General features: G+C 39.5%; 2 protein-coding genes and 1 long non-coding RNA gene across 3 annotated transcripts; all 3 read left to right on the forward strand.

The window, feature by feature from the left end:
* Positions 1–5,008: 5,008 nt before the first annotated feature.
* LOC113099819 (uncharacterized) lies at positions 5,009–26,218 on the forward strand. The gene is made up of 3 exons (XR_003289527.1): positions 5,009–5,050; positions 25,658–25,739; positions 26,134–26,218. It is a non-coding gene; the product is annotated as an uncharacterized LOC113099819 (long non-coding RNA).
* A 122-nt stretch (positions 26,219–26,340) lies between these two features.
* LOC113099817 (NACHT, LRR and PYD domains-containing protein 12-like) lies at positions 26,341–43,976 on the forward strand. Its single transcript, XM_026264767.1, has 9 exons — positions 26,341–26,422; positions 28,316–28,354; positions 30,646–32,428; positions 32,591–32,764; positions 35,542–35,709; positions 35,797–35,967; positions 41,411–41,584; positions 43,185–43,231; positions 43,322–43,976. The coding sequence occupies exons 2-9, from the start codon at positions 28,339–28,341 to the stop codon at positions 43,846–43,848; spliced, it is 3,060 nt and encodes a 1,019-aa protein (XP_026120552.1). The 5' UTR covers positions 26,341–26,422; positions 28,316–28,338; the 3' UTR covers positions 43,849–43,976.
* Positions 43,977–57,204: 13,228 nt separating this feature from the next.
* LOC113099810 (uncharacterized) lies at positions 57,205–60,007 on the forward strand. The gene is made up of 6 exons (XM_026264760.1): positions 57,205–57,212; positions 57,632–57,677; positions 58,099–58,190; positions 58,569–58,679; positions 59,431–59,707; positions 59,789–60,007. Exons 1-6 carry the CDS (start codon positions 57,205–57,207, stop codon positions 60,005–60,007), a joined length of 753 nt encoding a protein of 250 aa, XP_026120545.1.
* Positions 60,008–72,089: the final 12,082 nt, after the last annotated feature.

A 72,089-nucleotide genomic window follows, 5' to 3' on the forward strand; every position in this document is an offset into this window, starting at 1 on the left:
TGGTCCTCGCCTAACTAGGACCCGAAGTAGATAAATATAACGTGTGCTTTATAAAACAGCAGCGGGAAACTCTGTATATTCCTGCAGAGTGTGCATGTCAAAAGAGTAAAATCTGATCAGAAACTTGTGGCATGTAAACGCGCACATCAACCCTATCAACTTTATTATATCAACTTTATTCAGTGTTCATGTAAACACTACGTTCAGATTCATCAATCAGAATGAATTAATTCCAATGGAAGCAAAAAGTGTCCATGTAAATGCACCTAAAGTTTGTTATCCTTCATCACATAATTCTTGTGGATATTGTGATATTGTGTGTACTACTGGTTTATTTTAAAAACCACATTGCATATTTTGGAAGTCACTTCATTGGCCTTTCTGTTGAAATGGTCCTACACAGTACGCTTGCTTGCTCAGCAAAATACATATGTAGGCATGTGTTGTTGCATGTGTTAACGTCCTGTGAGTTAACAAATAGCCTATGTTTAGCATATTCATGCAGCAAAACAAAAAAAAAAATCAATTATTAATAATAATAATAACAATAAAACATTTTTACAAAATTCACTGATAGCATTAATTGGTCAAAATTTATTATTTCGGTTAACGGTTAGACGTTCAATATGAGCATCCCTAATTGGGAGACCATGACAGTAAAGAGTTGGCAGATATTTAAATAAAACTTTAATTACAAAATAAACAGAGGTGTTGCTCATTTCCAATCACTCCACGGCTCTCGGCCCCGCCCCACTCGTCACTATATATATATATATATATATATATATATATATATATATATATATATATATATATATATATATATATATATATATATATATATATATAAACAGTAGGTAGACATCCGCGGCAGCATCTGTAAAGTGCATTTGCAGCTTTTGACCGCTGAGTGGCGCTTATCAAACAGGCGCATCAATAATAGCCGTCAGTTTTGCCTCGCTGTGTTACATTTGACGGCTTCAGTCAGGGAAAATGAAAGAAAAACACTGTAGTTAAAATATTTCATATATTTAATAGTCACAAACGAAAGTTTGGTACTTATGAAGTTATGTGCATTTTTTAGAACAAATTTAAGCAGGATAAATGTCAACCCTGTTCCTGAGCCTGTTTATTTTCTCTAAGCTACATGGTATTAGACCATATTTTAGATTTGACACATTTAAAAGGTGTGCAGTATTATTTATATTATATGAATGATGTGTCATATTATTCAAAAGAAATTGTGGATATTTTCATATATTACCCCTATATTATAATTTATATTTTAAAATTCCTTTAATAAAAAAACATGCATTTTTGTTATTCGTTACCTGTCCTTTATTTTGACAGATAACTTCTGGGGAAAAAGACATTTGTCTGTACACTGATTGTCTGTCTAAATTTGATGATACTACAGTGTCAAATCATCTGAACGTAGTGTCACTACATTTCATCATAAACAGAACGAGGCATCAGTTCACTTGATGGGGATCATGTCCAGTGTATTGAACATCACTGGGTTCTGTTGTCTTTTGTTGGATCGCACCACTCGTGTCCGGTGTAGACCTGGCGTGCATTTTTTTTTAAAAGGTTATGTTACTGCCCTGTTTGTTTCTAATGTTTTTATGAAATATCTGTATTTACTGCGTGGTCATATCATTGTATGATTTACTGCCATGCGACCTACAGAAAAATAAAGCTTGGCGAGCCAAGCAACGAGCATTGCTGCATGTTGCTTCTTGGCGGATATGCTGTGCTTGTGCTGCCGCTGTCATCTTGATTTTGTCGGGTGATACATCTCTCGCTTGGCAACAGAGTTTGTGTGTGGACTGGAGCAGCAACAACTCACTGATACCAGAATTCAGTATGGTTGAAATGTTATGTTTATAACGTAGCCTATAAAAAAAGAGAGAGTTTCAAAGTGGCTAAGGCTATTGTGTTTAAACTTGTTTTCCCTACCACATGCCAAACTAATAACATTGTAAGCATTAAATCTTTAATTGCTGCTTTCTGCTGTGCAAATTTTGTTTTGATCGATGAATTTCTTCAAGATTTCAAAATCATTCAAAATCAGATATTGATAATGTAGTAGCACTGTAAGATTACATTTGTTTGAATGCATTATTGCGAAGGTGATTGCGTGTGAATGTGCTGTATCTGTTAAAATCATGCTTTAACTCGAAAATAATCAGTAAAAGAAACAGACAAACTCTTTGCTCGACTCTTGCAGTCACTGTAACCTTCTGATCAAGCCATAGATAAATATGTTTAACATGAATTCTTGCTGAATATGCAGTTATATTATGGGCCGTTGGCATGAATTGTACTCGTGATGGAGTGCTCTTAGAGAAACCACGACGCTCAGACTCTTAGGGTGTACTCACACTAGCCCGTTTGAACCGTGCCCGAGTGCGTTTGACCACCAAAGCGCGGTTCGTGTGACTAGTGTGAGTGCTCCGAACCGTGCCCGGGCGCGGCTCGATTAGCCGGCCCTGGCCCGCTTGGAAGAGGTGGGCCAGGGCACGGTTCAGTTGGACTCGGGCGCGGTTCGCATGCAGTGTGAGCGCTAACCGTGACGGAGCACGGAAAAGGACGCGTTGCGTCACAGTTTTGCGACGCTCCAAAACCAACATGGCAGGGAAAGGGTCGCTTTGGTCTACGGCAGAGGTGCAAAACGCATAAAAACTAAAAACTGCAAAGTCCTTGCTGCACTTCAGCTGGTACCTTGCAAACATCCTCATACGAGCAGCACCATTACGTGAAAATTTTCGCGCCACTAAGGCGACACATCTGTTTAACAACAGGCTGTGAGAGGGCTGTGGACCAAACGACACAAAATTATCCACAAAGAAAACAGAGCGATGGACTCCATTGTGTTCAGAGAGCGCCGCTCTTCCTGTTTATCCCGAAACCGTCGCACCATAATGACGTAAGCGTGCTCCGGCACGAATGCTGAAACCCTATATGTGAGTGCAGGCCAGAGGGGGAGTGGGGAGGGGGGACAATCGTACTCGAGCCCGGTTCATGGCAACCGTGCCTAGTGTGAGTACACCCTTAAAAAGATCCGCTCCTCACTCCAGTCAGAATCACACCGCTTCGCTCATACTCTGCTCGGCATGTCTTTTAAGCGAAAACGAAAGCATTGTGTAATCTGTGAATGTTGCATTGCTCTCGTTGGGGAGAGCCAGCACTGTGAATTTCATCCTGCAGCCGACAAGAAAACATTTGTTTATTAATAAATAATTAAAATGTCAAATTTTTCACAATTATTAGGCTACTTCTGCATGTACTTTGTGCCAAACTTAATGCATTGTGCTTGAGCGGAGAATATATTAAAACTTGATTAAAGTACATCAAAAAAAGTACACCAACTTTGGGTGTTATAATTGTCCATATTGATATTTTTCCCCAAGCTCTACAACAAACCAGTCTTGTGTTTTAGCCAAGGTGTCCATGGCACTAAAATCTACATATTAAATGTCAGTATAGGGAATGCCTCAAGACCAATTTGTACAGTGTGTTGAAGAATTGACTTTTCTTCAATTCTTCACCACCCAATTATTCTCTGTGGTGAAGAATTGAAAAAAAAAATGCAGTTTAAAAGTTACCATCATCTACAGTGCACAATATCATCCAAAGATTCAGAGAATCTTTAACAATCTCTGTGTGTAAGGGTCAAGGCCGGAAAACCAGACTGGATGCCCGTTATCTTCGGGCCCTCAGACGGCACTGCATCACATACAGGAGTGATACTGTAACAGAAATCACAACATGGGCTCAGGGATACTTCCAGAAAACATTGTCAGTTTCACCCATAGAAAAAATTTGGTGCATCGTAAAGAGGAAGATGCGACAAAGAAGACCTAAGACAGTTGAGCAACTAGAAGCCTGCATTAGACAAGGATGGGACAACATACCTATTCCTAAACTTGAGCAACTTGTCTCCTCAGTCCCCAGACGTTTACAGACTGTTATAAAAAGAAGAGGGGATGCCACACAGTGGTGAACATAGCTTTATTTGTTTATGCCATGAACTTTTAAATCAACTTATTTTCCCCTTAAAATTATACATTTTCTCAGTTTAAACATTTTATATGTAATCTATATTGTAAATATAAAACATTGAAATTTGAAACTTCCACATCATTGCATTCTGTTTATATTCACAATTTGAATGTGTCCCAACTTTTTTGAAATTTATATTGAAAATATAAAAACAAAAATTACATATGCATTAATCATAAAGTTTCACAAAACTTTCTTATCACATCTACATTATGAAATGTATTACTGAATATAAAATTACATTATGATAAGTGGATATATTGTCATATATTTTTTAAATAAAAAAATATATGTGAAATATGGCAAATCCTTGTGTATTATTCAACATATATTAATCATTCATACAGTATATAATGAACCACTGTCTTTGTGTAAGGGTTATTGCAAATCTAAAACAGAAAGGCAAAACATCTGCCATGCTGTACCTGTACAAACACGCATGCATGGATTTTTTCTATATTATAAAAAATGTACGTTACTATAGTGGCAGATTATTGTTGCATTGAAATCAAGAATAAATAAATAAGTTTAACGTAATGAAATTTAAGCCATAAGGCTAACTATGTTGGGTTTGATAAACATGTGACTTTTATAAGGGTGTTAGCTGCTACAATACACGAGTCCAGCAAGTGACAATAATCCTTTACTGCTGATTCCTACACTAGTTGGTGTAAATATTTATGTTTATGAAAACAAATGCAACTTTAAGTGAGCTTTTAAAGGTTTAATAAATATTTTCTTTATTATGAAATCAAGACAACTTTTTATAATCTTAGTAATACTGAGTATGAGTGATTAAATTATCCGCTCGACAGACCTATTAGACAGTAAAGTAGGGTAGAACAGGGTAATGTGAGACATTGGGTAATGTGAGACACGCCCTGTATCTAGGCAACGGGACCAATTTGTGGTCATGTGACCATTATGTTTTCAAGTCTGTCCCATTTTCCCTTGACCGAGAAGGAGAGGACCTCATGGTGCTGTGGTAAGCATGTTTTTTTCACAAAATAATATATTTTTTCATGTAAAAGTAAATTGTATTGCTGTCAACTTAATCAATTGTTGTGCCAAAGCCTGATTCAGGTAGAAAAACTTTGATGAACTACCAACATATAAAACCATGTGATGATGCTAGCTGAAGATTAGACTGAACTGCTAAGAGAGATCATTTTTTCTAAAAATGTGGCGGTGGGGTAAAGTAAGACATGAGACAAGTTAAGTTTAGTATTAAACATATTTTAATGTAATATTAATATTTTTAATGTCATAAACGTTGTAGAAAAGCCATCATGGCAAGGCAATACACCCGGGGCAAAACACCTCTAGAGGAGATGGAGAGTGCAGCTGCTGAGGTAAACGAAGGAAAGAAGTCTATAAGAGCAGCTGCAAGGGATAGAGATATTGACAAGTCAAGCCTCCTAAGATCCATAAAGAAAAAAAGAACATTTTTTTTTATAAACTATAAAACCCATTTTAACCTCGAAGCTTCAGGTGTGCCGATACAATGAAACTGTGAAATAGTTATATATCAAGGTTTTGTAGCCTACTGCTCAGTTATGCTCATTTAATTTGGATTGCATGCACCTTAAAGACATTAAGCACTTTATTCTCAATAAGAGCTAGGTAGTATACTGACTGCAATATTGATTTTATACATCAGTATATTTCCAAAACAATATAGTATAAGACAAATATATTTATATTGATACAGTAGTTTGATGGTATGTGCATCTGCAGAATACTGAAGACACAAAGTGAGCTGCTGCAGGGAAAGTGCATGATCCAAAATTCCCAAAATAGAAGAATTGCTATATATTAAGGGCTTCAAAAGACATGTACGTGTATGGTTTAACGATCTATCACTTTCAGGGACTTTGTGCTTTGATTCTAAGATGCGTTTCAAACTTTGATCCTGGAGAGCCATTGTTCTGCTATTTCCTGTATTTGTTCAAGCAAGCAGGAAGGCAACAAATGTGTGCAAAAGTTTTCCTTACCTTTTATTACCTAACTTTTTCTTAGGACACACATAAATTATGTAAAAACATGTTTACAGAAGCTTTATTTTAATTTTTAATACATAGTATTTTAAAATTACCTTATAAAAAGCTTTAATTGCCTGTTATTGGGAAATAATTGACCAAAAAAAATATACATATACAATTTTGTTTTCTAATGTAGACATAGACAGATATTATAGCTACTCTTCCAAATTCCAGGCTGCAGCAAAGTCAGATTGTGTAGAATAATCATCTGTTTCCTGTGGTCTTGTCCTGGTGGTCCTCTGAGACATGGTCTTTATTTTCACCTTCAGTAGCCTGTGGTCAGGTTAATTATCTTCAAAAAGGCTGTTTTCTGTTGTTCACTAAATGAAAGCTATATTCACACTTACATATGCATGAAATGGAAGAAATGCTTGCTGAAATATCAAATACTGCAGTCATGTCACGTATTTTATACAATTGACAGTGCTAAGGGGCCATGAAACCAGTTTTAGGGCCCCACAGGGATTAACACTGTCTACACTGGACACAAGTGGCATGGTGTGGTGTGACGCAGCAAAATACAATTGAACCTATTATGCTGTCTACACTCGATGCGGCACAATGTGACAAATTCATGACAGTAAACTGTGCTGTGTTCTATTTATGACGTACACCAAGCACTCGTGCTACCTGCAGCCAGAGAAAAATGGACGAGGAAAAACTTATTGAGGTGGAGAAGAGACCAGAATTTTATGATCCTTCCTCTAAATTTTAAAAAGATATAAATCTGAAGGAAGCTTGCTGGAGGGACATTGCAAGAGATCAAGTTTTTTGGTTTTTCCATTGGTTGTAACTGTTGTTTGCTGACATAAATGATCATAATAAAAGTAGCCTAGTTATTATGCCATTAATATGTTGTAGCCTAGATATTACGCTATTAATATGTTGTAAAATGAATTACAGCACCAAACAAGGACTGTAACTTTATATTAATGTGAAGTAAAATAAATATTGTAAGTTTTCTATAGGTCAGAGTAACTTAATTCATTATTTTCAGTCATAGTGAAAGTGGGGAAGGGGTGCTTTCTATCAGTGCTAATTGATAAAGTTTGATAGGGTAATCACTTTCTGGCATAATTTAAAATGAATTTTAAATGTTTGTGTAATAACTACAATAAATGTGTAATATTTGTATCTTTATTATACATTTATGTTTACAAACTTACATGTAGTGTTCTGTATATAAATAAGTATAAAAAAAATAATGTAACAATGTTATAACTCAAGTGCAGATGTTTATGTGTGCTACCTATACAGGTCCTTCTAAAAAAATTAGCATATTGTGATAACATTTCATTATTTTCCATAATGTAATGATAAAAACTAAACTTTCATATATTTTAGATTCATTGCACACCAACTGAAATATTTCAGGTCTTTTATTGTTTTAATACTGATGATTTTGGCATACAGCTCATGAAAATCTCAAAAAATTTGCATATCATGAAAAGGTTCTCTAAACGATCTATTAACCTAGTCATATGAATCAACTAATGAACTCTAAACACCTGCAAAAGATTCCTGAGGCTTTTAAAAACTCCCAGCCTGGTTCATTACTCAAAACCGCAATCATGGGTAAGACTGCCGACCTGACTGCTGTCCAGAAGCCCATCATTGACCCCCTCAAGTGAGAGGGTAAGACACAGAAAGAGATTTCTGAATGAATAGGCTGTTCCCAGAGTGCTGTATCAAGGCACCTCAGTGGGAAGTCTGTGGGAAGGAAAAAGTGTGGCAAAAAACAATGCACAATGAGAAGAGGTGACCAGACCCTGAGGAAGATTGTGGAGAAGGACCGATTCCAGACCTTGGGGGACCTGCGGAAGCAGTGGACTGAGTCTCGAGTAGAAACATCCAGAGCCACCGTGCACACGCGTGTGCAGGAAATGGGCTACAGGTGCCACATTATCCAGGTCAAGCCACTTTTGAACCAGAAACAGCGGCAGAAGCGCCTGACCTGGGCTACAGAGAAGCAGCACTGGACTGTTGCTCAGGGGTCCAAAGTACTTTTTTTGGATGAAAGCAAATTTTGCATGTCATTCGGAAATCAAGGTGCCAGAGTCTGGAGGAAGACTGGAGAGAAGGAAATGCCAAAATGCCTGTCAAGTACCCACAGTCAGTGATGGTCTGGGGTGCCATGTCATCTGCTGGTGTTGGTCTACTGTGTTTTATCAAGGGCAGGGTCAATGCAGCTAGTTATCAGGAGATTTTGGAGCACTTCATGCTTCCATCTGCTGAAAAGCTTTATGGAGATTAAGATTTCGTTTTTCAGCACGACCTGGCACCTGCTCACAGTGCCAAAACCACTGGTAAATGCTTTACTGACCATGGTATTACTGTGCTCAATCGGCCTGCCAACTCTCCTGACCTGAACCCCATAGTGAATCTGTGGGATATTGTGAAGAGAAAGTTGAGAGACGCAAGACCCAACACTCTGGATGAGCTTAAGGCCGCTATCGAAGCATCCTGGGAACTAACATGAACGACTGTTTTTCATTAACTAATATTAAAGAAGATTAATAAATGTAGTTCATTGTTTTTTCATGTTAGTTAATACATCAATTAACATGAACTAATGGAACTTTATTGTAAAGTGTTACCCTTTGAATAAAATTAAAATGTATAAATAGATATATTAATAGTATTATCATCATGTACGTAAATTTCAGTAGTAGTCTTTACACACACACACACAAAATGTACAGGAAACGTAGATATATAGACTCTATGTATGTAAAATGCTCTACTGTAATTGTTATAGCAATTGTTGTAAAAAATTGCTAACTCTCCCAAAGTCTCTTACCTTTATGCACGTAAATCTGTAGTGTGCATCTGCAACGGCAAGAAGGACAATTAAAAAAGTTCCTTTCTAGTTAAAAAAGACTATGAGGAAACAATAATATCTGGCCTGTGCCTGCAGCCAGCTTACTATGATAGCGGCTGGTTCTGAAATAGATCTGTCATGACAGCAACTTTTCTTTTACAATCACTTTGTCTTTAGTGATTTTGCCATCTGATTTTGCCTTCAAAATAAAAGTATGAGAAAGTGTTTGCAGCAATGTTTTATTCTGAGATGAATTGAGAGCTTTTAATTCAAAAAGTTCCTGAAGACATTCAAAAATGTCGATAGACACACCTTTGAAGTAGTACTAAAATAGGACTCTCCTGAAGCCATGTACTTACAAAAGTGAAAGAAAAATAAATTGTGTTTATTTGTATAGTGCTTTTCACAATACATTTTTTAAAGCAGCTTTATAACAAAAATGTTTCAAAGAATATCACGTCACAAACAATTATGTTGTCAGAAGAGAAGTGATTTCCTCTCTTTTTTTCTGTTAGATCCAGAGCTTTGCAAAACATGATGAAAGAATCTATGTGATTCATTTGTTAGCTTTCTCTGAAAACCACCACCTCCCAGTGGATCAGGAGGTGGGCCACTGAGGGAGTGAAGATATCATAAAGTAATGGGATTCCTGCACAAATTTTTTGGGATGAGACAGTAAAATAAAAGCTTTGTGTTACAATTATAAACCATTTACTTTTTCAAATCAATGTATTTTATTAATAAAGCACTTTTCACAGTAACGTATTTTCCGGACTATAAGTCGCACTTTTTTCATAGTTTGGCTGGTTCTGCGACTTAAAGTCAGGTGCGACTTATTTATCAAAATTAATTTGACATGAACCAAGAGAAATGAACTAAGAGACATGAACCAAGAAAAAACATTACCGTCTCCAGCCGCGAGAGGGCGCTCAATGCTGCTCAGTGATCGTGTAGTCTACCAATGAGCAGCATAGAGCGCCCTCTCGCGGCTGTAGACGGTAATGGTTTCTCTTGGTTCTTGGTTCTAAATAAATGTGACTTATACATGTTTTTTTCCTCATGACATATTTTTGGACTGATGTGACTCATACTCAGGTGCGACGTATAGTCCGAAAAATACGGTACATATTTTTAATGTAATTTTAGCAGGAAATCATTCTGTAGTGCAGGAGTCTCCAACCTTTCTCTGAAGAGCTATTATCCAGCAGAGTTTAACTTAAATCCAAAATCAATTACACCTAAACCAGCATATAAAGATTACTTGCAGGGTTACTTGAAAATTAAGGATGTGTAAGTGTGCCGAATCAGAGTTAGACCTGAGGTCTGCAGGAAGCAGTGTTGGAGATCCCTTGTTTGTTGTCTTTAATGCTTAAATGTTTTCAGGCCTTCAAATATATACATTTATGTATAATATGTATGTTTTCTGTGGTTTGCATTATGTAGTTCTAAGTAATCTTGACTTTGAAAGTGAGACCTCTGTCAGAGATGCAAGAGAGGGAGAAGAAAGAGGAAACGAGGGAGTGGCAGAGTAAAGTGAAGACAGAAAGAGCTTCCAGGAATAGAGAGAGGAAAGAGCCATGAGAGAGCCAGCAGCACAGGAAGATCCTAAAGAAATTATATTTGGAGAGCGTGATATTTGGAGAGCGTGATATTAGAGAAGCCAGAGAGTCAAACAGAGGGATGAGTGAGGAGAATGGGAAGATGAAAGAGAGAGAGCATATAACATTTTCAGCTCAAGTCAAAGAAGGAAATGAAACAGGAGTAAATCACATCCAGCTGAACCTAACACATCAGGGGTCTCATTTATAAAACTCTCCGTAGATTTCATCCTAAATTTTTATGTAGGCACAAAAGCTAGATTTTGCATATGCACTAAAGTTTTCAGATTTATAAAACTATGTGTATGCCCGAACCTGTGGAAAAATCCCTTTATAAATCACAGTCAGGGAAGGATTGTGCGTACATACTTTTCCACATAGTCTCCTCCCCGAAATAACCATACATAGAGCTTTCAACACCTAGTTTTACTATGCATAGCCTCATCTGCATATCATTTCCATGCATAGTCCCATCCACGTGACACCATGTTTGTCACGAGACATTAAGAAAATAGGAGATGGGGACGATAATGCCATTTCTGCCACACACATGAATTTTTATTGTTAAAAATGTTCCAGTATCCTTGTCATGTTTTATAATAAATATATGAATATATCCATAAAAACAAAATGTTTTAAAGTTGTTCTCAGATATATTTTAGAATAGAGTTGATCTCATTATTTTACACTGGCCAAATACTATTTTCAGTTGTTTTAAACAATTAAAATAAAATTAAATGTATGCAATTTTGCTGATGAACACCTTTTAGCTGTTTTTAGTGGAAACAGATAGGCCCATATTTATTGCAGTGTAAATAAAACTGTCTGATTCGACTTGTCACTGACAAAGTATTTTAAAAGGAAACGTGTAAATCTAACCATTTTCTCCTAGTTATATCCTTCAAATATAGTGGTATTTTTCATAATGTTTTAGAGATGACTTCACATGACATCAACACCGTGCAGCTGCGGTTGTACAGTAAGCTATAATCATTGGTCCTATACCAGACAAAGGACCGTTCGACCTCTGGATCCAGCAGTGTCCAACATGTGATTTGTAGTTTAGTTTGAATTATTGTGCACATGTAGCACTCCTTGCTGTCATTAAAACACAGCATACTAAAGGAAAATTATGTAGCCTATCGTTAATAAAATTATGTAATTATGTTTTATTAGTAAAATTATGTAATTTCAGTGTTTATTTACATGAATATGAGTGGAGTATTTCATGTAAATCTGTACATTGATATGAAAACAGTGTTTAAAATCGTTGTTTACTTCCATTACTTTTCTCACTTTATGAAAAAGATTTTGTACGCATGGTCTAGAATGTCCGTACTGTGCGTACATATTTACGCCAAGCTAATTTTTTATAAATCATGATATGTGTGCGAAAAATTGCATACGCATGTTTTATGCCCATTTTGTGCGTATGCAATGTTTAAAAATGAGTCCCCAAAGCTGTTTGAGTTTTTGAAAAGCCCAATACCTAGAGATGACCCCGATGAGGTATTTGCCTCCTGAGTTAAATAAAATAAAACAGTTATTGTTAATGATTTTAAACTGGGAAGCCCAACAACAAGCTTGTTTCTCCATTCTACACAATTATATCTACAGTCATACAATTAAATAGTTTTAAGTTTTTTTTTTTCTGCCATATCAATTTGTGTTTTATTTCTATGTTAGTGAAACAAATTTGAATGTACTGAAGAAACGTGTAGACAACTTAATTGATTTAATATGTGATTTGTGTGTAAAAAAATTATTGTTGATATACTGAATAAAAACATACCATGATTAAATGTTTTTTTTTTTTTTGTCATATTAATTCTTCTTTTGTTGACCTATATTATTGCCTACCTCAATATGACAGCCAGCCTTTGTTTGGGCTCAGTAGCCTCCCTGAACTTTGTGGTTTGTTTCTGAAGATCAAGACCAATGAAAGAGGGGACTATTTCCATTAGAGCTGCACTCAATCTGAAATGCCGGAAGGAATGTCGTCCAGGACAGCAGTCTTGTGTGCAATGTTACGGCTCAATGCAGTGTGGACATATGGTTTGCTGAGAGTGTGATCTTGGTGGCTGTCTCATTGCTGTCACTGTTGAAGCAAGCATAAGTAATTTAGCTCATTAAGGAAGGAGAAGTCTGTGAGTGTTGGAGGTGAGTTGCTTGGCTTGTAGCTGCTGATGACCTGAATGCCCTGCCACATCCTTGTTCATACTTGGCTTCTGATTAGGGTACATTGTAATCTGTTTTTCTGTTGTAACACTGTCAACGGTGGTGTTGATGTAATCCAGTACAGAGCATGTATAGATATAAATCAGGAGCGCAGATAGGATTTTTTAACTGGGGGGGACCAAGCTGTCCAGCAGTCAAATTTTTTCTGTCCAGAAAAATCACCAGCACAGTCATAGACGACTTAGATAATTGCATCTAAAAAAAAATTAATATCATAGAAAAGTTCTTTATTTTTTGTAACTTAATTCAAAAAAGCAAACTTTCTTATATTCTAGATTCATTGTACACAAACTGAAATATTTCTATATTTTTTTAATTTAATTCTGATGATTATGACTTACAGCCTAAGAAAATAAAAAAATCAGTATCTCAAAAATTAGAATTTTGTATTTTGAGCTTGATTCACTTGATTAATTTTGAGTATGAATACAGGGTACCTCCTGGGCTAGTTTAGAACATGCAACCACAATTATGGAAAAGACTACTGACTTGACAGTTGTCCACAAGACCATCATAAGCCACAGAAGGTCATTGCTGCAAGGGCTGGCTGTTCACAGAGTGCTGTATCAAAATATATTCATAGAAAGTTGACTGAAAGGAAAAAGTGTGATAGGAAAAGGTGCACAAGCAAAAGGCATGACCACAGCCTTGGAAAAATTATCAGGAAAAGCCGATTCAAGAACTTGGGAGAGTTTCACAAGGAGTGGACTGAAGCTGGAGTCAGCATATCAAGAGTCACCACACTCAGACGTCTTCAGGAAAAGAGCTACAGCTGTCACAATCCTAGAACCAAGCCACTCCTGAACCAGAGAATAATGTAATAAACATTTCACCTGGGGTAAGGAGAAAAATAACTGGACTGTTGCTCAGTGGTCCACAGTCCTCTTTTCAGATGAAAGTAAATTCAGCACTTCATTTGGAAATCAAGGGCTGGAGTCTGGAGGAAGACTGGAGAGGCACAGAAGTCAAAGTCCAGTGTGAAGTTTCTGAAGTCAGAGATGTTTGGGTGCCGTGACGTCTGCTGGTGTTGCTCCATTGTGTTTTATCAAGTCCAAAGTCAATGCAGCCATCTACCAGGAGGTTTTGGGAGCACTTCCATCTTCCATCTGCTGACAAGCTTTATGGAGATGCTGATTTCCTCTTCCAGCAGGACGTTACCACCTGCACACAGTGACACAACCACTTCCAAGTGGTTTCCTGACCATGATACTATTGTGCTTGATTGGCCAGCCAGCTCACCTGACCTGAACCTCAGAGAGGATCTTTGGGGTATTGTGAAGAGGAAGATAAGTAACATCTGGCAAACAATACAGAGAAGCTGAAGACCACTATCAAATCAACTTGGGCAAACAGACTGATTGCCTTCATGCCACGCCACACTGAAGCCCAGGTTGTATTTGAGTATTGAGTGCATAATTAAACCTACTTTGGATTTCAATTTGAATTTTTCTTTCAAAGTTTCCTACTTGTAATTTTTCTTAGCTGGAAGTCACCATCAGAATAATAATAATAAAAAAAAAACTCTTGAAATATTTCAGTCTGTGTGCAGTGAATCTAGAATATAAGAAAGTTAGCTTTTTTTAAATAAATTACAAAAATAAAGAACTTTTCCATGACAATCAATTTTTTTGAGATGCACATGTATAAGATCACTATGGTTACCGCTACAGACACAATTGAGGCAGCTGCCAGCTCCTCGTAGGACCCCGGGGTCAGGAGTCAAATAGCACACACACACACACAGAGAACATGAACATCAGTGGCAGCACCATCGTCGTGTGTTTGATGGTGATGGGAAGTTCGATTCTTTTCCGCGAACCGGTTCTTTCGGACGGTTCGATTCAATAAACCGGTTGAAAAAAATGATTCATCGGTTATTTCATGCTCAACGTAATGACGTCATTGGCGATTACGTAATGGCGTCACGTCTATCAAACATTCAAATATATAAAGTCAGTAATCATAACTTTAGTCAGTTAAAACCTCATAATCATGAAAAGTTTACATTTGAGTTTTGCAACAACACCTAAATACAGTAACAGCAATAATGTGCATATGAGGATTTAAGTCTTGAAGATATAAAGTAAATAAATTAGGTGTCATCAGCGCAGAAACCATGATCCACTTACTAAACATAATCCATTGCGATGTATTTGTTATTAAATGAACTTACGTTTCGCCAGATTGCCCTTCATCCAAGCCTTCGAAATACCCGCGCTCATAAAATTACTAGTACAGAATCAGAATCAATCACCAAAAGAATCCCTTCGGTTCAGACATGCTGTGAGTCAGTTGGCTTCACACTGAATCGCGCATGCGCAGTATCATCAGTTCATCGGTTCTCAATTCGGACGTGTCCGACAGAAACGATTCTCGGTTGAGTGTACTGATGATCCGAAAACCGATGCAACCGGTTCTTGACTCGAGAACGAGAATCGCTCTAACCGGCACGTGCTGCAGTTCAGTGTCATCAGCTGCTCTACTCTTGTTCATGTTCTGTTTACTACAAACTCAATTTGTGAATGTCATCATTAACTATAAATACAGTACAGATATCTCATAAATCATCCCTTATTCCTATTAAACATAGTCTTTAGAGTCTTAATTATTGTCCAACTTCCCTGAAAACCCATTTGGCCTATACATTATATACAATATACAGATTGGAAACATTAATCTAAAAAAAATAATAATAAAAAAAAACTAAATAAAGTATAGTTATTTTATCACACTTTCCGATGTTTAACAAAATACTTACAAAATTACACGTACACGTTTCCGACAGAAACGATTCTCGGTTGAAGAACCGGTTAAATTGAACGATTCGTTCAAGAATCGGCCATCACTAGTGTTTGACAACAGAACAGCATGTAGTGAGAAGGTGGGTTCAAAGTAATGGTTAGATCATTATTATGCTTCAACCTGCATCTGCCCTGACCCCATTCTTTAGCACCAAAACAAACACACCCATACACCAACAGGACCTACTACGGTGGCCGAGAGAGCTAAACGTGCTGCAAATGACAAAAATCCCTGCAAATTAAGAAAACATTTTCATTAGTTTGACAAAATATGCTGCAATGACTAACAATACAAACAAAAAAATAAATTTTATATTTAAAGGAACCGTAAAGTGACAAACATGGCTGGGACATTATTTATCAATGTTTGCTCTGAAAATATCTTTATTTTAACAATCCTGGTCATAGATGCCTTAGCTTTATTTTTTTTTTTAAATGGATATTATTAGCCTAAATAAGATGACTACACAATGACTGTAACTGTGAAAGGTTATGTAAGCTGGCTAACTTACTTTTACAATTTACCTTACAAAAACTAAACATAGCCTATGGTTTTACTATTGAAATGAATTAATTAATAAATACATTTTGTTATACAGTTGTTACTGTGATCATTAACAAATTAACCATGGATTTACTACTCTAACCATAGTTTAATCATGGTATATGTACAACTATAGTTATACAAATGGTAATCAATACTCAAAAATAAAAAAAACCTTGTTTAAATTTTCTTTTTGTTGGGGTAATCTTGTTTGTGCTGAGTATTTGCAGAGCGTTTCTGTATTTGTTTGTGTTGTGAGTATTTGTCGCACTTGTGCTGTTAAACTGATGAAGATGTTTTTCTTAATTTGCTGGTGCTTTTTCTATTTGAACTCGTTTTGTGAAGTTGCAGTGCGTTGAGCTCTCTCGGCCACCGTGCTTCGTACACACGTACGTGCACAACCATGGCAACGACGATCGCGGAAACAAGCGAAGATTACGCACAAACATATTCAAACAAAAGGTTGTGTGAAACAACGCAAAATCAACGTTACTTAACTTTCAAAAAGAAAACAAATAAACCTCAGCGTCCGATTCGAGCCCTTCCCAATCCTTGAGTTTCTCTCCACCGCTGGAATGCTGCTCCGATATTTACGTGGGTCCTGTCTCTTGCCTGATTGTAAACCCTCTTTTTTATCTGCCATCTCTCCCAGTCTGTAGTCGATCTGCTAACATGCTAATTTTTTATAAAAGCGTCTGCTAAATGACTAAATTTAAATGTAATGTAATATGCGTCCTGTGCACTCAAATTGAGAGCTCTCTCTTCTCGCTATCAGGACAAGACACGCCCCCTTACCGCTGATCGGCTACAAGTGTGTTTTGGGACTCGGTCAGACACTGCGGTCAAAAGTGTGTTTTCAAAAATCGTTACACATTTAAGGAGGGGTGGGCCGGGTTGCTTCTAGTCTTTTGTTTGCTAATTGCCGCATGCAATTTGTTCATAGCAAGCTTGGCAACAGCATCCAGAGGCATATAGACTGCAGTTATAATGGTTGAAGGGAACTGACACAGCAGATACAAAGGTCTACACATAACCATGAGAAAAACTAGGTTAGCTGAGTAGTGTCTCCCAACAATGACAGAGTTCGTACACCAAGCTTTGTTTAACATGAATGCACAATCGTACTGTCCTATCTGCTTGGAGCGTTTACCATCCGACTAGTTCAATACATTATTGGGTACGTTGCTGTGTAGCCATGTTTCTGTGAAAACCATGACATTGCACTGAAAAGTATCTAACCGTGGGTGATAAAAAGTTGTAACTCGTCCATTTTGTTCACCAGTGACCAAACATTGGTGAGGAAAATGCTGGGTAAAGTGAGTCGGAGCCGTGTTAGCTTTAGCTTAGCTATTAGACCTCCGCACTTCCCCCATCTTTGTTTATGATCTTGACACCGCCTGCAAGTAGCCTCAGGTGTTCTGGAGATCTCAGGGAAGAGTCAAAGATTGGTGCTAAAATTTTTGGAGAAGTGCACTCCAATATTCAAATCTCCTGACAGGTGTAAGATGTTACGGCAAAGGGGTTAAGTACGAACAGACCAGAGATGAGCAGGAAAAATACTGCAAAATTGCAAAAAAACTGGAGAGACACTGAGCCTTGCAATATGTATGCGCCACCACCTTGGTCTTGGTTTTCTTTTCAGATTTATGGGGTGCACCAATAAAAACATTCTCCTTCTTATAAAGAATGAGCACAGCAGCTTTCTTTCCCCTTCACATCTCTTGACAGTATCCTGATTTTTATATATAGATAAGAATACTTTTTAATAATTATTACTTATGAACAGGTTTCCACCTAGCGGAAAAACAAGTAATGTTTTCTCTGTACTTAAGATATAGGCTACATGTGAAATTTTTTTTTTCAAATCATGGTTCAGTTGTTAGATATGAGGAAAATTCGTAATGGTCCTATATTCAATTAGCTTTTTCTATTCAAATCATCTTTAGTGGGGAAGTCGTGGCCTAACGGTTAGAGTGTTGGACTTGCAATCCAGGGGTTGTGAGTTTGAGTCTCGGGCTGGCAGGAATTTTAGGTGGGGGGAGTGAGTGTACAGCGTTCTCTCCACCTTCAATACCACGACTGTGTGTGTGCACTTTGGATGGGTTAAACGCAGAGCACGAATTCTGAGAATGGGTCACCATACTTGGCTGTATGCCATGTAACTTTCAGTTTAAAAGAGGGCTGGTAATGTAATGCATTAATTTGATTAATTAATTATGGAGAAAAAATAACACGTAAAAAATTATTAAACTATTTGACACACTTACCCTGCCCCAGACATTTGTGGATTATCTGCCATTTTATACAGTCGATTGATGATGGAACTGTTCATCTCCAAGCAACCCACAGCGCCATTTCATTTCTTAATCCACGCTTTGAACAAATTTGGTGAACCATGGATTTGGCGAGTTGAACCATTGGCATATGCGTAATTTGATTAATTAATCATGTAATTAATTAGATTTTTTAAAATTATCACTTACCAGCCCTAGTTTAAACACATGGAGAGTCACAACAATATTATAATAAATAGTGTACAATTCCAAACTAAACCTAAATATAAAAAAAACTAGTAACTCACTCATTTTACTTTATGTCTTTAGCTTACAGGTAATGGTCTGTCTGTGTACGTCATCTTTTTGGAATTTTCACTGTTGCATCCAATGTAAACAGACTTTAGCCGTTTTAGTGTGGCGCAACAACTGTAGCATCCAGTGTAACATTTAAAGGGATAGTTCACCCAAAAATGAAAATTATGTCATTAATGACTCACCCTCATGTCGTTTCAGGCCCGTAAGAACTTGGTTCTTCTTCGGAACACAGTTTATGATATTTTAGATTTATTCCGAGAGCTTTCTGTTCCTTCATTGAAAGTGTATGTACGGTATACTGTCCATGTCTAGAAAGGTAATAAAAACATCTTCAAAGTAGTCCATGTGACATCAGAGGGTCAGTTAGAATTTCTTGAAGCATCGAAAATACATTTTGGTCCAAAAAGAACAAAAACACTTTAGAGTGTTTACTATGAGTCAATTTACGATACTATGTTATTGTTTTATGTGTTTCCCCAAAATTCACTTAACACAACTGCATGTAGTTTTGCTTTAAGTGTTACTTAGGAGTTATTATCCGTTTGTCACATACTCAAATGTCACCTCAGAATGGCTTGTAATTGTAGTATGTACTCATTTATTGAAATGTTAACGTAATGCTGCATTCCAGACAACTCGGATATAATAACAATAATACAATATTTTATTACATTATATTAAAGTGATGAAGTTATGATGCTTTTGGGAAACATATCCTAATATTGAGATTAGTTGAATGACCGTATTTACAAACTTCTTAGGCTATGCAACCCTGGAGTGATTTTCGATTTGTGAACGAATCATCCTCTTGAACTGGTTCTTTTTAGTGAATTAGATGAACCAGCTCATTTAGAAAACTGGAAAAAAGAAATGATTAAGAACAAATCCTTGTGTTTATGCTCATGTGGTGACTGATCCCTGATCTCGACTGCATGCATCTGAGGTGCATTACAGCTCCGAGGAGGTTTTGTTGGATTAGCGAGACCACATGATTTGCATCTCCAACACTACTGTCTAAGGCCCAACATTGTTTTTCTTGATTTTTGTGTGTTCTAACATGGTTAGTTATATACTCACCTTAAGGTTATTAGGAACACCATACTAATACTGTGTTTGACCCCCTTTCGCCTTCAGAACTGTCTTAATTGATTCAATGAGGTGCTGAAAGCATTCTTTTGAAATGTTGGCCCATATTGATAGGATAGCATCTTGCAGTTGATGGAGATTTGTGGGATGCACATTCAGGGCACGAAGCTCCCGTTCCACCACATCCCAAAGATGCTCTATTGGGTTGAGTTCTGGTGACTGTGGGGGCCATTTTAGTACAGTGAACTCATTGTCATTTTCAAGAAACCAATTTGAAATGATTCGAGCTTTGGGACATGGTGCATTATCCTACTGGAAGTAGACATCAGAGGATGGGTACATGGCGGTCATAAAGAGATGGACATGGTCAGAAACAATGATCAGGTAGGCCGTGGCATTTAAACGATGCTTAATTGGCACTAAGGGGCCTGAAGTGTGCCAAGAAAACATCCCCCACTCCATTACACATCCATCTTCAGCCTGCACAGTGGTAACAAGGCATGATGGATCCATGTTCTCATTCTGTTTACACCAAATTCTGACTCTACCATTTGAATTTCTAAACAGAAATCGAGACTCATCAGACCAGGCAACATTTTTCCAGTCTTCAACTTTCCAATTTTGGTGAGCTCGTGCAAATTGTAACCTCTTTTTCCTATTTGTAGTGCAGATGAGTGGTACCCGGTGGGGTCTTCTGCTGTTGTAGCCCATACGCCTCAAGGCTGTGCATGTTGTGGCTTCACAAATACGTTGCTGCATACCTCGGTTTTTTTCAGTCAAAGTTGCTCTTCTATCAGCTTGAATCAGTTGGCCCATTCTTCTCTAACCTCTAGCATCAACCTTTTCACACCATCCATCCATCTTCTTCCGATTATCCGGGGCCGGGTCGCGGGGGCAGCAGTCTTAGCAGAGATGCCCAGATTTCCCTCTCCCTAGACATTTCCTCCAGCTCTTCAGGGGGATACCGAGGTGTTCCCAGGCCAGCCGAGAGACATAGTCCCTCCAGCATGTACTTGGTCTTCCCCGGGGCCTCCTCCCTGTGGGACATGCCCGAAACAGCATCCCTGGAAGGCGTCCAGGAGGCATCCGGAACAGATGCCCGAGCCACCTCAGCTGGCTCCTCCCGAGTGGCAGAGCTCCTCACCCTATCTCTAAGGGAGCGCCTAGCCACCCTGCGGAGAAAGCTCATTTCGACCGCCTGTATCCGGGATCTTGTCCTTTGGGTCATGAACCACAGCTCATGACCATAGGTGAGAGTAGTGTAAGATTAATAAGGGAATTAAAATCAATATAACTCAAAAGAGATTGAATTACATTGAATAAGAACCGAATTAGTATGCAAAATATTCAGAATGAATATTTAACCCTTTATCAACTATTCGTCCACCGATAAATTGAGATTAAGGTATTTGATCAATTCTGGACAAAATATTATCCCGTGGCCTACGGTAATAATATCATTAAATTATGATTACTGATTATTAGCAAGGTAACAGAATCTACAGTTTAAGGCAGTAACTTGTAAGCACACAGCACAAGACACTGGTATGTAAAATCAAAAAGGGCTTTATTGAACTACTCTAATACACACAAACTAAACTAACAAAAACACACAAACATTCATTAACACAGTGAGAGAAAAAGGATGTTATTAATGGAGGGTGAATGGAGTCCCAAGTGTCTAGCGTAGTTCTTTAATTATTTTCTGAAAGAATCAATCTGCTAGTACTTTAATCTTAGTTCGCTTCCTTAATAAGATTTGCACCAGTTTTAGCCAGAATTAGGAGATATTGTGTACTTGCGTTCGGATGCTCATTGTTGGCTTTTTATGCGTTCCCTTCTGCAACAAAGTTGCTGGAGAGGGATTCTCTGGCGCTGATTGGCTGGCAGTCAGTCGATGATGCGTTCGGAAGGACAGCAATCAATGGTGAGTGGTTGGTTGGCTTTACCGAGTGCGCTTCGTTCGCGAGACTTCCTGGATTGCGGGTTGCTATGCAACGGAGTTTCTATGAGGGTGTTTTCTTGGATGAAGTTCAATGAAGGATCTTACGGAAGAGTTCCGTAAGAACCATAGGCAAGAGCCCAAGTCACTGCAACAGCAGGGCAACTAGGCACAAAGCTAAAAGCTATGTATAGCTGCTTGTCATTGGGTTATAAGCAAGAGTTTAGTTTAAACACTTTAATAAGCAAACTTAATAGTTTAAATATGGTGTATCCTACACACATCTACTTTCATATATTTATCTACAAAATTAGAGAAATCATTTACCCATCAAGTAGGTACCAAACTTCCCATAGTTAAGGTGCAAGTAAATAAGGATTTAGCCGTGAAAAGTGTTTAACACACAAATTTACTTGAGTAATATAAAGCATGCATAATACAGAGAATACACATGTATGAGGCAACTTCTGGTGATCAGTTCCTATAACTGAGGTAGAAAACCCTACGAATAGGCTGTAATGAAAGTTAAACACACAGAAATAATTCCACAGGTTATATAAAACATACATGATACTTAAAATGTATGTATGTTATAAACTGGTAACTGCAATTTAGCTAGTTGGAAACAATTTTGAGACCGCTGTTTGTATTAAACCACAAGTGGGTTAAATTTCAATGTGGAGACAAAGTCTCTGGAATTTACAGCTGCAGCAAGGAGGTTTAAGGTTTTTGGTGATCCTGGGCCAAAGGAATGCCTTAGCATCATTCCTGATTCCTGATAAGGCTGGGGATTTATGCAGTGGAGTCACCACAGGGTTCCTGGTCATTTGGTCTTAAATTTGGGGAACAAAGAGAAATCTTTTCCTGCTGTCCTGATGTCTGTTGGTATGAGATTAGACAGACACGAGAAGGAAAAGGGGGGGTGACATCTCCTTTAGCCATCTTAGCACCATGAATGTGTTTTATGACACACTAATGGTTCGATGGGGAATCATTCTGAACTGTGGAATGCGATGTTGGGTTTATTTACTGAAATGGACTGTTCAAGGATAATCCTACAGTAGGAACATAGATTGACTGGTAAATCGAGTGCTTCGACTTGCAGCTCAGCTCCTTCTTCACCATGCCAGACAGGTACATCGACCGCATCACTGCAGAAGCTGCACCTATCCACCTGTCAATCTCCCGCTCCAACCATTCCTCCAGTCGCTCGTGAACAAGACCTCAAGATACTTGAACTCCTCCACTTGAGGCAAGACCTCTCCACCAACCTGAAGGGGACATGCCACCTTTTTCCGGCTGAGAACCATGGCCTTGGACTTGGAGGTGCTGATTCTCATCCCAGCCATTTCACACTCGACTGCAAACCGTCCCAGTGCATGTTGAATGTCCTGGCCCCATGAAGCCAACATGACAACATCATCTGCAAAAAGCAGAGACGAAATCACGTGGTCCCCTAACCGGACACCCTCCTGCCCCTAACTGCGCATAGAAAGCCTGTCCATAAAAATAATGAACAGGACCGGTGATAAAGGGTAGCCCTGCGGGAGTCCAGCATGCACCGGGAACAAGACTGACTTACAGCCGGCAACGCAAACCAAGCTCCTGCTCCGGTCATACAGGGACCGGCCAGCCCTTAACAGAGGGCCTGGTACCCCATACTCCTGTATCATCCCCCACAGGAGGCCGCGAGGGACATGGTCGAATGCCTTCTCCAGATCCACAACCACAGTACATGTGTACTGGTTGGGCAAAACTCCCATGAACTCTCCAGCACCCTGGTGGGTATAAAGCTGGTCCAGCGTTCCACGGCCGGGATGAAAACCGCATTGTTCCTCCTGAATCCAAGGTTCGACTATCGGCCGAATTCTTCCCTCCAGTTCCCTGGTATAGACTTTCCTAGGAAGGTTGAGGAGTGTGATTCCTCTGTAGTTGGAACACACCCTCCAGTCCCCTTTCTTGAAAAGAGGGACCAATATCCAGGTCTGCCATTCCAGAGGCACTGTCCCCAACCGCCACGCGATGCTGCAGAGACGTGTCAGCCAAGACAGCCCCACAACATCCAGGGACTTGAGGTTCTCAGGGTGGATCTCATCCACCCCTGGTGCCTTGCCACCAAGAAGCTTCTTAAGTACCTTGGTGACTTCAGCTTGGGTGATGGACAAGTCCATCTCTGAGCCCTCAGCCTCGGCTTCCTCCACGGAAGGCATATCGGTGGGGTTGAGGAGATCCTCGAAGTATTCCTTCCACCGTCCAATGATATCCCCAGTTGAGGTCAACAGTTGCCCACCTCTACTGTAAACAATGTTGGCAGGACACTGCTTCCCCTTCCTGAGGTGCTATATGGTTTGCCAGAATCTCTTCGAGGCCAACTGATAGTCTTTCTCCATGGCATGACCAAACTCCCAGACCCAAGTTTTTGCCTCCACAACCACCTGAGCTGCAGCCCGCTTGGCCTGCCGGTACCCATCAGCTGCCTCAGGAGTCCTGCAAGCCAGCCAGGCCTGGGGTAGGTCTCCTTCTTCAGCTTGACAGCATCCCTTACTTCCGGTGTCCACCACCGGGTTCAGGGATTGCCACCTTGACAGGCACCAGAGACCTTACGGCGCAGTGGCCGCATTGACAATGGAGGCGGAGAACATGGTACACTCGGACTCAATGTCTTCAGCCTCCTTCGGAATCTGGTCAAAGCTCTGTCAGAGGAAGGAATTGACAATCTCTGACAGGGGGCTCAGCCAGACGTTCCCAACAGACCCTCAAAATACGTTTGGGTCCACCAGGTCTGTCCAGCTTCCTCCCCCGCCATAGGATCCAACTCACCACCAGGTGGTGATCAGTTGACAGCTCCTCCCCTCTCTTTACCCGAGTGTCCAAGACATACTGCCGGAGGTCAGAGAAAATGACCACAAAGTCGATCATTTATGTCCTGCCTAGGGTGTCCTGGTGCCACGTGCACTGATGAACACCCTTATGCTTGAACATGGTGCTCGTTATGGACAAACTGTGCACAGAAGTCCAATAACAGAACATCACTCTGGTTCAGATCAGGGGGGCCATTCCTCCCAATAACACCCCTCCAGGTATCACTGTCGCTGCCCACATGAGCGTTGAAGTCCGCTAGTAGAACAACGGAGTCCCCGGTTTGAGCATTTTCCAGCACCCCTCCCAGAGAACCCAGGAAGGCCGGGTACTTTACACTGCCATTTGGCCCTTAAGCACAAATTACGGTGAGAGACCTATCCCCAACCCCAAGGTGCTTGGAATTGACCCTTTCATTCACCAGGGCAAACTCCAACACATGGCGGCTAAGCTGGGGAGCTATAAACAACAGATGTGTGGTGTCATATAATAATGTGAGGTTTCTTAACTTTAAAGATGAACCTCTCGTCGTCTATTTCTGGCCTATCAAGAATATAGTAATGTGAAATAAGATCGGAAGTCTGCACAGGTTGTTTATTTTGAAATGTACTGTACATGATTTTTTTATTTCTATTTTGAATTTGCTGTGCGGTTTTGATGTGGCGTGCATCAAAAATAGACTAGGCACCAGTCTTTAGCGCAGAGAGCTGCTTCTGGGAGGCTTTTGAAAAGTGCTGCGGTGCGTCTGTTGTAAACGCAAGCATTGACTAGAGTGGCCGCGATCAGCTCTGGTAGCCACGTCGGAGCTGTAACACGCCACAGACGTGTGCAGTGGAAATCAGGGGTGAGTGTCACAAATCGATTAGACTCAATCAATCACAACGCACTCCCTCACCTGAGTACTGATCACCAGCACCTGTTCAAAATTCAGTCACCAATTCTTCACCACATAAAAGCACACACCTCAGTCAGCACTTTTTCCAATCTCGTGGCTACACAGTGGAACGTCTTCTGTTATAGTTACCTGCATTGACTCCTTTAACTTACCTCTTGACTTACCTCTTTTCCAGCTAGAATCTCCTCTACTAGTGACTCCAGCATTCCTCAAGTGAATTCAACCTCCAAGTCTCTTTCTCCAGCATCTTAACTGAGGTGTGTGCAACCCTTCAGCCAATCCTGGTCTCTGTAAGAAGAATACCAGTGTCATTACATCTCACCTATACCCATATCCTCTCACCAAAGGAACCACTTACCTGCATCACTCCTACTGCCACTTGCATTACCTGTTACAATAAACCACTGCATTTGACTAACCTCCTGTGCCCTAGTCCATTTGTTACAATTAGCAGACATTTTGTGAAAAGTTCTCCTATTAATTTTATTATTTTACATGATTCTTCGTAAATGAAACCTAATTTTATTTGTTTCTTTAAATATAGTGAATAATATATCTACACAGATACATTTAATAACTATTTGTAAATAAACAAATAAATAAAACATTGCAGCAATTATAAAATATAGTTTCTTATTTGTTTTTGGAAAGTGTCTTCATGTCCAACAGCAGTGAGTCGGTGAAGGACGATGGCATCTTTTGAACAGGATTGTGACACACTGGATGAGCAGGAAGCAAAAATGAAATGCAAGCAAAATAATAACAAAAAAACTATATCAGTAATGTTGAAGTTGTTATTTTGTTAATGTAATTAATTTTTCTGTTTGCATTCCAGTCAGTTTACATCTAGATGCTCAGACAGGAGCAACTCTAAATGCTCCTGTACTTGCTGGAAACACCATTGGATGCCTAAACATCAACAACTATGCTGATGGAAATGGTAATAGTGCTATATTGTAGATATGCTTTCTGAGACATGCCACTTGTTTAGCAGTCAGTTGATGACTTAATAAATAAAGTAATGCTCAGTGATTGTGAACCCTATTCTTATTACAGTTAATGTAAACAATTAGATTTCTCTTACTCTTAAGTTAAGAATGATTGCTTCTCGTTGCATCTTTTCCACTAGTTTTTTTCTTAATATGAATTACTAATTTTAATTACTGTTTCATTTTAGATCTAAACAAAAGCACTCAAGTAAGAACAAATTATCAAATAATAGATAAAATCGCTTTAGTTTGTTCATTAAAAATAAATTAATTATTAAAACTACGAAAGCAGTTCAGTTAAAAGCAGCAATTCTTTTATTGTTGGATTAATATTGAGACAGATGTCCTGTATATTAAGACCTACTGTATTGCATGGATCTAATATAATGTTGATATTGGCGGTGAGCCTGAATAGTTGACGATTCAATGCTTCGAAAGGATGAGATTGATTTGACTACCAATCTCACAGTCGAATATTCGCTGGTGTTATCATCATGCCATTTTGACTAAATCGGGGTATTCAAATGTCTGATTTCACATAGAACTAACAATTTTTCTCCCAAAGTTATACAGCCTATTATGATAATGCTGTAAATAGAAGCTTCAAATAAATATTTTCACTTTAATTTTATGCGTGAATAAATCAAACCACGCCTATAGATTTAAGTTTCACTTTCTATAATCTTTGACCGACAGAGAAGCATCTTGGCAGCAGGGATTTAAAACTTTAACAAGACTCAAATTGACACAGACAGAGTGAAAGACAGGATTTTTTCGATCAGGTAGAGTACAAGTAATTTCAAAATATTTTAACTGGTTTATATATATCGTGTATTGAGTTCATCTCATAAGATGCATTTGGTTGAGTCAAGCGCTTCATTGTAGTATACGGTAATTATCTCTTCAGCTCGCAGCACAAGTAGGACAAACAACAATGCAGAATATTCATAACTATGGGCCATACAGATAACATTATAATGAGAACACTATTATATTAAAACACTGTGAATTTTTAGAGTTTAGTTGCTGTGTTTCTGCAAGTTGTTACGTGAAGAATGCATCCACAAAAGGAGTTCATTCAGAGCCTTGCAGACATTTGGGGCATTTTGTGCAGATAGCTTATAAGTCTTAATATTAACTACTTGCCATCTTCAGTATGCGTAGCTCACAACAAAAATGCAGAACATTAATGACTGCTGTCATATACATAACATTATAATAAGAGAACTATTGTTTCATTTTTTTTTTATTAATAATTATTAATAAACAGCCAATATGCTAGTAATATGCATGCTTATAAGCAGCTAGTTAATCATGAGAACTGGTCATTAAAATAAAAGGATGCTGTATTTTCTTTTATGTACAGTATGTAACGTGGAGTCAAAGACTTTCGGATCCATATGCAGTTGTTTATTAAAGAGAATGGTCAGACAGGTAGTAATTAGAGCAAAGCATCAACTATTTCAGAGATATCCAGAATCAGTAACAGTGCAAGCAGAGGGCGGGGCAGGCAGCAAAGAATCACAGTCGGTATAAACAGTACAAGATCATACACGGAAGGAACAAACACAGGAAACACTTGGAAATGCTAGACGGGGCTAAACAAAACTTTGCAATCATTGAGAGTCCAAACACAATATATATAGGGGAGTGATAATGGGGAACACCTGATGATTAGCCCTAAGCCTGGGATTATGGGAAAGGGAATTGGGAATGGAAATACAAGAGTCCTGATTGGAGTGCCCTCTACTGGAGTTGATGGGCACTCCCGCTGACGATCGTGACACAGTATCTGTATGTTTTTTCTCACATTTTCACTTTCCTCCTTTTCTCTCTTCTTACAGGGCAAAAAATCTCAGAGACAGAGATGGCAGAAAAACAAGGTGCAGTCTTATAAGTTGTATTCAAAACTAGTTTTTTTTTCCCTCATAATTTTCTGCTTTTAAATCACAGTTACTGTAAGATTATTCAGGGCTTTTTAAATCTAAAAACTGGCATCAAATGACAATAGTTTAACAGATTAAGGTTGGGGGCAGACCTAACCAGACCACCACTGACCTCCTGACCACCACTGACAAAAGCTAAAGCCAACCACCCTATGTGACCAACAATGGCTATGCCAGTATACATTATGTACAATGAAACACTGCATTCCAGTTGTTCCTGATGCTCTATCCTCTGTACTACTCAGTTAACAAATAAGGCATTGAAAACAATACATTTGTCTGAATGACTTGATATGAATAGTTAAATACATGAGAGCCATTTTTGAATGTGGTTGTTTCTTGTGGCTATTTCTGTGAAGTTGTGGCCTAACGCACCTCCTAATTACCTCTGGTAATACTGTAAACAGCAGCGTACTTCATAACTTCAGTGAGTTATGAAGCCATTATATATATATATATATATAGCCATTACAATGAAACGAAATATTATACAAATTTTCCTTTTTTATTTTCATTTTAACATATAGATAAATTGAATACAGATCAAAGAAAACCTGGTAGATTTACCCCGCAGCTAAATTATATTTTATGTTTAACCACTAAAGAGACATCAGAACCAGTGGCACACATCAGAAGGTCTAGCCGAAGTGAGGCTGCTTCTCGGCGGATACATGAGGACTGAGCTCTCGCTGATCGCGTGGAGCTGACCGTCTCTGAGATCGGCGAAAATAGGCGCTGTCTTTATAAATAAACCCATTTGAGTTTTAAACAACTACATTCTCGCCTGAAATACTTTTAAAATTACATTTCATGACACAATAACACTAATATTTTGAAAATGATCCGAATAAATGCTGCGTGAACTCAGCTGACCATGGCTACTGCAATTTTCCTCTCAGTATATTTACAATAAAACAAAATCGGATATCAAATACCACTGCTTCCTTTCGTTTTCATTTAAACATACTAACAGCTGCAGAAATGTACTTTGTTCAGGGATATGTGTAACGTTATATACAGCCATTACAATGAAACAAAATATTATATAGATTTGCCCTTTTTTATTTTCATTTTAACATTAGATAAATTGAAACAGACAAAAGAAAACCTGTTAGATTTACCCCGCAGCTGAATTATATTTCATGTTTAAACACTAAAGAAACATCAGAGCCAGCCGCACATATCAGAAGATCTATCCGAGATGAGGCTGCTTCTCGGCGGATAGATGATCACTGAGCACCCGCTGATCGCCTGGAGCTGACGGTCTCTGAGATCGGCGAAAATAGGCGCTGTCTTTATAAATAAACCACAGATTTGAGTTTTAAACAACTACATTCTCGACTTAAATACTTTTAAAATTACATTTCATGACACAATAACAGGAAGATTTTGAAAATGTTGAATCCGAATAAATGGTGGTTGAGCTCAACCAATGCTGCGTGAACTCAACCAATCAGGATGTTTAGCGCCCAAGTCCCACCCCGAAAGTTCCGGAACTTTGAAAAAGTACTACCTTGCCAGCAGGGACTTTCTGAAGGGCATTTTTTTTACCCGGAACTTTATTTAGTTCCTGGTTCCTGCAGTGGAAACACACCGAGTACCAGGCCAAAGTCCCTAGTTCCTGGGTAAAGTTCCTGCGGTGGAAACGGGGCATTAGGTGCCCTTGAGCAAGGCACCGAACCCCCAACTGCTCCCCGGGCGCCGGTGCATAAATGGCTGTCCACTGCTCTAGGTGTGTGTTCACAGTGTGTGTTTGTTCACTGCTGTGTGTGTGTGCACTTTGGATGGGTTAAACGCAGAGCACGAATTCCGAGTATGGGTCACCATACTTGGCCGTATGTCACGTCACTTTCACTTTATGTCATGCAAGTAAAACGCCTATATATTTGAAAGGGGAAACATCAAATTTTACAAAGCTGTTCACCAACATTATGAGTTAATTCACAATCAGCAATGAAGTGTCTCATAAAATTTGTTTCTTATGCACAAATAGCATTAAAAAGTGTCTTTTTCAGGCTAGACCAGAAACTGCATATACTCCTTAAGAGTACATGTCGGAACACTGACCATTTCTACAGAGCCTCTAAGTGCAGCTGCAGTGACGTGATGACTTTATCAATTAGCAGTTGTCTATTTTATTTTGAAACAAGACTATTAATGAGACTAAAAATACTATTTTATTATAGCGTTTACCTATGTTTTATTAACCTTATCATCTTTCATAACAGATTTGATTTTGAAAAAATTCTTGGAAACTCACAAATCCTTTCTGAAGAAGAAAGCAGAGCGTATTTTTGAGGGCATAGAAGAAGAAAGTGAGGTACATCTTAAAGCGGTTTACACGGAACTCTTCATCACAAAAGGAGATATGAAAGATGTCAATCAGGAACATGAGATTCTGAAGATTGATGATGCTTTCAAGAATAAAAAAACACAGGACAAACCAATCAAATGCAATGAGATATTTACTGAACTGAGGAAAAACAATGGGGAAAAGATTGTGCTGACCAAGGGCATTGCTGGCATTGGAAAAACTATATCTGTGCACAAGTTCATCCTGGACTGGGCAGAAGGAGAAGCCAATCAGGATATACACTGTGTGTTCCTGCTTCCATTCCGAGAGATAAACTTTGTGACAAATGATGATTTGAGTCTTCATGGGCTTCTGTTGACATTTTATTCAGAACTGAAGGACCTGGAGAAAACAAAGCTTTATAAAGAATGCAATTTAGCATTTATATTTGATGGTTTTGATGAGAGTCGTCTGCCTTTGAATTTTAAAAGTAAATCAGTAAACATTGTTGAAGAAAAAGCATCTGTGAATGTGCTGTTTACAAGTCTGGTCAAAGGTGATCTGCTTCCATCAGCTCTTGTCTGGGTGACCTCACGACCAGCAGCAGCAAATCAGATCCCTCCTCGGTATGTAGGTTTGTTCACAGAGGTGCGAGGATTCACTGACCAACAGAAAGAGGAGTACTTCCGAAAAAGAATCACAGATGAGACTCTGGCCTCCAGAATTATCTCACAAATTAAAACATCTCGTAGTCTCTATATCATGTGCCACATTCCTGTGTTCTGCTGGCTCATGGCCACAGTACTTCAGAATATTATCAAGGACAGTGAAGAGAACATCGGCACAACCCTCACTGAAATGTATATTCACTTCCTGCTGATACAGATCAACATAAAGAACCAGAAATATGATGAACAAGAAGAAAGAGAATGTGCAAAGCACTTACAATTAAATGGACAGATGATTTTGAAGTTAGCCAAGCTAGCTTTTGAACATCTGAAGAAAGAATCTATTGTGTTTGATAAAGAAGATCTTAAACAATGTGGTATTGATGTGAGTGAAGATGCAGAATTCTCAGGAATTATTGCTGAGATCTTAAAGAAGGAATGTGGACTGCATGTGACAAAAGTATTCAACTTTGTGCATCTGAGTGTTCAAGAGTTTCTTGCTGCAGTGCATGTGTTCTATTGCTACCTGAACAAGAACATGCAAGAGCTTCAGTTTTTCTTTGATGAGCCAGAAGAAAATGTCACATTGCAAGAGCTACTGCAGAAGGCTATATTTAAAGCCATGAAGAGTCAAAGAGGACATCTGGACCTGTTTCTGAGGTTTCTGATGGGCATTACACTGGAATCCAATCAAAAGCTGTTCAAAGGCCTGATCTCACACACTGAAGACACCACAAACAGCATCAGACAAACAATTCAATACATTAAAAGAGTACAAGATGGGTTCATTATCTCAGATGAAGCTTCAGTCAACCTGTTTTACTGCTTACTTGAGCTCAAAGATCATTCGTTGTATGAGGAAATCCAGAGATACGTCAGTTCAAATGAACATCCAGAAAGAAAACTCTCATCCTCAATGTGCACAGTGCTGACTTATATAGTGCTGATGTCAGAGAAGGTGCTGGACGAGTTCAACCCAAAGAGGTTCACGTCCCAACAAGAAAATTACAGGAGACTTGTTCCAGCAGTGAGAGGCTGCAGAAAAGCCATGTGAGTAATTTCACTGTCTTGTTGTTTGATCAAATAGTTCTAGACAATAAAATGTCTAAATATTATGTAAAATCTTAAAGTCCTGATTATGAAGGGTACAGTAAGTTATTGCAGAAACACTGAACATCAGAAAATAATCAGCATGAATGTTCTGTTTGGCAGATTTGATGCCTGTGGTCTTGATGAAGCATGCTGTGAAACTATATCTTCAGCTCTCCAATATTTAAACACCCATCTGACAGAGCTGGACCTCAGTAGCAATGACCTGCCAGATTCAGGAGTAAGGCTGCTTTATGATGGACTGAAGAGTCCACACTGTCGACTAAACATACTGAGGTTTGACATTCACTCAATTGCTACATTATCTCTTAAATGCACGGATGTTTCACCAATCACTACTATGTAATACATTTAGCTCGAAAAGGAAATGTATGAATAATTACAATTAATTACAATCATTTATATGAGCTGCCAGTAGCAACTGTAGCATAATTAAATTGCCATCAATTTATCTATTCATCCAGCAAATATTTAGTGTAATTTCATATAAACTCTAAGAAAGGATATTTTTGTGTCCACAGAAAATACTTTCATACAGTATTAATGCATCAGAGCATGCAGCGAGGATCAAAATCGTAAGGAACATTCATTTGTAAGGCAGAATCAGAATCTCATGTAATTTGTTTAAGTTTTATAAACCTTTTAGCCAACACCCCCCATTATGGGACTCACAGTTGAAAGTGCCCTACCTAACATAAAATTGTAACAGTTCCTTACTTTAGTGTGTTACACACAATTTTGGTGTCTTTGGAATGAAGATACTTTGGGCTGTACTTTTTATCAACCAGAGTTGATAATGCTCAAAAATATGAAAAGATTACAGACACTGAAGTGCCTTGAATTTTTTTTACCACACTGATTTTTATTTATTTATTTGATACAAAAATACATAAAATCAGTCCTAGTGCAATCTAGAAAAGTAATGTGTTGAAAGGTAAATGTCTCATGAGTTTCTATTATCTGAAGAAGATACTATGAAAAATTTGATTCCAGCAACCATTTTTCTGGAATGGAGTCTGGTCCCACCCCCACGAATATAAAAAATATTTACCAACTGTATTAAAGGTTTCTACAAACTATTTTAGTTATTAAACATACTACTTAATATTTTTTTCAACTATAAGACACTAGACAAACTTAGACATCATGTAAGTGATTTATTTGAGAACTAGAAAAAAAAAAGAATAATTTGAGTAAGAAAAATAAAAAAATATAAAACTTTGTTCTTGAGATTGCTAGAAATGCAGCATTTACAATGAATTACAATAAAAATACGTGCTGATGTGCTAATGGCCTGTTATAGAGATGGTAATCATACATGTGCCATAAAGTTAATAAATCGCACTATATTCATATAGATGGCATTCACATTGATAGCCGTATATAATCCATTTTGTAAGACGGGAAGGAGGAGGCGGGAACCGGTGGACATTTAAGTAAACAGCACGACAGCACCTCACGGACGACTGCCATGCACAAACAAAACCAAACCACAAAATAAAATCCAGGCCTGGTCCTCTCTTGTCCTTCACTGTTGTAGCTCCTCTTTTGTATCCTTCCGAAGCTCCTCCGTGGGACTCGAGACCTGTAAGTGGCGCAGGTGTCGCTCATTTCCAATTACTAGGAAACTTGGAAAGTTGATATCTAACATTTAAAAATGAAGGAGAGAGAGGTTAGTGAATGACATCCTGGGTCACTAAAGGCCCAAGGTATGTATTTAAGGGTAAAACTATTTGGATGAATTGGCGATCCATAAATATAGCTAGCAGATTTACCTGTCTATATTGTAGTATGAATTTAACAGTGCCATTTCTCCAAGGTCAAAAGGCAGGCAATGTCTACTCAAAAAAACACAAAAACAATGAGAAAACAATCAGGGTGTAATGATAAAAACTCCATAATCATCGGGAAGAAGGAGGCGGGAACCGGTGGACAATCAAAATGAAACTTTAATAAATCAAAATAAACACAAAACAGCGCATCAGCCCCTCACGGACGATGCGTACAAATAAAAAAACAAATACAAAATAAAGTCCAGTCCTGGTCCTCTCTCATCCTTCACTGTCGTGGCTCCAGTTTTATATCCTTCCATCTCCTCCGTGGGACTCGAGACCGGTGAGTCGAGCAGGTGTCGCTCATCTCCAATCACTCCACCGGCCTCGCGCCTCGTTCCCACGGCCCTCGGCCCCGCCCCACTCATCACACAGGGTTTCCAAGCATCCTGAAAAACCTGCCATTTTGTAATGCTGTTTTCCAATTATGAGAATGTCATTCTAAAAAACATTTTCCATTTCTTTTATGCATTAATCTTAGGTAGCTTTATTTTCACTTTTTCAATCAAATCCTCTGCACACTGTGCTCTGAAGATTATATTACTTGTGGTTCTTGCCTCATTTCAGAGGGTAAGATTCAGTGTTGATAACAAGAGCTGTTGTGAATAGATCACTCAATGAGTCAGTGAGTTGAACTGGATCAAATTATTCATGAATCAATTTGATATGCTGCAGAGTAAAATTATGAATTTAACACTCCAGAGTTGATCCAGAAGGATTATTTTGGGGCCTTGGAGATGTTTTGACATGTCCTGGCAATCATGATTATTTTCATTAGTAATATTATTTTAATGGTTAAGTCCGATTATAATGTATCTAGGACAAATGTGCAGTCCAGATAATAAACCTGATTGTAAGTAAATTAACTGGGATACTGTTAAAAGTCATTCTCAAAAAATAGAGGATGTTAAATGCCAGTTTTTATTATTATTGTGTTCGCAAGTCAGTAAAGTGCAACATGCCCACTTTTGCAAAAATATGAAAAAGTTCAAATAAGGAAGAAATCTTTGAACAGCATACAAACACTTAATTCTAAAGAATGTATATGTATAGGCCAAACACAGGTCATGTGTGTGCTTCCAACAGGTCTCTATCTTGCTGCAACATCAAAGTAAATAAAGATTTTTGTTTTTTAAAAACCAATTATGTATTTGTTTGAGTTGCTCTGTGACACTAATAAACACATTAATATAGCTGTTTTTTTTGTTTATGTTTTCACAGACTACGTGGCTGTAATCTCACTGTTCATTCCTGTGAAAGTTTGTCATCAGCTCTACAATCCTCTGTCCTGAGAGAGCTGGACCTGAGTAACAATGACCTTCAGGACTCTGGAGTTAAGCTACTTTCTGATGGACTGAAGAGTCCAAACTGTCAGCTGGAGATACTGCGGTTTGATTTGAAACATTTTTTTTTTCATTAATCGCATTTCATATAATTAAAATATATCATTTTCATTACTGTATTTTTCTTGTTTAGATTTTCCATTTGCTATCTCACTGCTCAGACTTGTGAGAGTTTGTCATCAGTTCTACAATTGTCAGCCTCCTGTTTGAGAGAACTGGACCTGAGTAATAATGACCTGATGGATTCAGGTGTGAAGCTGCTTTCTGATGGACTGAAGAAAAACTGTAATCTGGAGATACTGAGGTAAATTGTTTCCCTTTAAATAACAACATGCTACCACATTTTGTTTGAGAGTGAAGCATGACACTTAACACAACTGTTACAATTAAAGGCTGTTATTAATATTTTACTGTTAACTTATTTATGTAATACATATATATATATTTTTATTTTTTAAATGTGTACATATTCCTTCTATTTGTTAATTGTCTAATATGTTAAAATTACTATTTGACTGTAGTTTAATATTTTGTTTCACTGGATATTACTGATATTACCTTAATTTTTGCTATTTCTGTGAAAAGTAAAGCTCTGCCTACTTGATTTAATGGTCATCTCAGGCAGGCCTAAAAATTTTTGTAATTTTTTTTTGGGGTAATTTGAGCGACTAACTGATGAGTGTATAATGGAGTTCAATAGAGTAGCATAAAGGATATCAAATATTGAGGTGACTTTTGTGACGGCTGGTGAAAGGACAGTCTGGAAACAATAGCGAGTTATCAAGGTTTAATGAGATGATGAGATATGGTACAAAGACACACAAAGACGATGATGCGGGAACACTCCAGAGGGATGATTAAGGCGGTGAGAAGTCCAGACGGTAATGGAGTGTAGGTGAGGAGTCTGGGTGTTGATGGCGTGAGGCAGCAGGAGAGAGTGGCACAGGAAGTGAGGGGAACAGAGCCGAAGGTAAGTGTCCGTGGCTGAGTGATCGTGCGAAGAGTGGATGAGGTTCTGGGGAAACACAGAAATACCCACGCAAACTACACAGAAGCCAGACGGGGGTAAACACAATGACATGAAACAACGATCTCACAAACACAAGACGTGAGACAAGCCATTATATAGGAGATGAGTAATGAGTGGCAGCTGTTGCTGATACAATTAATGGAGACGCCCACAACTAATCAGTGCAGACGCAGAACACACAGAATTCACCACAAAGTGTAAACAACCCGAGATCACGGCCTACCAACCGTGACAGTACCCCCCCCCCAAGAACTCCTCCTGGAGTTCCCAGAAGGGCCTACCTGCTGATTGAATTCATCAATAAGGGAGTGATCCAATATGTCCCTAGCAGGTACCCAACTCCTCTCCTCCGGACCGTAACCTTCCCAGTCCTCCAGATCCTCGTTCCCTCCGTCTCGAGTCCAGAATACGATTAACCGAATATGTCGGTTCCCCATCTACGAGACGCGGCGGCGGGGGAACCGGACTAGGCGGATTAATACGTGCATAAAACACGGGTTTAATTTTGGACACATGAAAGGCGGGGTGTATCCTCTTGTACGCAGGAGGTAGTTTGAGGCGGACTGTCACCGGACTAATGATCTTGGTGAACGGGCCAATAAATTTGGGATCTAGTTTATTAGAAACGGATCGCAATGGAATGTTACTGGTAGAAAGCCACACCTTTTGACCCACGATGTAGACGGGAGGCTTTGACCGGTAGCGATCGGCCTTGGCCTTAGTGCGCTCCCTCACCCGGAGTAGAGTCTCACGGGCTCTGGTCCATGTGCGGTGGCACCTCTGGACAAACGCGTGAGCGGAGGGGACCGCGACTTCAGATTGCAGACTGGGAAACGCTGGTGGCTGGTACCCTACACTACACTGAAATGGAGAGAGGCCCGTAGCTGACACTGGCAACGAATTATGGGTGTACTCCACCATAGAGAGTTGTTGACTCCAGGAAGAAGGATTCTTGGAGACCAAACATCTCAACGTCCTTTCTAAATCTTGGTTGGCTCGCTCAGATTGTCCGTTGCTTTGGGGATGATAACCCGATGACAAGCTAACTGGCGCTCCTAATAACTTGCAAAACTCTTTCCAAAATTTGGATATAAACTGGGATCCCCTGTCTGAAACCACGTCTACCAGGAGGCCATGGAGCCGAAAGACGTGATCTAAAACAGTAACCGTTGTCTCCTTGGCTGTCGGTAATTTAGGCAAGAGAATGAAATGTGCCGCCTTCGAGAACCAGTCCACTACAGTCAAAACGACTGTCATGCCATTAGAGGGCGGGAGGGCGGTAACAAAATCTAGAGCGATATGTGACCACGGTCTCGAAGGGACAGACAGCGGTTGAAGGAGCCCATCAGGAGGTCGGTTAAATGACTTACCACTGGCACAAACTGAGCAAGCCAAAACAAAATCACGGACGTCGCGAGCCATACGTGGCCACCAGAATCGTTGTCTAACCAACCCATTAGTTCTACTTATCCCTGGATGACAAGCCATGTTGGAACAACTTCAGACCTTAACTCCTCCGGCACAAATAAGCGGTTTTGGTGGGCAACCGGACGGAAGCATTACCCCTTCTAAGGCCGTCTTGACCTTCGACTCGACCTCCCATATGAGTGCTGAGACTACTAATCTCTCAGGCAAAATACGCATTGGAGTAACAGGACGGGCGGAGGGATCAAAAAGACGTGACAAAGAATTGGGTTTAACATTTTTGGAACCCGGGCGGTACGATAGGGAAAATTCAAAATGGCAGAAAAAAAGTGCCCACCGAGCCTGCCTGGAATTGAGTCTTTTAGCAGTTCTAATGTACTCTAAATTCTTATGATCGGTCCAAACAATAAAGGGAACCCCTGAACCCTCTAACCAGTGGCGCCACTCCTCCAACGCTAATTTGACCGCCAACAACTCTCTATTGCCAACGTCATAATTACATTCGGCAGGAGATAATCGATGAGAGGAAAACGCGCAAGGGTGGACCTTATCGTCTGAAGCAGCATGTTGGGACAACACTGCTCCTACCCCCACCTCTGATGCGTCGACCTCCACCACGAACTGCCGTGTGGGATCAGGGGCGACAAGGATGGGAGCCGAAACAAAGCGGCTCTTCAGGTTAGAGAACGCAGTCTCAGCTGCGTCAGACCACCTGAACGGAGTACTGGGGGAGGTCAAGGCTGTCAGAGGTGAGGCTAGTTGGCTGTAATTACGAATAAAACGCCGATAGAAGTTGGCGAACCCCAGAAACCGCCGTAGGGCCTTACGGGAATCTGGAGATGGCCAATCTATCACAGCCTTTACCTTGTCAGGGTCCATTCGTATTCCCTCAGACAACACGATAAACCCTAGGAAGGGGACCGACTGGGCATGGAATACGCACTTCTCCGCCTTGACAAAAAGCCCATTCTCTAATAACCTCTGGAGCACTCGTCTGACGTGTTGAACATGTTCCTGGAGAGATGAAGAAAAAATCAGTATGTCATCCAGGTAAACATATATAAACTGATCTACCATATCTCTCAACACGTCATTCCCGAGTGCTTGAAAAACAGATGCTCCCTGCAACCTCTCGAAAGCTGAAGACATGAGTGGTAATGGATAAGTATTCTTAATAGTAATGTTGTTCAGCTCTCGGTAATCAATACAAGGTCGCAGAGAACCATCCTTCTTACCCACAAAAAATAACCCCGCCCCCGCTGGAGATGAGGAAGGACGGATGAACCCAGAGTCTAGGGAATCAGAAATATATTTCTCCATGGCCTCCCTCTCAGGAATAGAAAGGGAGTATAAATTGCCTTTAGGCGGAGATTTTCCTGACAATAAGTCTATGGCACAGTCGTAGGGACGATCGGAGGAAGAGAAGCAGCCCGGGACTTACTGAACACTTCCTTCAGGTCCAGATACTCAACGGGCACGTTTGGCAACGCTATGGTCTCTTTCTGAAAGACAGAAACAGGAACAACAGGACAGGCAGAAACAAAACATGACTCATGACAACTTTCACTCCACAATGTGATAGTGTTAGAACCCCATTCCACTCGTGGATTATGTTTGAACAACCAGGGGTGACCTAAAACAATGGGAACAACAGGGGAGTCCATGAGAAAAAAGGATATGGTTTCTTGGACTTCTCGGCGGAGATCCCACCCGATAGTAGCCTCAGGTTTACTATCGGGCTGACTCTTTTACCGGGCAAGAGTAGTTGTTATGAACAGCACCTCCACAGTACAAACATAGTCCTTGGGACCTCCGCCGTTCCCTCTCCCTCCAGGACAGCCGGGCTCTACCCACCTGCATGGGCTCGTGATTGTCGACAGAACTGACCATGTTCTCTCGACTCAAGGGCCCCCTACTGGGAGAGAATGGAAGTCTGGAAGGACTGTGTTGACGGCCCAGGCGATTAAACCTAGCCTCCACCCGCAATGCCAGGTCGATGAGTTCATTGAGAGTAGGGGGCAGTTCGAGGAGGTAGATCTCCTGCTGAACACGGTTGGATAACCCATGCAGGAATCTATCCCACTGCGCCGCCTCATTCCACTGGCACACGGCCGCCAGGGTACGGAACTCGATGGAATATTCGGTGACAGATGAATGTCCTTGTCGGAGTTCCGAGAGGCAATGGGCGGCCTCCCTGCCGGTCGCGGCCGGTCGAAAACTCTCTTCATCTCGTCAGATAGGAGGTGGAATGAGGCACAGCACGGATGTTGATTTTCCCACACCACCGTTCCCCATAAGGCAGCCTTGCCCGATAAAAGGGTGAGCGTGAACGCTACCTTGGATTCTTCTGTGGCGAAAGTGCGGGGCTGCAGGGCAAAATGTATAGAGCACTTGTTAAGGAATGTTCTGCAAAAAGTTGGCTCACCAGCGTAATTCTCCGGCGCCGGAAGTCGCGGCTCAGGCCGGAAGTGGTCCTGGGGAATCCCCGGGGAACGGTCGGCGCAGGCGGTGCGATGGGCGCAGTGGGAGACGTGAGCTGATGGATCTGCTGAGTGAGCTTGGACACCTGTGCCACCAGTGCTTGGATAGCGCTTCCGGTGTTCGAGATGCTCTCCTGCATGAAATCGGTGAGGGTGTTGGTGCTCGCTGCTTCCATGTCGGTGAGATCGTTCTGTGACAGCTGGTGAAAGGACAGTCTGGAAACAATAGCGAGTTATCAAGGTTTAATGAGATGTTGAGATATGGTACAAAGACACACAAAGACGATGATGCGGGAAGACTCCAGAGGGATGATTAAGGCGGTGAGAAGTCCAGACGGTAATGGAGTGTAGGTGAGGAGTCCGGGTGTTGACGGCGTGAGGCAGCAGGAGAGAGTGGCACAGGAACTGCGGGGAACGGAGCCGAAGGTAAGTGTCCGTGGCTGAGTGGACGAGGTTCTGGGGAAACACAGACATCCAAACGCAAACTACACAGAAAAAGACACTTTGAGAGACAGATTAAATCAATTTTAATTTTGACAGCAAATTTGATTTCGCTTAAGTCATAGTATTTGGACTAAAATTCCATTTGACATTGTTATAAAAATGAAACTAATATTAGAGTTAGATGTCATTCATCTTACAAGGTAGTGAATACATCAGGTGTTATGGGAAGTTTTTCTGTTGCAGTAAACTTTTAATTGTTTATGACCATATACATTATCCTCTGGTTATGTGGCCATGCTACAAATGGAGTGTTAATGATGTCTGATTACCAAACTAATGTTATGTGGAATGTTGCTTTGTGTTTTTAGGTTATCTGGCTGTATGGTGACCGAGAAAGGCTACGGTTATATAGCTTCAGCTCTGAGTTCGAACCCCTCTCACCTGAGAGAGCTGGATCTGAGCTATAATAACCCAGGTGAATCAGGAGTCAAGCTGCTCTCCGAAAAACAGGAGAATCCCAAGTACAGACTGGACAAACTCAAGTATGTTGAGCAGGAACAGATTTTATGTTTTATTATTTTAACTCAGTTCTGCATTTATTTAAAGTTCCTCAAGTATGGGTTTCTATAGGACGTAACAATATAGCAGATACAAGGAAAACTAACACCAAAATCAAAACCAAAATATTAACAAAATAATTAAATTAAGAAGCAATGGCTTCATGAGTGGGCAAGGCCAAGGGAGGAGGATACCACAAAGGAAAGATCGGAGGGGGAAAGTGAGCATAGGTATAGTCTAAAAGTAACTGGTATAGGGGTTGGTGGCACACAGGTAGCAAAATATAGTTTAATTGCCACGTATTGTCAGCAATACACCTGCGTCTGTAAATTAAGTAAAGTTGGTTGATTCAGTAGCACATTGGAATCAAAATTAAACTAATTTAAAAACTATAACTAATCCACTGCAACCTCAGTTGTTGTCATGTCAGGAGAAAATGGCTTTTATGTTCACTTTTACATCCAACTACAAAACACAAAACAAGACATTGTTGTCGCTGACTGTTCATGAGCACTCATGGGTGGGGTCTGAGCAGTATGACTTCAAAATCAAAATGGTTTGATATTTGAGACTGTTTAGGTTTTTTTGGCTATTAAAAATAGTGTGAATGGATTTTGAGACATTGTAGGTTGGTTGTTCACAGACTGCTAAGACATTTTAATGCAAACACCAGGTAAAAGCAAATTTTAAATCTGATGAAGTAGCTCAATAGAAGTATGAGAAATTTATAGAAGTTCAGGTTTACTGTAATCTACTGTACAAAAATAAAATGTACTGTTCTGTAGAAAGTGTTTATAAAACAAAATATTTTAGAAAAAAATATTTTTTAAATGCTATAAAATTAAATCTTTATGTCTACTAAGTTAGGTTCCAAATTTAAAGTCAACATAAAAAATGTAGGTTCCTGTGTGATCCTATATAGGGTGTTATACCAATAGTAGCCATCCTGTAACACCTAAACTCCATTTAATTTTTTAGATGCACATTCCTGTTACAAAAGTAATATTGAAAAATAAATTTATCACAATATAACTAAACAACTATGGGAGTGAAACCTTCCCAATTGTATATATTTTGGCAATTTTATAAAACGTTTTGATCATAAAATATAATACAATTTGTAATATGACACTTGACCACTAAAATATTCAAGTAACACTTACAAGTAATACAAAATGGATTTCACAGGATGAATTATGATTATTGCTAAAATATGTGAGGGGAGAAAACCATGCATCCCACCCGTGGGACAGTGACAGATTAACATCACATTTAATTGTCATTGTTATTCATACAATTAGACAGTTATAAACAATATATAGTATAGTATATATTTTATAGTAAACTTTCTGAAGCATTTAAATCATAGGAGTAAACAGCCAAATAAAAAAGGCATTCACACCCATGCATTCACAAATATATGTACAATATATATAGAAATTAAGTAAGCTATATAAAAGGAACAAAGTAAACATGACAATACAAAATATATTTATCTTAAAACAATTAAAGGATTTTAAAAAATTATAAATATAATATGATTGTGTTTGTGTACTGATTAAATATGATGTTTGTGTTTTATAGTGTGGGTAATACAGGAGAATCATGGATTACAGCAAGACTACACAAATGTATGTCTGTAACACACACACACACACACACACAAAACTCTTCAGTGACTAGTTCTGTTAAAAGCTATCTCTTTTTATGTTGCAAAACAGATGCCTGTTTTCTCACACTGGATGCAAACACAGCAAACAATGAACTTATTCTATCTGAGGATAACAGAAAGGTGACACATGTGGGAAAAGATCAGTCATATCCTGGACATCCTGAGAGATTTGATGTGTATCAGATTCTGTGTAGAGAGAGTCTGTCTGGACGCTGTTACTGGGAGGCTGAATGGAGTGGAGTTGAGGCTGTTATATCAGTTACTTACAAAGGAATCATCAGGAAAGGAAGGAGTCGTGACTGTATGTTTGGACGCAATAAAATCTCCTGGAGCCTGTTGTGCAATGAAGCCAAATTTACTGCCCGTCATAATAACAATTCAATGGACAAGTCTGCTCTTTCACGCTCCTCTAATAGAGTAGGAGTGTATTTGGACATGTCGGCTGGCATTCTGTCCTTCTATAGTGTCTCTGACACACACAAACTCGCACACATACACACATTCAACAATACATTCACTGAACCTCTCTATGTTGGATTTGGGGTTTATGATTTGAACTCAGTGTCTCTTGTGTGACATAAACAGCCTCTATTGAGAGCCTGTTGTCAGAAACATGCAGAGATGCACAAAAAACCTTATTAACATAAATACATCTCTAAAATATTTTTTTTATTTTATGGTTGGTGTCTCTCTGACACACATGCACACACAGAAACTTTAAATTGTAATGGAATTACTTAAAATGGTTAATACATTTTATGTAATCAAACTAGAATTGAAAGGGTTCTGGTGTGTGACAGGAGGGCCATCATCCTAGGATTAATTTGTTGAGTAAGTCTAAGAATGTGGTTACATGATCACCACCATTGGAATACCATCTTTGGTCTAGAGGTAACATTCTATGGGTACGCTATAAAAGAGGAAGGATGCTCTCCCTTCACTGTCACACTTTGCAGCCACTCTGATTAGCTGTATGACTGCTGGCCTTTTCTTGCAAGAAAATAAACCATCTTTAAAGGGTTCATATGATGTTGTTAAAGAATAACATTATTTTGTATATTTGATGTAATGAAATTCATTTATGCTGATTAAGGATAAAAAACACATTCTTTTCCACACATTGTACATTATTGTTGCTCCTCTAGGCCCAGCCTTTCTGGAATGCATTGATTTTTACAAAGTTCATTGGTCTGAAAAGTGAGGTGTACATTGATTGGCCAGCTATCCAGTGCATTGTGATTGGCTGTATACCTCAAGCGTGTCACAGAAATGTTATACCCCTTAACATACTGTGATGCAGTGTCCCAGCGCAAACCAATGAAACCCATTACAAACAAGCCATTTGTTGCAAGCAGTAGGGACATAATTACTGGTTATAATGACTTATATTGTAACAAAAAATATTGTTTTGCGTTGCATTGCATTGTGCCGAATAAACATAAAACCATGTCTGCACTTGTTATCAGAGAAACAACAAACAAGCACTACTCTACGCTGCTCAAAACTCAAGTTTGAATGGTCAGTGGTTGTGAGTCAGACCAGCCGGCATTGTAGGTTCAGGAAACAATCGTCCATAAAATACACTGCACAGACAACAATATTTGCGTTCTGGAACTTAACCACTGATCGCTAGTTGTGTCCTCTTTTGGAAGGCCAAAAAATATATTTTTGCTTTCTCAACGACACACACAGAATCTCCATGCCATGACGACGGCAATACTACAATGAGAATAAAGGATATGCCTTCTTTCTTGCATGAACATTTGGACAAAATTATTCAAATCTTCCATGGATTTGCCTCTTATACCAGAGAGTGGACAGAACACCCTGGACTTAGTAGTTTTAGCCCCACCTCATAAACTTGAGAGTGAGGTCAGGAAAACACCACTGGAATCATTAAAAATAACTCGAATGGCATCTTTCATCAGTTTATCTGGTAAGAGACAAATATGTATTAAAATTGAAGAAAAAAGAGTGAACTATGCAGGCTGACTAAAGTCTGTGGCAAAGAGTAGTGAGTTTGGGAAACGCAAGTTTGGGCACCAACAACTTGAGGTCAAGGATCAAAAATTAATTGGGTGTGGATAGGAGGGTCAGTCCTAGAGCTCTTTCTGGCCGAGATGTTTTGCCCAGCTACCAGATAACAAATATATGTACCTGTGTATAATATTTTGCTTGCTAATACTGAAGGGACTTTCCCCACAAAAACAGCCTCAACATTAATTTCTACTGGTCAAGAAGAGTGAGCATTTATGTGAAACTCTGACGAAGAGTATAAATGTAATGTATAATGCTTGACTGGGTCTGTTCTATTATTATGTTTTTTTATATAAATATATGATAAGGGGGAGGGGTGTAATGGATTTTTTTTTATATTGTTGATACTTTAATACATTGTATGTTAAGCAAATTTGATAAAAAAAATGTGCTGGTGTGTGACGGGAGGGCCTTCATCCAATGATTAATTTGATGAGTAAGTCTAAGAATGTAGTTACATGATCTCCATTAAAATACCATCTTTGGCCTAGAGGTAACATTGTGAGAGAAACATTCTAAAAGAGGAAGGATGCCCTCCCTTCACTGTTATACTTTGCAGCCATTTTGAGTGGTTGTATGACTGCTGGTCTTTTTTTTTTTCAAGAAAATAAACCATCTTTAAAGACTACTGGACATGTTTGGCTTTTATTCAGTGATATTCTTTTTTATTTGCCACAACAAAGTTCTTCTTAACAGCCATTAAAGTGCACCCATTATGTCATTTTGAATATTGCCTTTCATGTAGTGTGTAAAGTACAGTAGCTATATGTAAATGGAAATGATCTGCAAAGTTGTAAAGCTGAAAATGCAGGATATATAAAGTTGTTGTCTCCAAAGAGAAACCTATGTCCTACATTGGCCGGTGGCAAACAACTTGATCCACCCTCAAACACTTTAGGGGTTCTCCAACAGCAAACCTTCTGAACTCAATATTCAGTCACTGCTAGACCTTTCCAACCCGGTATCATGACAAGATTTGAAATAATCACATTGGTCCACTTTGTAAAACGTGTAGATGTCACACGTGAATCTTACACGTTTGAGTTAACACGTTCCAGTGGATAAGTACCTGGATGTTGACCTATTCTACACACTATCGCTGTAAGCTCTGCGACCTATCTTAGTTTTCAATAACCCTCAAAGACAGAGACAGACGCCCGCGGCTAAAAATAACTTATTCTTTAATGTTTAATAACTTTTGAACTGCTAATCCAATCTAAAAAGTGATGTAAAGCAGAGATTCTCCATGTTTTGGAGATATCCTATTTATCTCATTTGGATATTCAGAAGCGCTGTAGTGTACGCGATTACGTCATCACATTTTGACAATATTGATTCATCAGAAGAAACCAATGCTTTTGTTCCTCTGAGCCAAAGAGAAATGATTGTTGATGCTTAGTCCCAGCCCGTGCCCAGATAGGTTCAAACTATCCCATAATAAACCAATAAGTAGTCTTTTGAACTACTATTTAACATATTGCTTTGTAAAATGAACGAAAACAAAGTGAAAGTAAAGTCTGTCGTGAGTGCATGAATACAAACACAAAATAACACATTTACTGAAAAAAGCACAAAAAAACCCACAACCCAGTACTTTGACATAAAACAAATCAAAAGCAACGATGAAACAGTGGTACATATCTGATAAAGCACTGGGATTTATGTCTTGGGTCGCTAGGTATAGTAAAATAGATTCTGACACAGATTACAGCCAGGGATCGATCATTTATATTATGTATATTATGTATACTAAGTAAATCATTAAATAATTATACAGTTCATAAAGACGTTTTTCTGTTGCACTCTGAATTTTTTCACTCATTTTGTGTGTAGTTTGTGAATCATTTGCTCTGTTTTTACACTGTATTGTTAAAGACAATTTTTGCAATTGTTTTTACTATATGCTGCTTGATGATATATGAAAAAATCTTGATATTGGCAAATTTTTTATGATATTCAATATATATCTTTATATATTTTATATAATATATATAGATAATATAAATTTAATTCCTATAAGTAATTCCACATTGCCATGTTTTAACACATGATTATAAAAATAAAATTATAAATATAAAAGAATCTTGAAGATTACAATCTGCAACTAGACGGATGTACTATTACTTCCTCTACAGTCAGAAATCTGAGTGTCATATTAGACAGCAATTTGTCTTTTGAAAATCATATTTCCAATGTTACAAAAACTGCATTCTTCCATCTTAGAAACACTGCCAAACTACGAAACATGTTACCTGTTTCTGATGCAGAAAAGCTAGTTCATGCATTCATGACCTCTGGACTGGACTATTGTAATGCACTTCTAGGTGGTTGTCCTGCTTCGTCAATAAACAAGCTACATAGGATTTGCTACAAGGATAGCAAAGTCCACTAAAGGTAGAGCTTTTTCACATTTGGCTCCCAAACTCTGGAATAGCCTTCCTGATAATGTTCGGGGTTCAGACACACTCTCTCTGTTTAAATCTAGATTAAAAAAATCATCTCTTTCGCCAAGCATTCGAATAATGTATCTCTTAAATTGTGAGTGTAGTTGCATCTGATAAAATGTGCATTTTTATTTATTAGCTTGGGTTAAACTAATTTTAGTTTGTTGGATCAGCAGCTATGCTAATGATGTCTCTATTTTGTTTCTATGTTTTGCCACGGGATGTAACTAGGATTTACACAAGCTCCAGTCTGGATCCAGAAGAGATGATGCTGACCCTCAGAGGACCTCACATGATGCTAACCATAAATCAACAAACAGAACTAACAAATATTGCTACAAGTGTGACTGCATCACATAATAATTATAAAAGAAAAAACAGCTTTTCGATTCTTTCCGGAAAAAGCCGAGCTCCTGGAGGCGTGCGTGAGCGGAGCTATAATACTGATGTTTCGTGTTGTTTACATTAACATATATTCCCTTATGTGCTGATTTCCAAAAATACAGAAATCTGATGCAATTGTACTTACATGAATGGGTTTTTTTATTAGAGGGACAGCTCAGTGTTTTAATAGCAAATGACATGCAAATCCAGTGTCGACTTGGGTCTTTTTATAAAACATTCATCACTCAAATGGATGTGATGCAGACCATAGACAGTAAAAGAAATGGACACAGCGACCCCATTGGATTCAATGGAGACAAATTAAGTCAATTAGAAGCACTCACTTCCTGGGGGTCGGGCGTACTGTGCAGACTCAAACTGAGCTTAATGACGTAGATGTCACGTGAGCAACCTATCTGACAATAATAAGTCTTCTAATCACTGTACCAAGAGAAATCTGAATCACCCACTGAATCTTGCAGACGTTGTTGAACAATTTTGTCCCGTTACTTTTATGGACTCTTTATGGGCTTCTCCATTGACTATGCCTCCACGTCCCCCGAATTGCCTCATAGACACTTAAAGATTGTCTGCGAGCTTCTACTCCTGTCCATATGGTAATTTCTCTACTGTGCGACAGAGAGTCACTGGTTATGACGCAATCGTTAGCCTATTTTTACAAAAACTGCTTCTACAGGACCATAACGTAAGATACAAGGTAATGGAGCCTTTTATACATTTTTGTGTGAATTAATGAATGGACAAATGGAGTCTTTAAACACCTCAGATGTAAAGTTATTTGGTGTCAAAGTGATGCCAAAATGAATGGGAGTCAGTGGAATGCTAACAGCAGGTGGGGGTCCGCTAGTCAATGGCAGCGCCCAGGGGTGCTTCAGTAAAATATGAAACCCTGGCCCCCTGATGCAGACCTGCTTTTGGTTCAAATGATTAGCCGCGTTTCCACTGTCAAGCTTAAACCGGGTGTGCTAATGCGTGCCAGGGCCAGTCGCGTTTCCACTGTCACTTCCGGGGTTTGATCATGCCTCGTCGGGGCTTCCTCTGGGCCAACAAGCCAGGGTTTTTTTGACCCGACGAAAACCTTGGGCCAAAGCGGGCCAGCTGGGGCTAGAGGAGGGGTTATGAATAAAATCACAGTTTCTCCGCAGCTGGAGAGCGTCAGTGTAGTGAGTTCGTGTGGGCAAGGAAGAGGACAAGGGGTCGGCTGGACTGCTGATATATCTTTATTTAATCAAAAAAACAACTCAAAAGTTTAGCACCAGACGGTGACTTTTATTCTGCCACGTTCACGCGCTATTTCCGTTTTCCTTTTTCCGGTTCCAGTTCTCGTCAGCAGTCCGACTCTCTCTCATTTGCTTCCATCTCTCCTGGCGTTCGTGTTGCATAATCAACTATGACTAGTGCAAAGCGATGTCCTTGTGCCGATCGCTCTAATGGCCCGATGAGGTCCATACCAATTCTTTCGAAGGGGGCCTGCATTAATGGGAGAGGGCGCAAAGGCGCTTTTGGGGCGGCCGGTGGGTTCACCAACTGACATTCCGGACAAGACGCGCACCACCTGCGCACGTTGTCATGAATGCCCGGCCAGAAGAATCGGGTCATGAGGCGATTTAGTGTTGCTGCCTGTCCCAAATGGCCCGCCATAGGATTAGAATGAGCCGCATGGAAAAGCATTTCCCTGCGGCTCTTTGGAATTAACAACTGGGTTGTATTTACTTTTGTCTGAGCGTCTTGGGTCACTCGATACAACCGGTCTTTTAAAATGGCAAAATATGGATAGGAGAGCGGGAGGGCAGGTTGGAGAGACTGGCCATCGATGGTGCGGACCTGTTGAAACGCATGTTTTAGCGTCTCATCCTGAGACTGCTCCAGAGGAAAGTCATCGTGCTCCGAGAGAATTAGTCTCCCGATTCCACTCAGTTCCCCTGAAGCAGACCTCAGCAGTCCTGGCTCAGTTTCCCCCACCTGAATCCGCGCGGTCTCCTTCCTTGCCTTATTTCCCCAAGAGGCATCCGCACATAACGACCCCAATAAAACCGTAAACGCGGGCCAATTCGTCCCCAAAATTATTGGATGCCGGAGGCGGGGACTAACCGCCACCTCCACACTATGCTTTTGTCCCCGAAATTGAATCAAAATTGGGACGATCGGATATTCCACCACATCCCCGTGTACGCACCGCACCTTAACCACGCGGCTTGTATCCAATGCACCCGGTTGAACCAGGCTTTGATGGATTGAGGTCTGGTTGCATCCTGGATCCACCAAGGCCGGATATGTACCCCCCTTGATACTCACGGGAATTTGGTACTCGCCAGCCCGACCGGGGGTAGCCTGTGGGTCGTCCGGTACCCGCATCATCATCTCTACCTCTATCACTGGACACCTTTCCACAAAATGGTCCGGGTCCCCGCAACGCCAACAGGCCAGCCCAGACCTACACGCCGCCCCAATGGCAGGGAGTGGAGAGGGGAATTGGCGTGGAGAGAGCGGAGAGACGGAAGCACTGTCCCCTCCGGCAGCCCCAAGCCTTGAACTCGCGAAGCGGCCTTGGTCAGTCCCGCTCCGCCCCCGGGGCGGGACACGAGGAGGGCCAGGTGGACGGTTCCTAGGGAGAGGGACAGGGCGAGAGAGAGAAGGGGGAGAGAGAGAAGGGGAGAGAGAGTTAGTAGGCGGGGGGGTGCCGACCCCTGGGCACGCCACCATGTGGTCCTCCACCAGGTGGATGCGGGGCGACGCGGGGCGGTGGCACTGGACCCACTTGGCCGTCTTCTTGGGGAGGCGAGTGATGAACTGCTCCAGCACCACCAGGTCGATGACATGCTCCACGTCGCTTCCCTCGGCCAGTAGCCACTTGCGGCAGGAGTCCCGGAGCTGTTGGGCCATCGCGAAGGGCTGGCCGGCCTCACCCAAGTCCAGGGAGCGGAAGCGCTGGTGGTGTTGTTCTGGTGATCGGCCTACCCGCTGGATGATGGCCCTCTTCAGGTCGTTGAAGACCAGGAGATTCGCCACCGGAAGTTGTTGTGCGGCCACCTGGGCCTCGCCGGAGAGCAGTGGAATGAGGCGCACCGGCCACTGCTCGCGGGGCCACCCGCAGGCCTCGGCCGCCTTCTCGAAGAGCTCTAGGAAGGCCTCCGGATCATCCTGGGCCCCCATCTTGTGCAGTGTCAGGTGCACGGGGGCGGCGGGCGCCCCGGTGGCCTCGGCGCGAACCTCCCGATCAATCCAGCCCCGGAACCTCTCGCGGTCCTCCTGCTGGGCCTGGACGATGGCCTGGAACCGTCGCTCCTGATCGGTCCTCAGGTCCAGCAGCGCCTGGTGTTGCTCGCGGTGGAGGACTGCAAGGGAAGAAATGATGGAGGACGAGCTTTGCATGGCGGCAGCGACGGTCCTTCTTCCTTCCCGGGTTTCGGCACCAGTGTAGTGAGTTCGTGTGGGCAAGGAAGAGGACAAGGGGTCGGCTGGACTGCTGACGTATCTTTATTTAATAAAAAACAACTCAAAAGTCTAGCACCAGACGGTGACTTTTATTCTGCCACGTTCACGCGCTATTTCCGTTTTCCTTTTTCCGGTTCCAGTTCTCGTCAGCAGTCCGACTCTCTCTCACTTGCTTCCATCTCTCCTGGCATTTTATACCCTCTCCACGCCAATAACTAGAACAAGAAACAGGTGATAATTTCTGCCCAAACCACTCACTTACCGCTCGTCTCCCGATCCTCTCTCCCGCTGCAGACTTCGCTAAACCACGCCCCCCCCCTGCCACAGTCAGCACTGCGGATAATTTCAGAAAGATAACAGCTATAACACCAGTATTAAACACTTTTTAAAATAAGTTGAGATCAAAACTGACTCTTAGTCAGCAGCGAGTGTTTGAAGTAACTTGATTCGATGTGGATTATGATCACCATACAATGCAGAAATATTTAAAAGCGATGTAAAAGACTATGCACGCTAAAAATTTACGTTACCATAGTAAACATGGTAAATGCAACCACTTGGAGAAATCAGACATCAGTTTCTTAGGGTGTACTCACACTAGCCAGTTTGAACCGTGCCCGAGTGCGTTTGACCACCAAAGCGCGGTTCGTTTGACTAGTGTGAGTGCTCCGAGCCGTGCTCGTGCTCGATTGGCCGGCCCTGGCCCGCTTGGAAGAGGTGGGCCAGGGCACGGTTCAGTTGGACTCGGGCAGGGTTCGCATGCAGTGTGAGCGCTAACCGTGCCGGAGCACGGAAAAGGACACGTTGCGTCACGGTTTTGCGACGCTCCAAAACCAACATGGCAGGGAAAGGGTCGCTTTGGTCTACGGCAGATGTGCAAAACGCATAAAAAACTAAAAACTGCAAAGTCCTTGCTGCACTTCAACTGGTACCTTGCAAACACCCTCATATGAGCAGCACGATTACGTGAAAATTTTCGCGCTACTAAGGCGACACATCTGTTTAACAACAGGCTGTGGACCAAACAACACAAAATTATCCACGAAGAAAACAGAGCGATGCACTCCATTGTGTTCAGAGAGCGCCGCTCTTCCTGTTTATCCCGAAACTGTCGCACCATAATGACGTAAGCGTGCTCCGGCACGAATGCTGAAACCCTATATGTGAGTGCAGGCCAGAGGGGGAGTGGGGAGGGGGAACAATCGTACTCGGGCCCGGTTCATGGCAACCGTGCCTAGTGTGAGTACACCCTTATTCTCTATCACAGTTGTGTCTTTATTTAGTAACATATTTTATCTGTCATGAGTCTCAAGAGTTTAGCTCCATATAGATTATGTCATCAAAATACAATAATTGATTTTTGTTCGGGTGCTTTTATTAAAATAGAGTCAGCGCTGTGGATCATTTCAGAAAGCTAACAGCTGTAACACCAGCATTATACACTTTTTTTTAAATAAATTGAGCTCAAAACTCACTTTCAGTTGGCAGTGTGTTTGAAATAATTTGATCCGATGTGGATTATAATCATACAAGGCAGAAATATTTATTTATTATATCTAATGTGACCACGCCCCCTGCGCTGAACGCTCTATTCAGGTTCAAACTGAGGCGCGCGGCTTGAATACACCCACAAAGAAGAAAAAGAAGCAAGACTGTTCTTCAAGTTTTTTTATTTTACTGTTTGCTTCGCGATGAGAGGAATAAGACATAATTCACCCCAAAAAGATGCTAACGCATTGTTTACCGTGAAGTTGTGTGCGGAACAACCAATCAAAACTGACTACTATATCAGTTGACTAATCAGAATACAGTATGCTACCGAAAGGTGGGGTTTAAGGAAACTGAATCTTTTGAACAGCTTCGCCCGAACAGTTTGGGGATCTCTGAGAATTGAGGTTATTTTAAAATGATATTTTGACAAAATTACAATTTTTTTTAACCTTAGATGGATTTAAACCTGTTGTACAGGACTTATAAACAGTGATAGGAAGCTTAGAATTTTCATCTTACTGGCTCTTTAATGGTCTCCCAACCTTATCCATACAATGGGTCTGTACATACCTCCTGTGGTATATGAAGGCTTACAACATGCAGAACTAGGATTTGCAATTGATAGCTCATGTGACAGGAGTGGCACATTTCCTTTGGCATAGTGGAGAATCACCTGGAGTCAGGAGGAAGTGGTTGAGTGTCTAGTTATTCCTGTATCGGAGCAATATATAGGACACCCTTTCCGCCTATACTTGCAGTCTTCAGCATTAGACCAGTATATCCACTGTCCCCAAAAGACACCATATTAAGTTTTCTAGAACCCCACCTTCCTAATAAGAAAAGTTATTTAATAGTTGAACTGTATTGAAATGTGACAATAGGCATTGCAAGTTTATTTATATAGCACATTTTGAACACAGTGGTAATTCTAAGTGCTTTACATAAAAGAAAGTAAAATAACAATGAAGAAAAATAATAACAAGAATAAAACAAGCAATTTTAAAACGTTTGAAATTATTAAAAAAAATAACTTATTTAAAGTTAATTTAAAACAGTTAGAAAATGATTTTACATAAGAAAAAACAGTGAACATATGCAACACAGTCTCACTCCCTACTCGTCAAATGTCTGACGCATGGTCAAGGGATCTGGCGTCACTTTTTTGACGCACTGGGTATACCTTTGGCGTTATTTTTCAACGTGCAGGTTAGTCCGATAGACTTCTATAGAACTCAGCAGCGTTTAAATTTGACGTCTTGGTTCAGCACACCGCAACAACACTGAATAAATAAAAATAAAAAAGAATAGGCTACAAAAATTATATATAACAGAGATCGTTTTTATCTGGCCCTCCAAATTGTTTTTGAGGTTTAAAAATTCTCGCAATCTGATATCAAAGTGCTCTCTGTGCTTAGCGCGTTCATCAGTGGTGAGTTTAACATATGGCGTTTATTCAGTCTCAAAACTCGTGCACATAAAATCTAGGCGCGTGCACAGGATACGAGGGCAAAGAACAGCATCCGCGCGCAAAATGCCATCCTCGCGCGGGCGCATTTCTGCACCGCGAGCGCTCAGAAAGTATCCACGCGCACAAATACTGTCTCGCGAGCACGGGGCTGTGACGCACTCTCGCCCGTTCGGCTATCAAGATGAAATTTGAGACTTTGGAGGCGGGGACAGTGGCTGATGTCTCCGTTCTCCACTCATTTGATTGGTCACTTTCAACACCGATCAGGTGGAGTCAAGAGAAGATGAGAGGTTGAGAGAAGAAAGATTTTCATGGACCATCATGTCAGAACAGGTAAATCACAAATCATCTTTCAGAGATCGCATTGTAATATTATTTGATTATATTGATTTAGTTTCCTGTATGCACTGTAATTTTGCAAGTTAGCTAAATTTTTGTCGTTAGTAAAACTAATAGCAGAAGTTTTCTGCCCTCCAGAAATTTGCTAAAGCTAGCTACCCTTTAGCTAAAACTGTTTGTGGCGAGTGGGGCGGGGCCGAGAGGCGTGGGAACGAGGGGTGGGGCTCAGGTGTAGCTCATCTCCAATCACTACACCTGGCCTCACTCCTCGTTCCCACGCCTCTCGGCCCCGCCCCACTCGCCACACTGTTATATTTAAATAACTGGAAATTTACATTTAGCGGTTTTACCAAAGGGGTAGCTAGCTTTAGAAATGCAGTAATTTGTTAATTGGTAAAATTATTAGCGTACAAACCTGCGAATGCTAATTGGGAAAAATACATACAGTATTGTTCAAAATAATAGCAGTACAATGTGACTAACCAGAATAATCAAGGTTTTTCGTATATTTTTTTATTGCTACGTGGCAAACAAGTTACCAGTAGGTTCAGTAGATTCTCAGAAAACAAATGAGACCCAGCATTCATGATATGCACGCTCTTAAGGCTGTGCAATTGGGCAATTAGTTGAATTAGTTGAAAGGGGTGTGTTCAAAAAAATAGCAGTGTGGCATTCAATCACTGAGGTCATCAATTTTGTGAAGAAACAGGTGTGAATCAGGTGGCCCCTATTTAAGGATGAAGCCAACACTTGTTGAACATGCATTTGAAAGCTGAGGAAAATGGGTCGTTCAAGACATTGTTCAGAAGAACAGCGTACTTTGATTAAAAAGTTGATTAGAGAGGGGAAAACCTATAAAGAGGTGGAAAAAATGATAGGCTGTTCAGCTAAAATGATCTCCAATGCCTTAAAATGGAGAGCAAAACCAGAGAGACGTGGAAGAAAACAGAAGACAACCATCAAAATGGATAGAAGAATAACCAGAATGGCAAAGGCTCAGCCAATGATCACCTCCAGGATGATCAAAGACAGTCTGGAGTTACCTGTAAGTACTGTGACAGTTAGAAGACGTCTGTGTGAAGCTAATCTATTTTCAAGAATCCCCCGCAAAGTCCCTCTGTTAAAAAAAAGGCATTTGCAGAAGAGGTTACAATTTGCCAAAGAACACATCAACTGGCCTAAAGAGAAATGGAGGAACATTTTGTGGACTGATGAGAGTAAAATTGTTCTTTTTGGGTCCAAGGGCCACAGGCAGTTTGTGAGACGACCCCCAAACTCTGAATTCAAGCCACAGTACACAGTGAAGACAGTGAAGCATGGAGGTGCAAGCATCATGATATGGGCATGTTTCTCCTACTATGGTGTTGGGCCTATTTATCGCATACCAGGGATCATGGATCAGTTTGCATATGTTAAAATACTTGAAGAGGTCATGTTGCCCTATGCTGAAGAGGACATGCCCTTGAAATGGTTGTTTCAACAAGACAATGACCCAAAACACACTAGTAAACCGGCAAAGTCTTGGTTCCAAACCAACAAAATTAATGTTATGGAGTGGCCAGCCCAATCTCCAGACCTTAATCCAATTGAGAACTTGTGGGGTGATATCAAAAATGCTGTTTCTGAAGCAAAACCAAGAAATGTGAATGAATTGTGGAATGCTGTTAAAGAATCATGGAGTGGAATAACAGCTGAGAGGTGCCACAAGTTGGTTGACTCCATGCCACACAGATGTCAAGCAGTTTTAAAAAACTGTGGTCATACAACTAAATATTAGTTTAGTGATTCACAGGATTGCTAAATCCCAGAAAAAAAAAAAATGTTTGTACAAAATAGTTTTGAGTTTGTACAGTCAAAGGTAGACACTGCTATTTTTTTGAACACACCCCTTTCAACTAATTGCCCAATTGCACAGCCTTAAGAGCGTGCATATCATGAATGCTGGGTCTTGTTTGTTTTCTGACAATCTACTGAACCTACTGGTAACTTGTTTGCCACGTAGCAATAAAAAATATACTAAAAACCTTGATTATTCTGGTTAGTCACATTGTACTGCTATTATTTTGAACAATACTGTACATTATTTTCGTGATTAAATTTTTTTTCGACAAGTTTTAAACGGTGGTTTGTGTGTGTGAGACCATGAGACATTATTAACTATACTTTGTTCTGTCTTGCAACAGCTAAGACATCACATTTATCAAAGGCTTTTGCATAAAATAGAAATGGGTTTTAACACAACACCACTGAATTTGGATTACTTCGAATTTGTTTGTCGTCAGGAGCTGTATCTTCTGCATGCCCTATCCAATCATGTCGAAGTACATCCTGCTATCACCCAGGCTTTGCAAGATCTATTTGACCTTGTGAAGGCACAACTGGAACGTCCAGACACATGTTTCACGGCCCAAAATTTTGATTGGAGAACAATGCTTGAAAGAAATGCTCCATACTCGACTTCCTGTGTCTTGCATAGCTAAACTGATGGGTGTTTCAAGAAGCACAATCTTCAGACGAATGGAAGAGTACGAGCTCTCTGTCAGGAACATTTATAGTTCCATCAGTGATGATGTTAATCAGTTTAACATGATGAAGTTAATCATGTTTGTATTAAAGTCAAGTTTATTTGAAGTTAATTAATCTAAAGTACTGGATGGCTACTTCATTTTGGATTGGGTAATTTTCATAATACACATTGACATTGTTTTAATATGATATTTTATGCCCAATTGCTTTCTAGATTCAACATTGTGATATTTGGAGGAGTGGATGGTTTCTCCAGGAAGGTAACTAGCTGCTGCTGGTTTTTAACATTTTAGTAATACCACATGTTGAACATGGGCTATACCAGCATAGACTTTGTGCCTTTGGTAAACATTCTTAAGAATAAAGATTTTTACATAACTTTTTAAATATAACGCTTGTAATGCTCAGACCTTAAATTCATTGAAAGTCTATAGACATAAACAGAGAGAAGTAGCTCCGGCTACAATAAGGTCCAAGATGCATTGGCACTCAACCGGTTAATAAACAAAACTGCATACAAAGTTTACATAATTTACCTTTAAGTAAAAGGCACACAACAAACAAATTTCATAATAGAACTTGGTCAGTGTGCTTTGCACAGCATACTCATGCTTCCTGAGAAGGAACCCTATCAGTTTTAACTTTGATGCCCTATAATTGTTTAAAATGTTTCTTTTGTAGATAATGTACTTGAATGCAGCCACAAATAACTGTGCATCAACGGCATTTCACTTCTTCCTTGAGGCAACTCACCTGCATGGTTTACCTTCAAGGTAGTGTATTTTAGAAAGTTAAAAAGCTACAGTGTTATCTATGTACTGTAGGTAAATAGGCTGGGAAAATTCAAATTGTTTAATATGAGCTTCATCTTACATGGGAAAATTTAGATTAATCTGACACTTTACTTGAGCATAGTTTCCTAAAAGCAAAATGTCATTACAAAATAATTATTCTGTTTACACACTCATCCCATTGTACACACTCATTGTCCATGGTTGTGGGTTTATATTGGATGACATTTATCAATTTATCAATATTGACTACTTCTTGAGGGTTGTGTTTTTAAACTAAGAAGTTACAGAACCATCATCAAAAATATAAATAAGTAGTTCAGTTAGGCCTAATTGGTACCATAATTACTGTGATTTCAGGGTAAGAGCTGACCAGGGAGTGGAGAACGTGGACATTGCCCAGTTTATGTTCACTGTCCGAGGCACTGATAGGGGAAGCTTCATCTCGGGAAAAAGTGTGCACAACCAAAGGTACAATTCATTTCTTAACTTGCATAGTTTTTTCCTGATATTCATACTCATCCTCATATTTTATAACAGCGTACCTTTATGGTCAGGTATGTTATACACATGACAAACAAAAAAAAGAGTTGCATTAATTTCCTAATTAATTTCCTCTTTTCATAATTAATGTTGCATTAATTTCCTGTTATCACTGTAAAGCTGTTTTGAAACAATCTGTAAAAAGCACTATATAAATAAAGGGGACTTGGCTTGACTTTAAGTACTGCTTCCCTTAAAGTAATAGTTCACCCAAAAATTTAAATTCTGTCATTTACTCACCCTCAAGTTGTTTCAAACCTGTATGAATTTCTTTTCTAAGACTAAGTAGTATAAAATACTCATAACCATTTAACGCATCTTGGCACATGACTAAGAAATTGCATAATAGAACTTGAGAAATCTGGCCAATGTCCTATGCATTGTCTTTTTTGTTAACCAAAAACTGTAACATTTTACCTGTTTGTCACCCAGATATTTACTTTAAACTACTATTATTAACGCTATATTTTCATATTCTCACTAAGTTCTTTAAACACAGTATATATGGTTTTACCACTTCCAAGATTGGGTGCTAGCCAGGTATGACATGGCACAACACAATTACACCATGTGATGCACCAACATAGTTTCCAATTAGAAATGTATTGCTTGCTTGACTTTGGCACAATGTTGTTTTCTTACACTGTACTCAAGATAATTTTGTTTTAATCCTCTGTAGGATAGAACGATTATGGCGAGATGTGTGGATCTCAGTATCATCGAAGTACTACAATCTTCTGCACTCCCTTGAAGAAGATGACCTCTTGGACATTTCATGTACAGATGACATATTCTGTGTGCATTATGCAATTCTTCCAAGACTCAAAAGAGACTTGGAGATATTCACTGAAGTCTGGAACCACCATCCACTACGCACTGAAGGAAACCGGAGTCCGACACAGATTTGGGAAATTGCTCGGATGCTAAACACCAATGTACATTCAGAGAACTTTGCAGTAAGTGTTTTTTTTTTTCTGAAGAAAATTTATAAGACTTGGGACCAGATTTACTAACAGCTTACCTTGATGCATTCATAGGACTTTCAAGAGCCAGACATTGACTGGGACACGGCTGTTGACTTTGATGGCCCTGACTCAGAAACTGGTGTTATAGTGCCTGAATACGAGTGCCCTCTGACTGAAGAGGAGATGACGGAACTCCAATCTTTGGTTGATCAAGCTCATCCAAACATTACTGATGAAGAGCTATACATTCTCTGCTATCAACACATAAAACAGCTGTGGACACACAGTTAACCTCTTCAGGTCTGATGTTCCAATCATTGCAAACACGTTGCCTCGTTTAGGTCCTCTAGTTAACGATCACATACATGCTAAGGAATTTTGCCTTAGCAGTCTTTTAGTTTGTCTGTGTTTGAACAACAGTTTTGTAATGTATATTTGAAATATTGCAAACACTTTTCTTTTAATTTTTTTTTTATTGCACAATTTCAATACATTTAACAGGTAACGATTTGTAATTCATGTATTTGAAATGCTTCTGAATTTCAAAAATGTGCATGGAAAGTATCGGAAATGTAAGAAAGCATTGATACTGCATACTTGATACAACACTCCTTAACGCTAATAAAGTACTACTAAAAACTACAAGGTTTTATGAATGCATACTCAAACATGAAAATTCTGTCGATAATTATTCACCCTCATGTCGCTCCAAACCCATAAGACTTTCGTTCATCTTCAGAACACAAATTAAGGTCTTTTTGATGAAATCTGTTATCTTCTTTTTGTCCCTCCATTGACAGCTATGCATGCCCCAGAAAGGTAGTAAAGACATCATTAAAGTAATCCATGTTTAAAGGGATTGTTCACCCAAAAATTGTCATCACTTACTCACCCTCAATTGTTCCTAACCTGTACAAGCTTTAGTCTTCTGCTTAACACAAAAAGTTATTTTGAAGAATGTTGTTAACCAGACAGTTGATGGCACCCATTGACTTCCTTAGTAGGAAAAAAAATATTATGAAAGTCAATGGCTATCGTCAACCGTCTGGTTGACCACATTCTTCAAAATATATTATTTTGTGTTCAGCAGACGACTGAAACTTGAACAGGTTTGGAACAACTTGAGGGTGAGTAAATGACAATTTTTGGGTGAAATATCCCTTTTAACCTCAATTTGATGTCACAAAGTAATTTCCAACGTGTGTTCACAAGAGCACGACACACGCGTGTTGTGTTGACGCTAGGGCTGGGCAATATATCGCATGACATTGTTATGCGCATCTTGTCAGTAAAGCCGGTTCCTTGATTAGAAGTAAATCGCCATCAAATGCTTTCAGATGGAGCGGCATTTCCTACACAGAGCCGTAGTTCACTGACAAGCTGAGCCATATCACATTAATTATCGCAGGCCGTGATAATTAATGAGATATGGCTCAGCTTGTCAGTGAACTATGGCTCTGTCTATTAAATGCCGCTCCATCTAAAAGCAGGTGATGGCGATTTACTACTAATCAAGGAACCGGCTTTACTGACGAGATGCGCATAACAATGTCATGCAATATATCGCCCAGCCCTAGTTGACGCAAAAATAGACTTATTGCGTGTTGGAGATATTTTGCAAATGAAGTGGTAAATAGTTTTTTGCACAAAGTACTCAAGTTGATTCATAAAATTAAGGTGTTATTAATCACTGGAGTCACATGGATTACGTTAATGATGTCTTTACTACCTTTCTGGGGCTTGAAAGCGGTAGTTGTGTTGACTGTCTATAGAGTGACAGAAATCTCTCAGATCTCATCAAAAAGGTCTTCCATTTGTGTTCCGAAGATGAATAAAGTCTTACAGGTTTGGAACGACATGAGGGTGAGTAATGAATTACAGAATTTTTGGGTGAATTAACCCTTTAAAATTGTTCTGGAACTTTGCAGACATCAATTTTATCATTTTATACCTTCTGTACCTGTCAAGTGTCTTTAGAATAAACCTGAACAATGAGAAGGTGAATTCTCCAACTCTCTTCCTTTCTAACAGCGGCCAAATTCATACCCATGGACAATGGCCTGAGAGATAACACTTTTGAACTCTGCATAAGTCGTCAGGTGTGTAACTGGGAATGTCACTGAGCGGGAACAAGAATTAACCACAGGATAGCATATACTATGTGTACCATAGCGCACATGACAGTCACGGTCAAATTCCATGACAATTTTGAAATTTTCACGGTCTGCATGAATTAGTGGAACATGAGCCTGTCCTGTCAGCCACTGGCAGAACCTGCCAACATTAATGTTCATGTCATTGCTAAATGTTTCTGCCTTAACATCTTCATCTTCACCCTTCTCTTCAGGCATGTCTCCTCTGTTGCCCTCTTCTGAAAAAGTTATATAAAATCAATGTGAACAAAGTTCATTTAAAGGATGATTAAAAGCATCATAACTTGCCAATATAAGATAATCAAGTTATAGCTCCTTGTTTGCTATGAAACAGGAAAACATTACTTCTATTACAAAGTAAAATTAGAAACCAATTTACTTTTAACACAAGTGTTTACTACAACTACTGATATAACCACTAATCCTACTGTTTCTACTGTATAACTCAGGGGTGTCAAACTAATTTTTCAGTGAGGGCCACTTCAGCATTATGGCTGCCCTCAAAGGGCCAGTTGTAAGACTGTAAAATGTTGCTACTCCTTAACATATTGTTAAATAACTTTTAGAGTTTGACACATGTGGTATAACTGCTTATTTCTACTTTTGGTATTGCTGATACTATTAGTCAAACATTTACTGCTAGTTGTACTGTAGTTCTTGTAGTATTGTTGTATACTGTTGCTACTTTTTAATACATTATGACCTACTCTAAAGTAAGGAATCTTGTTTCCACCACAGAATAAAAAAATAATGTATTAATTGTTGGCAGAAAAGTTAAGGCCCCCGATATACTTCAAACGAAATCAAAGAACGAAGTTATGTGACGTAATTTAGAAGAAAATCAGGCCAAAACTAACTTTATTTGGAGTTTGTTTTGGGAATTTGAAACAGCTTGTCAAAGTGAACTTTCAGGAAAAGCTTGCTCTGCTTGGTAAACACCTTGGTAATACCATTGGTCCGTGGCGATTATGTAATAGGTAGGTGTGTTCGGAGGTATATCGCTGCTTGTGTATTTCGAACTTCGTTTTACCTCTAAACGAATAACGGGAAAAAACTTTGTCATGAGTATATTGGTGCCTTTAGTGTTCTCTAATTTAGTATGGTAACATTGTTAATTTTTTTCAAATTATTCACCTTCATCCTCCATGTCCTGTACAAAGTCCTGCAAAAAGTTGACCACTCTGGACTCTCTCTGAAGCCATATTGTACCCTTTTCACTGAAGATGGGTGAAAGTGACTTTACTAGAAAATCGGCATCCACCTGAAGTTTGCAAAAGAGAAGAAAGTCATCCAGTGTAAAAAAAAAAAAAAAAAGTTTTGGTAAAAATTATTCTATTATTATTATTTTAATTGCTTGCCTTGCAAAAAGATCCTGGAACAAACAGCTGTCTGCAGATCTCCGCTTCTTGCTGGACCAAGCTGAGGAGCCCATACAGTTTCATTCCAGAGCAGATTTGTTGCAGCATGGGAAGTAACCTCACTGTAGCGTGCAGAACTACAGAGCTGTAACAAAAAGTTAAAAATAAATAAATAAATAAATAAAAGGCCAATTCTAAAATTTGAATTAAAATTAAAGGAAATGTCCTACCGCACAATGTCTTCTCTTCTTTGTATGGACACTGCCCCTGTGTATCCACATGACAAAATCCTGTCTGTGCACACCATCAGGGTTGCATTGTCAGCTGCAAAACCACACTTAATCTTCCACCTGAAATAAGAGACTTTAAATTAAGTTTACAAGAAAAACTGTCCTTTTTGTTATTTTGAAACTACGTATCATTATGGACCGAAAGTATGGAATTAATAATGAAGATATTTTAACATTTGCCACCTAAACATTAAATTATGATTCGCAATGCAATTTTACCTCTTTTATTAGTTCCATGAGTTCAGGGTCTGTAATGTCATTTTCAGTTATCGCTTCCTGATCGATTTCTCCAGTGGATATATAGTTGTAACACCACTGCATAAAAAAATTTGGGGGTGGTCCATCCTGTGCGATGCTGACAGCAAACAATTCTCCAATAGTCCTACAATCCAACAAATATATTACTGCAACATTGGGTAGCAATATCAGAATGAGTGAGTAGGGAGGTTACTTTTGAGAGATAAATACAATAATCTGAAACATGTTTTGTAATGTAGGGGTGTAAAAATATATTGTTACAATATATCACACATAAAATTGCAACTATGTATTGTGTATAGTTCACCAAAGTGAAAATTATTGTGTAAGAATTTTTTTTTTTTAAGTTTACAGAGTTTTAGGGTAATTAGATTGCTCCCCCTGCCCCCGCTGGACTGTGTTCAGATTATATTACTTCGGGTATCGCAATAGCATCATATCATGAGTTCAGTATTGGTATGTATCGAATCGTGGCATGAGGGTATCGTTACACCCCTACTTGTATGTAACTCATTACATATAGTCCATCTAATGTTAGTCTTTTTAAAACAACACACTTCTTGTAATGCAAGTATCTGTATGCATGTGAACAGTCAGTGTGAAATGCTTGGCTAACATGGATTCGGTATATAGAAAAGTGTCACTATGTAATTTCTATTTACAATTTTTATAACCTTCTTGAAGTTGTGTTTGTCCATGTCCGTCATTGAATACTTGGGGGTTTTTGCCGTTATCCCCTCCCTCAAAGAACCGCTTCTCTATTCCTGCCATCATTTCTTTTCAGAATATGGAAATAGAGAACATAAAAAAAATAAACTGCATAATTTGTTCTGCTCTTGGTAGATAACAAACAAAAAAAGCCATACCGGTTAAAAAAATCCTTCCTCAGAGCCCCATTGTCAATGCCAGCCTCTCCAATAAAAGAAACTCTTAAGGGGATTTTTTGGTGAAGATTTTTTCTGTCGCTGCCACTGTTTTAAGCCTCTTTCAAGCATCTGATCCCTTGTAACACAAATGCTGAAGATGCTGGTTTCATCCATCCTTTCAGTAAGGATTTTGATGACATCAGCAATGCTTAATATTGGGAAGGAAAAAAAATAGGAGTTAGGGAAATATCATATCATTACTGTCAAATTAATAAAACTTTCTGAAGAAAGCTTTATTTTGAAAGTACCTTTTAATCTCTTGATGTGCCTTAAATCGTTTTTGAGGCCATTTCTCTGTTCCATCAGTTTCTTTATCTAAGTTGATGGTCTCTGTTTCATCATAAGATCTGTTGGAATACATGCTTTAGTTATACTAAAAGATTGAGATAGTCTGTATTTCAGCATAACAGGATAAAACAACTGTTTGATACTTGAAATTATGCTTCAGAAGATGATAATGGATGAGAAAATTGAGGAATACCTTTCACCACAGATGCTTGCATGGATTTCAACAAAGTCACTGGGGTAAAACAGCTCACAAATTGGACAAGCCGTCTAAAATGTAGCCCAGTATTAATAAAATATTAATATTGTACACACCAAATATTTTGCCTGAGGGAAGTCCTACAACTAAAGATCATGGCACAGACGTGAATAAATTTTTATAAAGTCATTATTTTTGTCAGCCGTTTCCTTCATCAGTCTAACAACTTGGTCCAGAAGATAATGTTACTGGGCCTTTTAGACTCTTTTTGTTGCTTTTAATATCACATTCACAAGTAAAATAGTTAATGTTAACATAATTTTGTTATAACTAATTAACAAAGGCATTGAAAAGGTGGCCAAAGTTTATTTTTAGTTTAAACTAAACTACAATTTAGTTTATTGTAAGGAAAATTGTATTCATTGCATGCCTTGGACATGGACCATTTTTTTCTTACTTGGACGTCAGGAACCTTGACACATGAAGGAAGATCTAAATCTGTGGAGTCCTTTAAAAGTAAGATGAGTGATAAAACAAATTAGAGTGTAACAATTATGAACAATAAACTTTTAACAGTAAATATGATCTAATTTGGAACATATATCAGACTTTATATTTGAGTTTCTAACAACTTACTGTCACAGACAGGCCAATATTGGGAGTGCCATCTGGAGAGTTGTCAATGGATGGCATAATGTCAATGGCAAGACTGGTTGATGGCAGGTCTTCATTATCTGGTGACCCCGGGAAATGTTCAGTCTGCAAGAAAACAAACAAATAAACAAAACAAACATATTAGCCAAAGGACAAATAAAATCTGATTAATTCATTTATTTAGAGCAATTGTTCTGGGTAAAATATTCCTGCCTGTTCATCGGAGTCAGTTGAGACCTTCACTGTCTCACAAGATGCCACATGTGCGGCTAATAACTGGACTGGCATGTTTTCTAAGCACGAATGGCATGTTGCTTTTGGCATTTTTTCGAACTCCTTTGAAGAGTAAGGAAGTGGTGTCAAATCAAGTGCTCCTTGCACTGGTACTATGAACAGAGTTGACTTCCCACGTGCAACTGAATTTAGGTAAACACCCGAATAACCTTCTGTCTCAGTGGGCACAATACACAATTTTCTTTGTCCACATCCCCCTACAAGAAAAAATAAACAAACATTTAATATTGGACAATTTTAAGAAAAGTAAATTTGCTGATAGACAATGTACATAAAGATAGGAAAATTAATTATCTTACCAACAGCCTTGTACAACATCCATGCCCCTTTCAAATCAGCCATTTTAGTGTATGTCTCCTCAAGTTTTCTGGCTGTGTATAATTAATATAAGTTTTCTGTTAAAGAAAAGCCTGTGTATAATGTCCAGTTGTCCACCCACCACAGATAACACAAAACTTATGTGGGAAACACTGGATTCCAAACATCAAATTATTCATAATTTATTTAATCACCCTAATTTTTCTTTTTAATCTTTTTAAATTTTAAAAAGCAGTCACATTTTAGATTAGGGTCCAATTCTCACTATTAACTAACCATTAACTACAACTTTTGCCTCAATAAACTCCTAATTACTGCTTAATTAATAGTTAGTAAGGTAGATGTTAAGTTTAGGTGTTATCTTCAAGAAATGGCTAAAGACGCATCTTTTTCGTTAACACTTGACCCATTAATACTAACACTTACTAGTCTATATGTCTATTTCAAAAAAACAAAATAAAAATTTTGCTACATGTCCTGTGCTGGACTAGCTGTGGCTGGACACGACTCACGGTACTTGCATATTTCTGCCCTATTGCTGGTTTGATTGCTCTTATTGTTCTCATTTGTAAGTTTCTTTGGATAAAAGCGTATGCTAATTTATTAAATGTTAAATGTGCATAGTGTTAAAAAAAACCTACCCATGAATGGTCAGCATCTTCCATTACAGCAATTGTTCTCCGGCCCATCCCTGCCTGAAGAAGGTTTAATTCTTCAATGTTTGTGGGTGTCTTCTCCACATATTTGTTCACTTAATCCCCTTTCACACTGCACGTCGGACCCGCAATATTCCCGTAACATTGCCTGGTCGCCTTCTGTGTGAAAGCAACCACGTCCCGGAATTGATTACCGAATTGAACCCGGGTCGGGGACCTAGTAACATTGCGGTAATCGATCCGGAACGAGTGCTGTGTGAACAAAAGCCAGATCTAATTCCGTATCGAAGTGATGACGCGCGTTATCGCGCGACTCTTTTACCGGCTGTTTTGAAGGAAGATCAACATTCGCGACGAAAACATATGTGCAAACTGTAATGAAGCAGAGATCAGTTAGTTCCTCACTTTCCGCGCTGATGCTGAGATCGTTTGCTTGCTTCAGTTAAAGTATAACGTGTCAAGCGTTGTCGACTCGTACATTACACGTCACGCGCTGATGTCACGTGTCGTTACGGGATCTTCAAGGGCTGTGTGTGAAAGCACGCACATATACCGGGTCATCACTGGCAGTGTGAAAGTGCCAAATCTAGCGACCAGGGAACAATTACAGGAACACTTTACCCCTGTATTTGCCGGAATGGCAGTGTGAAAGGGGCTTAAGTAGAACTGAATCGGGAAGCATTTGATGGTACTACTGAGGCTTTTTATGTTAAGAGCAGAATTTGTTCTCTTTTTCCCCGCTGTTTTTCTTTTGGTAAAAGTCTTCCCAAACAGCCCTGGGAAGGATCTATAGAAGAGTAAAATAAGAGATGAGACAGGGTAAGATGCATTAAGAGACAAACAATGTGAAGCGCACAACATAAAAAAAAAAGATTTTGTAATGATGAAAAAAAAAACAGCACTGTCAAGCTCTATTGCCTGAATATGACAAACCTTGTCATGTTCTGCTCAATGCCATGAAAGAAATGAATAACAGAGTATATAAAATATTGCCCATCATAAGAATATTACAAATAATTGCTTGTAAACAATATTAAGGTGACAATAACAACAATCCTCACATTCTCTAGGTGCTGGCTGAGACAGGGCATTCTGCAGCAGGGACACCACCCGCCGTGCAGCATCCTGCAACTCTTCCTATCATATACACATAACATTATTTTATAAATTAACCTAACATAAGTTGATCATTTTGTGGAATAGGTAAACCTAGAAACATAAATTCTGTTTTCTATCTAATACCTAATCTGTACATTATTCTTAAAAATTCTTTTTCTCAAAAATACTGATAAACTATGTATAATTTAAGTTGTTAAACTAATATGACACATCAATATGTGAGATCCCAAACATACACATGCGCTCTACCTAGTGCAAACACAACGCGAGGCGCTTGACCCAGTTTATTCGTAGATCATAGAAGTGTGATCTATACTAAACCTCAGCAAAATCATGTAGTGTATTGCAGCCTTTAACCTGTTAGCCAGCACCCCCCATTATGGGACTCACAGATGAAAGTGCTCTACCAAACTTATAATTGTAACAGTTTCCTACTTCAGTGTGTTACAAACATAATTTTGGTGTCTTTAGAAAGAAGACCCTTTGGGCTTCACTTTTTATCAACCAGATTTGATAAATGCTCAAAAATATTAAAGGTTATAGACACTGAAGTGCCTTGGATTTTTTATTACCACTCTTAAATATTTTTTATTTGATATAAAAATACATGAAATGAGTCCTGGAGCAATCTAGAAAAGAAATGGGTTGAAAGTCACATGTCTCGTGAGTTTCTATTTCAAATCTGAATAAAATATCATGAAAAATGAGACTCCTGCAAATATTTTTATGAGATTATGTCTACACCCCCCACCCCCCAAATATAAGAAAATATATTTCCCAATAGTATTGAAGGCTTCTACAAACTATGTAGTCAGTAAACATACCACTGCATAGTATATTCACATTAAATGTATTTCTCTACAAAACATAATATGACATATTTAGTCTATCAAAACAAAACTGTTCATTATCCAAAATAAGGGGTTAGTGTGTTACTATGAACAAATTACTGAAAAAATAAAAAATAATCCTGACTAATAAAAGAAAAACTGTCATTGAATGAACATTAAGCAATGATGAAAAAAAATTTTTTTTTACAGTGAAGAAAAACAAATGTAGCCTCTCTATTGACATTATTTGTTTTAAACATTACCTGTTGTAGGATCACTGATGAGGTTTCTAAAAACCAGTGGTGAGTCAGAAGAACTACAGGGCAAAGAAAGTGTAGGGCCAGAGAGGAGCCATGAGGTTGAATGCAATAGTAGTGATAAACTAGAAGTCATTGAGTCTGGAGGAGACAATGTCAGACCTGGAACATCAACAGAAAGTAAAATAGGAAGCATAGTACCCGAAGCTCAACCTGTTGATCTAGCCTTGTGGCCTGACACGATTGCGCAAAGTTACAGAGCAGAGGCAGTGCGAAGAGGACCATTTCAAGTCAGAGAAAGATGGAAGTACACACACACTACTTGGGGAAAGACATACAAAATGAGCTACTGAATCTGATGAGTAGTCAACTTACCAAAGAAATTGTTGCCAAAATCCACACTGCAAAGTACTTTTCTATCATCCTTGTACACCAGACATTAGCCACCTGGAACAGATGTCTATCATTATACGTATTGTGGAACTACAGCCAGAGCTAGAAGTAAACAAATATTTTCTGGGATTCTTGGTTGTGGAAGAAACAACTGGCAAGAATCTGTCTTCGGTAATCCTAAACAGGCTGAAGGACCTTTAGATTGACTTCATGGATTGTCGAGGTCAGTCTTACAGTATGACAATGGGTCGAATATGAAGGGCGAGAAGCAAGGCGTACAAGCCAGGCTGCTTGAAAAGAACCCAAGAGCCCTGTTTGTCCCATGCGGAGCACACACATTAAACCTGGTTCTAGCAGATGCTGCAAGAGCTTCAAAGGATGCCATTGGATTCTTTGGACACCTGCAGAAACTATTCACCTTTTTTCATGATCCACTCAGAGATGGTCTATTTTGGAAAAATATGTGGACCTCACTCTTAAATCATGGAGTGACTCAAGGTGGGAGAGCAGATTGCAAAGTGTTCAGGCAGTCAGGTTCCAGGTTGCCCAAATTAGGGAAGCGCTTGTAGTAGTATTATCTGACCCTGTTTCTAAAGTGGAGGCCCAAGCTCTTGATGAAGAATTGGGGTATTATCGCTTTATGATTTGTTCTTTTCCAGTCATCTTTTATGCAACTGGACGTTGCTTCAAACTTGATTACATCCACCAAAGCAGCACTCTCACAGTATAGGGCATCTGGCTTTGCTGCAGCACAAGCAACTGCAAAGGATCTATGTGAAGAAATGAATCTAGAGGCAGTTCTCAAACAGAAGAGACTGCGTAACACCAGGAAGCAGTTCTCTTATGAGGCTGCTGATGAGCCTCTGACCGAAACACTGCGAAACCTGGAAGTGACTTTTTTTTTTTAACACAGTTGTGGATGTAGCACTTCATTCTCTTGAGGAGAGATTTCAGACCATGGAAAATGTTAGGGACAATTTTTTTATCCTTTTGAATTTCAATGATGTTGCAACCATGTCAAGAGTTACAGCGAAGAAATACTGTGAAGACATTGAGAAAGCACTCAGCAAGGAAGGACATGCAGATATCTCTGGAATTGAAATGGCTGAAGAGATCCTCAACCTTCCACCATTACCATCAAAAAGCACAAGGAAATTCTGTCACCAGAAGCAACTGCAGGAGATATTTCCAAACCTCTGGATTGCTCTCAAAATTGCAGTTACCCTGCAAGTAACCGTAGCAGCTTCCGAGAGAAGCTTCTCAAAACTGAAGCTTGTAAAAAAATGACCTGCACTCCACAATGACTCAGGAACGGCTCAGTGGACTTGCTTTAATCAGCATTAACAGAGAACTCGCACAGCAGATTTCTTATGAAGTAGTTATTGATGAGTTTGCTTTAAAAAAAAAGCAGAAGAGTGCCTCTGTAGGTGGCCATGGAATGAGAATAATAAGTGCTGGTCCAGATTACTTTTCAGATTTTTTTTTTTAACTCAACAGGTTTTTCTTTAAATAAAATGGTTAGGAATCATATTTGTTTCAAGTTTTTTTTTTCATGATGTTTTATTAACAAGGTTCGGAAGGAGCATATTCAGATAGTTAAACCTTATTCACCCGTTTGTGATAGAAATAATCTAGAACTAGATTGCACTGTATTTTGGATTGTGTTGTTTACATCCAATAAGAGATTATTAAAATCAAAGTGAGATGCGGTGGTGGAGGGATACTGATAAAGTGTCAGTGAGCAGAGGTAAGTCTGCAGTATATACCTCTTATCTCATTGATTGGGTTGATTAACTGAATGTGCTCCACTCCCATTTAATACTCTTGGATCGGGGCAAAATTCAGAGCCCCGGAGCCCTCCCCCGGACAGCTCACCAAATACGCATAATCTTTATTTAATTTGATGTGTAAATGTGAACTTTTCAATTCTAAAAGGTGGAGGGGAGGAAGGTGTGGCAGGGCGGCCTCCAACATACATTTTGCCTAGGGCCTCCAAATGTCTAGAACCGGGTCTGGGCGAGAATGTAGTTGTTTAACTCAAATATGCGGTTTATTTTTTAAAGACAGCGTCTATTTAAAAATGTGTTTCGCCGATTTCGGAGACAAGCTCCATGCGATCAGCGGGAGCTCAGTGATCATGTATCCGCCGAAAGCAGCCTCAACATGGCTAGTTCTTTTGTGGTTCAAGATAAAATATAACTTTATTCAATTCATATATTATGTTTTTATATATATATATATATATTTACATGCAGGAATAAAAAGGTTCTTGATTGTAAGAGTGGCATGTGAAATTTAATTTTTCATACTTAAAGGTCTTTGCACACTGAGTCCGAAATTCGCATGCGAAATTTTCGCACATCAAAAAATTCATTCGACCTCA

The sequence above is a fragment of the Carassius auratus genome, unplaced genomic scaffold (assembly GCF_003368295.1).
Source record: "Carassius auratus strain Wakin unplaced genomic scaffold, ASM336829v1 scaf_tig00217058, whole genome shotgun sequence".
Lineage (NCBI taxonomy): Eukaryota > Metazoa > Chordata > Actinopteri > Cypriniformes > Cyprinidae > Carassius > Carassius auratus.

Excerpts from the sequence above, each read along its gene's own strand:
- LOC113099817 (XM_026264767.1), top strand. Across the intron at positions 41,585-43,184 it reads TACAGACTGGACAAACTCAA|TGTGGGTAATACAGGAGAAT; the intron begins GTATGTTGAGCA and ends TGTGTTTTATAG. Across the intron at positions 43,232-43,321 it reads TACAGCAAGACTACACAAAT|ATGCCTGTTTTCTCACACTG; the intron begins GTATGTCTGTAA and ends GTTGCAAAACAG.
- LOC113099810 (XM_026264760.1), top strand. Across the intron at positions 57,678-58,098 it reads TGGATGGTTTCTCCAGGAAG|ATAATGTACTTGAATGCAGC; the intron begins GTAACTAGCTGC and ends TTTCTTTTGTAG. Across the intron at positions 58,680-59,430 it reads AAAAGTGTGCACAACCAAAG|GATAGAACGATTATGGCGAG; the intron begins GTACAATTCATT and ends AATCCTCTGTAG.